This window comes from Capsicum annuum, chromosome 3 (genome assembly GCF_002878395.1).
Source record: "Capsicum annuum cultivar UCD-10X-F1 chromosome 3, UCD10Xv1.1, whole genome shotgun sequence".
Taxonomy (NCBI): domain Eukaryota; kingdom Viridiplantae; phylum Streptophyta; class Magnoliopsida; order Solanales; family Solanaceae; genus Capsicum; species Capsicum annuum.
Window position 1 is genome coordinate 8,973,689 of NC_061113.1, and position 72,089 is coordinate 9,045,777.

General features: G+C 34.5%; 2 protein-coding genes and 2 pseudogenes across 2 annotated transcripts; 2 read left to right on the forward strand and 2 right to left on the reverse strand.

Annotated features, from left to right (window-relative positions):
* Nucleotides 1-19,813: 19,813 nt before the first annotated feature.
* LOC107865729 (60S ribosomal protein L19-1-like) lies at nt 19,814-20,276 on the reverse strand. The gene is made up of 2 exons (XM_016711924.2): nt 20,136-20,276; nt 19,814-20,044 (listed from the first exon to the last, which is right to left on the reverse strand). Exons 1-2 carry the CDS (start codon nt 20,274-20,276, stop codon nt 19,814-19,816), a joined length of 372 nt encoding a protein of 123 aa, XP_016567410.2.
* Nucleotides 20,277-26,417: 6,141 nt separating this feature from the next.
* LOC107866595 lies at nt 26,418-27,920 on the reverse strand. The gene is made up of 2 exons (XM_016712625.2): nt 27,749-27,920; nt 26,418-26,872 (listed from the first exon to the last, which is right to left on the reverse strand). The coding sequence occupies exons 1-2, from the start codon at nt 27,808-27,810 to the stop codon at nt 26,632-26,634; spliced, it is 303 nt and encodes a 100-aa protein (XP_016568111.1). The 5' UTR covers nt 27,811-27,920; the 3' UTR covers nt 26,418-26,631.
* Nucleotides 27,921-37,187: 9,267 nt separating this feature from the next.
* On the forward strand, nt 37,188-39,741 carry LOC107865727 (annotated as a pseudogene).
* A 14,105-nt stretch (nt 39,742-53,846) lies between these two features.
* Nucleotides 53,847-70,705, forward strand: LOC107865726 (annotated as a pseudogene).
* The last annotated feature ends 1,384 nt before the right edge of the window (nt 70,706-72,089 follow it).

Sequence of the window (72,089 nt, forward strand, 5' to 3'; positions counted from 1 at the left end):
GATTTACGAGTCACCCAGTCAACAAAAACTGGGGCATGAGTTAACATGTTGTTTGAGTTGATTCCAAAAGTTGTAGGTCCCAGCCCCACTTCAAGGGTCGTTTGAACCTCTTGTCATCCTTTTTCTAACCTTATCCAAAAGCCAAGTTACAACCAAAGAAAGTCCTTCAAATCAATTTTTGATAATTTTAAGGCCAAGCATGCTATGGATATGATGATACATTGCGAGATACCACTTGTCTCCCTCAGCATAAGAAATTAGGAAAGAAATACAAAATGAGAGAGTCTTATTGGTGAAAACCCTCGCAGGCACCATAAGGCGATGGTGAGTTGAGAGAAATGAAAATGAGAGAGTCTTATTGGTGAAAACTCTCGCAGGCACCATAAGGCGATGGTGAGTGGAGAGAAATAAAAATGAGAGAGTCTTATTAGTAAAAACCCTCACGGACACCGTAAGTCGATGGCGAGTTCAAGAGAAAAGTGAAAAGTAAAAATAAAGAGATTTGCTGGAAAAAGTCTTTTAAGATGCCGTCAATCAAATGTGATGTATGAGTCCAATGGATTTGAAGAAGCGGCTCAGCGGCAAAGGCACGAACTCAACAACAAATGGGGAGTTTGGATAGGAAGATCAGGCAGCTGAATCCGAAATGCATGTCATACTCATTGGAGTTAGTTGTCGTATTCAGATAAATTTTCTTTTTTTGAATATGGGACATTGCCCTTTTCTTTCATTTACATATTCTTGATTTTTGTCTTTTATTGTCATTTATCAAAATAAAAGTCAACCTCATTTCTTTACATTTTAAGTCAAGTCTGTGTCAAAACAAGTGAGAAAGGATTTCAAAATTTACTACCAGTCTTTCCAATTATATAAGGAAAAGCCAAGGTACAGCATAAGAAAGAAAAATGATCGTAACTCAACATGAAACAAAGGAAGTCTATCAACCGACAGGCTGTGGATTCGTGGAAACATTCAGATTTGGGAAAAAGGGTGCACCTCAGAGGCATGGTAAAATAGAAACCCATAGTTCAAGTCAGAACTCATTTCCCTTAATCTGGATCCAGGTCAATGATGCGGCAAGACAGGGCAAATGCTAGCAATTTGGAACAAAGATGAAAGGAACGAGTGCTAGGACAGATACCTGAGAAGCCAAGAGCTGCAAACCGCCACTAAGTTTTTAACTGACAAATTTTCTTTGTTGAAATAGGGGACAAATTTACTTCACTTAATTCAGCTACTATTGGAAGTCCACATTCGTGGGGAATTTACTTTATGCTCAGGACCCTCCTGAAAAATGAGATTTTACTTTATGTTCAGGACCCTCCTGAAATATGGGAATTTACTTTATATTCAGGACCCTCCTGGAAAATGGGAATTTACTTTATGTTCAAGACCCTCCTGAAAAATGGGATTTTACTTTCTGCCCAGGTCCCTCCTGAAAAATGAGATTTTACTTTCTGCTCAGGATCCTCCTGAAAAATGGGATTTTACTTTATGTTCAGGACCCTCCTGAAAAATGAAAATTTACTTTATGTTCAGGACCCTCCTGGAAAATGGGACAACGCTTTCAAAAATGAAATACTACTTTACTATAATTTTTGTTTGGGATAATCTTCGTTCTAGTTTTAATTTTGGGTTTCAGGAGCCCGCCTGAAGAACAGGGTGAGGAAAGAGCAAGTCAGGAACCCGCCTGGAGAATAGGGTGAAGAAACAAAAAGCCAAGCAACAAAGCGAAGCAATTGAAAGCCAAAGCAACAAGTTGAAAGAAATTGCAAGTCAGGAGCCCGCCTGAAGAATAGGGTGATAAAAGTCGAGTCAAGAGCCAACAGAAGCTGTATAGATAGGATTTTGGTAATTTCATTTATGTTTTAACTTGTAATTTTCATTTTTTATGTAATGATAGAGCCGCGGACCGGAACCTCGATGGAACCTCACTCGACTCTCCAACTCGGTATAGTCCATTTCCTTCCAATCCTTTGAGATACTTGTCACTTGATTCTCTCATAACTTGGGTAGGTAGGATGTCTTGATTCAGGATCCGGTTGTCCTTCTTTCTCCTGTTTCTTTCTTCGAATAATGGTTGGGTCAAAATTTGGTCTCGCTGTCTACTCCTTTATCTGAAAACACTTCGTGTTTGCATTCAAAGGGGGCATGATGTAGACGCCTAATTTTATCCTTCCCGAAGTTTAATTTTATTCATTTAGTTCACCTTACCATGTGTCTCACCCATTTTAATTATTCCCCACAAAAATGCAAAAAAATAATAATAACAAACCCCTAACAAACCCAATCCCCAATTATTCTTGTTATAACTAATTAACAATCCTACCTATCAAATTAGGACACCTAACCCTACCCCACGTGACCCCACCTACCCTACCTCACTACTCCACCCTCACCTCACAACATATATACACACACAAAGGGAGCTGACCGGGGGGACCATCGAAAAAGAAAAAAATCATCTCCTTCAAAAAGAGACCCACGATTTGCTCTTCATTTTTACAAAAAGGACTCCATTTTTTTTCTTTTATTTTTTCTTTCATCATCTACTATCGCACGCATATATACCCACGCTCTAAATCGCACAGACCCAGAATAAAGAGAAGACTGAGAGTGTAATCAAAGGGAGAGGAATGAAACTCGATAGTGAATCCAGGTTGTTCGAGGTTTTCGGCGAACCCGTAGCCGGAACTGTCCATTTTTATCATTCTTCAGTTGATTCCGGCTCTGAAACCTCCAAATTTACTGGAATCTGATTCCCCTGTTCGTCAGTTTTTTGCTCTTTGTAGCTCACGAAGCTTAGATTCGTATTTTTTTTAGTTCGCGTTCTAATTTTGGAGATTTGGTCTGTTCGAAATTCGTTTCTAGCATCGTAGTGGGTGTTTCGATTCTGGTCTGTTTTTGGTTCATAATTTTCATTGATTTATCCATCCATTCGGGTTGATTCCGGTCTGTTTGGGTTGAATCCGGCAAGGTTCGAATCGATTTCGGCGACAATTGGTGAGCGGGTCTCGTTCGTTTCATTCATTTTGCTATTCTTGCTTTTGAATATTCGTCTGTCTCTTCGCGAATTTCATATCTGAATCGGGCCGGAAATAGCGAGCTTCACCGGAATCTGTTTTGGGGTTTTGGATTCTTCTATTTTCTTGATTAGTGCTCGATATAGTACGTTAGGGGTTTTCTTGCAATCTACTGGGTTCAATATTCGTGGTTTGGAGCTCGGTTTGTCATGAGGATTTTATTCGAGGATTTCAGTTTGTTTCGAATTTCTTTATTATCAACGAACACAAGTGCTATTGAGGTCCATCTCCTTAACCCGCTCTCTTTAGTTATTTTGGTTTATTGAATTGATTGTGATTATGTATGGTGTGATTATGCTTGTTGGATTTTTGTTGATGTTGATCATGACGTTTGTGATTCGGCTATGTTGGTTTGAGGAATGAGTTTGATCATGTTTTAATGGGTTGATAAAAGAAAAATTGGGGTGGAATTACGAGATTGATAAAATGATGAATTTGGGTTAATGATGGTTTTATTGTTACTTTTTGTTCAACTTGGAATAAAAATGAATAATGTTGGTGAACTCGATAGTGTCACGGTTTTAGGTCGCTAATTGGATATGCAAATGGTAGGCTCGGGTAGGCAAATTTAGGCATGGTGGATTGATGACATGTTTGAAATATGTGTTGGAATGGTTTTGTTTTGTCGCATTTAATTCAATTGTATAATTTGGCCGGGGAATGCCCTGAAGTATCTTATATATTTATTCACCGGGGAATGCCCCGAGGTATCATGTACCCGGAGGACGTTCGTGGTGAAGGCCCAAGACGTCGGGTAGAGCATTAGTTTAGAATTAATTTAGCATAGGTTTATATTTTTGCATTTTTTTTTATACTCCGGACTTTATAATTGGACTGGACATTACATTTTGGATTGTTTTGTTTTGTTTATCATTTGATTGTTTTGCGTGTTTTTGTGTGGTTTATACATTTCGTAGTGTCAAAAGAGTCGATACACTCTACCAAGCGACCGTGGTTGAACCACGGGATCGAGGGGTGCCTAACACCTTCCCCTCGATCAACAGAATTCCTTAGCCGGAGTCTCTGTTCGCAAACCAGTTTAAAGAGTCAAATGGTTTTGAAAAGGATTTTCCAATGGTGACTTGGCACACCAGATTATGCCAAGTGGCGACTCTGAATAAAAAATGTAAATAATTCTTTTTCCGAAATAAATTTTCATTTCTTGTCACTTAAATAATAAAACCCTTTCGAACTTTAAAACGAATCTTTTTTGGAGTGCGAAAAAAGGGGTGTGACAACCTCAAAAATTGAACTGTCAATATGGGTCAGGCCTGTTGGGCCAACCCAACTCGACCTGTAATTTGATGGAGTTGAGTTTCAGTTTTTGCAGCCCATTTAAGAACATGGATTTTTAGCCCAGCTCGGATAAGTCTGTGGCCCGTGGGACTTGAGTAATGTGCGTTGGGCTAGTCCGTGAGCCGGCTCGTAAGTCAAATACATGTAACTATTTAGATTATTTATTAGTATTTTTATTTGGTTCGAAGGATATCATGTCAAAAGTTATTTAATTTCGCTATTAGGAGTATTTTTTCAAGTGTTGGAGACTTGATTAACAAGTATTAACACTGTGTAATATTATCTGGTATTATTTATGTTTATTAACATTCTAAAATTAAATTATAAAATATTGTTTTTTAAAAAGTGGGCTGGCCCATGAGGCCCGCAACCCACAGAGTAATGGTGTGGACTTGGTGTTTTTTGGCCTATCATTTTGATGGACCAGCTCGACCTGACCCGTCAAGTTCAAAGCCCGTGTGGGCTAGATCAGATGGATTGGGTCGACCCGTATTGACAGCTCTACTAAAAAATATAAAGTAGTAATTAAGAACCTCACTAAAAGAAAGGACAAAAGTGAAAGAATTTCAATAATTCCTGAAATTTTGAACAATTCATCTATTTTATACAATCAAAAAAATCTCAATAATTCACTTAATATGTAAACACTAGAAACCTAAGTTGCTCCAATTCTTTAATATTTGCTCCAATTTTTTAAAAATATTATTGCATCTATATCAAATTCTTGAAAAATATTATATTTTTAAAGAATCTGACACACCCGTTAATAATGTAGCCAAAAACCACACTTATTGTTTTAAGAAAATATTTTTTCCTCCTACATACCAAGCACACCCTTGGAGTTCAGTCATGAGCAACATTAATTTAATCTTAATTTACATTCAAAGCACTCCATTATTGACTTTTGAATCCATTTTTTTTTTCCTCTTCTAGATGTTGTGCCGTATTTAATTTTTTAGTCATGATATATATTGAGAAAATTTTATGCCAAATGATATTATAAACAATAAGGCTTGCTGACACGATATTAAGTTGATTGGGACAGTGGGAACCTATCAACTTGGTTTCCAAAATTGCGGATATAATATAAAAGTGTACTCATATTCGATGTATGAATGTATTAATTTTCTCTATTAATTTTTATTTGTTCATATTTGATTGGACATAAATTTTAAAAAATAATAAATAAAAAATAATTTTAATATATCATCTCTGTTAATTACAAGTTATCTAAATATTAAAATAATTAATATTTAATATAAATGATAAAATAGACCATAAACGTGACCTCGTTCTCAGATTGTTGTTGTTTAGTCAATTTCATTTTTTTTTTAGATTTTCTATTTATTATTCAGTATCCGCTCGATTAAATTTAAATGCTAAAGAGTTTATTTTTAAGAAAAACGATTTCTACAAAAAAAAAAAAAATTATTCTCAGAAGTTAAAATCCGAACCTCTTATCTATATCTATATCTATATTTGTATCTATAATCTATAATCTATATCTATATCTACAATCTATATCTATAATCTATAATCTATATCCATATCTATAATTTATCTATAATCTATATCTATATCTATAATATATTAAAAGTGTGAAGACCCTTAGAAAAGTTATTTGAACTTTTTATCCTTCATTAAAACACTCTCCTTTAGACAAAATCGTCTTTTTACTATTTTTTTATAAATTACAATTATACATAAATACTAATAATATATATTTTTGGAAAAATAAACAATCACCATTATTAAAGAGTCCTAATTATAGTACCTTATATTTCGCAAATAAATACAATCGTAGAAGTAAATACTAATAATTTATATTTTTGAAAAAATTATAAATTACGTGTACTATTTTTTAATTAAGGTGAATCCATTTTCTTTCCTTATTTTAATAGGAATGTGTGATAGTAGTATAATTTATTTACTCATAAAATTACTTTAGTATTTTTAGTATTTATACATAAATACTAATAATTTATATATACCCTAACAAATATAGGAACAAAGGACCGTGTAAGGAATTTCAATCGACATACACACGATGTGGAGTAAAAGCACACAAATTGATAGCCACCCATATTAATGGATGGTTCTTTTACCTTCACCTAATTTCAATAGCAATTTTACAATCAAGTTACAACAACCAAATCAGTCTTCTTAACAGAGAATAACACTTGCTTTTATCATATTATTTTATTTTAATTTACAAGTAGTCGATGAATATCAGTCGGTTTTGAAGAATTTTTTTAGGTAAAAGTTAGGTTTAGCTGTATTATTTTAATATTTCTATTAATGTATTGTTTTATGGTAGTTTAAGGTCGTAGATGAATGTTGATCAGATTTGAGGAATTTTTGTGTATAAATGTTAGATTTAATTGTATTGTTTTGATATCTCTGAAGAGAATTTTTTTGTGTGTAAAAGGTTAGGTTTAGATGTATTGATTTGATATCTCTATTATCATATTATTTTGTTGTAGTTTACAGGTGGTAGATGAATGTTCGTTGGCTTTGAAGAAATTTTTGTGTAAAAGTTAGATTTAATTGTATTGTTTTCATATCTCTATCATTATTGTTTTGTTATAGTTTACAGGTGTTAGATGAATGCCAATCGACTTCGAGAATTTTTTTTGGTAAATGTCAGGTTTAATTAAATAAATTCTTCATCTTTACATATTCAAAAGATGTTGATTTTAATTATTATACGCATCTTTATCAATTTAAATAAATATCCTATATAGGGGTCGTTTGGTAGAGTGTATAAAAATAATGTAAAATAGGGTATGTTAGTAATGCTTGTATTAGCTATGCTTACATTAGTCATACATGTATTTTTCTTATGCAGTGTTTGGTTTGATGTATTAAAAATGACATCAATTAAATTATTTCTTAAAAAATGGTTTTACAAAAATATCCTCCATATATATGTTGGAAAGGATGTGATTTTTTTTTTTTATTAGGGATAATAGTGTCTTTAATTATGTTAATGCATGTATTGGATCCATTGCATTGCTAATACCATGGATTTTGAGGTATTAGCAATACACACTTTAATACACAATAGAGTGTATAACTATTGCAAGCATTAGTTATACATAGGGTGCAAAAGTATATCAAACAAGGTATTAGTAATACACATTAAACTAATGCATGCATTAATTTTTCAATACACTTTACCAAACGACCCCTTAGTGTAACATAACATTTGAATTCATTAAATTGAGATACACACGCAAAGCGCGTATACCTAAACTAGTTAATAAAAAAAGACATAGATCATGTGAGTCAATGACTATAGTCTATCCGTCTTTACTAGCTTTTGTTGTGTGATTATAACATAAAAAAAAATCTTCAAATTTGGGATCTATTTTAAATTAAGCGTCATTTGATAATTAGTTAGAGTTATGTAGGTATTTATAATGTATTTTCTTTATTCGAATTTATTTATCACTATTTTTTTAATTTAATTTTCATTTTTACTTATCATTTGTCAAATTAAGAAATCATATTTTTTCATGTTTTACCCTTAATATTTATTATTTATTCTCCAAATGATTTTTTAATACCTATTGCTCCCTGCTTTCCTCCTTTCTATTTTAGTTGGTTATTGTACTAAAATAAATGTCTCATATTAGTTGATCACTTACTGAATCCTGATATAATTAAATATTTTTTTCAATTTACACCTACAATGTAACGCCTCAAATCCTATTGGGACGGACCGACACCCGTAACCGAGGAGGCCCGGGAGAACCAACTCATAACCTTATACTTCCCATGCATACCTCTATGACAACCCGAAATTCGGACAACATCATGTCGCATATAAAAGGAAATAATCACCTGTATAAGCTCGAGCACACATATATATGTATATACAATACTTGGCTGTTGGAGCCATCACGTCTATTAATAAAACACCACCTTGACTGTACATTAGGTCTACAAAGCCTCTAGATAATATACAGAGTTTAACTAAGCTCGAGACACACCCCGCCATATAACTAACTTCTATACAATACCAAAAGTGACTAGATATGACACGGAAAGCCCTGAAGAAAACTGGAGCTCACCAAAAGCAGCTGAATATCCTGGCTCCTACTTGTGCGGTGTATGAGCTAAGGTACCTGTGCCTGCAGCATGAAATGCAGGTCCCCCGTGGGGGACGTCAGTACGAAATATGTACTGAGTATGTAAAACTGTAGATAATCACATATGATATAGGAGATCAATAAAAATCAGAAACAAGTGAATAAATCGTAATAGGAGTGGACCACACTTACTAGAACTTGTGACAACCTGTACATTGTATTTATTCAATCACCTTACCTTCATTCTTATCATCTTTGTAATCATTACTGTACTGTACTGTGACCATTAGGCTGCCTCCAGTACATATCAACTGGGATTGACCCATGATAGGCTTATGCCCCTGGGATACCACCCATAAACACATAAATGGGGATCGACCCATGATAGGCTTATGCCCCTGGGATACCACCCGATAAGAGAGAACTTCCATCACTTAGTTCAATTAATCTTTGAGATTGTTATTTCGATCGCCACCGCATTTTTGATACTTTGAAACCATGATACATCAATAAGAGACATATAAATAGACCATCAATGCAATAACAATGAAGTAAGAACTCATTGGCACATCAATGAAGTGTTTTGAAGTCATCAATGCCATAACAATAAAGTAGGAACTTATTGGTATATCAATGAAACATTTTGGAGTCATTAATAGCACATGGATCTTGTTTGAGTAACCGGATACCTTCTGACATTCATTAGTTCAATAAACATGTAAGATTTGAAAAACAAGTAAGTATTGGAATGTCTTGTCATCTTGTAGGGTGGAAACAAGTTCATTGGTAACGTAGGACATCATACAAAACCATTATGGATCACATGTTATTGAATAACTTTGGAAACTTTCTTAATAGAACAATTGTTCACTTTCATGCCAAAGATATGGTATAGAGTATACTTTACATACATGACTGTCAACCTTCAATACTAGTCCCAAATGGACTTTCCGTCTTTTCGGATTACTTATCTACAATGAACATATATAGCAATCTAGTATTAGCAACCAAACGTCACAATTCAATTATTTGAATTCACCAAACTAATGGTTAAGTAGTAAGCCTTAATTACACCATAAAGGGTGTCACTTTAACCCTCTTATACTCCAATTACATTCATATGTCATGCATATTCATACAACATCCTCCAATATCAAGTTTGGATTCATTTATCCTTCCAACCAATCCATTAAACCAAATTGAGCCATAGACATGAATAATCATCAATTCAATAGTATATCACCATATCCACCTTCCATAACTCAATTACCATATCCACCTTACACAATTCAATACAACCAAATCATGCAAAATAGTCCATAACCCTATTTCCATCACCTTTCAATAACAACCAATACATATAATCCTCTATTACACATATACATATGGAAAACAACAAAGGCAAACAATACCTTAGAATTCACCTCTTGATTATGCAATCCTGTTTGCACAAATAATAGGTGCCTTTCCAAGCTCTCGAGATGATAAACGCAGTTATCGGATTACTTTGGAATTTCTACGGTTGAATCAAAAGTAATTTAAAGGTCAAATTTGGCTAGGGCTTGTTCTTCCTCAATGATTGATGATGAAAATGAGTTTTTGAACTTATATACATGTATATATACACATATTCCCATCCATAATATAATAGAAAATGACCAAAATGCCTTTAAAATTTAAATAATGTCAAATCTGTCCTTTGGTGGACTGTTTTGATAAGGTAAAGTAGATCGACTATAACTCTTTGCTTCGATATCAGATTTGGGTGAAATTGGTATCGTTGGAAGAATAATTCAAAGGGCTTTTCATTTCATATAAAGTAGGCCACACAGTTCGTCCTGTACAAGGAGTTATGGTCGTTTGAAGTTGACCCTAAAAATCTATTTTGATAGGATGAAGTAAAACAAGTATAACTCCTTACTCAGACGTTGGATTTGGATGAAACCAATTGAATTGGAAAGAAGACTCAAAGACATTTCTTTTCATAGGTCACAGCTCTCCCAGTTCATTATATTGAGGGAATTATGATCGTTCGAAGTTGACCCAAAAATTCGGCTGGCCTCAGTAGTTTGTGTGCAGGAAATTTTCCTGCACATTTACTATTTCCAAATATTCCGGCCACCGTTTTATAGTTTCGAACGTGCTCGATTATATCCGAAACCTATCCGTTTTTGAAAATCTTTATATCGTTGGAAAGCTTATTTAGTAACCTTCGCATGAAAACATCGACGGGCAAATTCCGATACAAATAAAATAAAAAATTAATTCCATATAAATAAGACCAATACACGTACTTGAATACGGGGTGTTACATACAATTTATAGTATACATTAAATGTGAACAACTACAATTTCAATGTCTAAAGGATAAAATAGTAAAATTCATCATTCAATTTATAATTTCTTAATTATTCCATTAAATGAAATATGCCCAACTAAACTGGGACAGAGGGAGTACAAGACATCAATTAATAGAGGTAATATGATAAAGTCACAATACTAATCATTGTTTCTTAATAATGTGTCAAGTCAAAATATGACAAGTAAGAGTGAATAGAGAGAGTAGAAATTAGTTATGAGAAAATCTATGCATTTTTTATGCAGGTATTAATTATGCAAGAATTAGTTATTCATTTAGTTATACGTGTATTGTTTATTTGACCTTCTATTTTGCATAAGATACATAGATTCCTTCATAAGTTATACATGTATTAGTTATGTGAGTTTCCAAATTGCACATCAAACATCATAATAATTATTCCATATACATCTATAATCTATAATATGTTAAAAGTGTGACGATCCTTACAAAAATGATTTGAACTTTTTACCTTTAATTAAAAGACGTTTCTTTAGACAAAATTACCTTTTCACTATTTTTTAAATTTATTATTTAATTATTTTTTATATTAACTAGACTTCTTAAAATATATGGGACTCTTAAAATATATGGCAGGAGAATTAATTAATATTTTCCTTTCTACTGTTCAATTAGAGAAATAGTCCTAAAATAGATAGGACTCTATTAAGGAAATATTTATATAAATATTGAGATTACGTTAAACTAGAGAACAAACCGGTTCACCTATTGGGAGAATACGATTGATGCTCATCTAACTTGATTCGATTGTATGTCTACATGGTGGATGCTTGATTTTATAACCTTCAACTTCTTCACCGTTTTTAACAGCATAATAGAATTCAACATGTGTATATATATATATATATATCTTCTTTATTTTCATTCGAAATCATTCTTTAGGGTCAGAATTTTCGCTCAGGCAAGAATTAGTTGGATCAAAATCGAAGTTTTTTAATCACTATTATATATTTTTTTATAGTTTAGGTTTAGTTGTATTGTTTTTGATATTTTTATTATCTTATTGTTTTATTTTAATTTACAGATGCTAAATGAACGTGAGTCGGCTTTGAATTTTTTTTTTAGGTAAATGTTAGGTTTAATTGTATTATCGTAATATCTTTATTAGTTTGTTATTTTGTGGTAGTTTACAGTTCGTAGAAGAATCTTGATCCGCTTTGAGAAAATTTTATGTGTAAAATTTAAGATTAATTGTATTATTTTGATATCATTTTTATCGTATTATTTTGTTGCATTTTACAAGTGATAGATAAATTTCGGTCGGCTTTGAGAATTTTTTATGTAAAGGTTAGGCTTAGTTGTAGTATTTTGATATCTCTATTATCGTATTATTTTTTTATTGTTTATAGGTGGTAGATGAGTGTCGGACGACTTTGAAAAAATTTTTGTGTGTAAAGATTAGATTTAATTGTATTATTTGATGTTTCTATCATTGTATTGTTTTGTTTCAATTTACAGATGATAGATGAATGTCGATCGACTTTTAAAAATATTTTCAGTAAAGATGAGGTTTAATAAATAAATTCTCCATCTTTACATACTCAAAAGATATTAAATTTAATTATTATATTCATCTTTATTATTTAAACAAATATCCTATTTAACGTAATGTTTGAATAATTCATTAAAGTGAGGTACACGCACAAGACGAGTACACCTAAACTAGTAAATAATATGTCTCCTATCTAACCATCAAATGTATACAAAATTTTCTATTTCATTTTGAATGTTTAAATCTTTGTGAATATAACAAAGTAATCAACTTGAATTTATGAATGCAGCTTCAGAAGAAAATTCTCTTATGATTTATTAATATAAATGATTATAATATTATTTCACAATGCTAGAGTTTGCCTATGCAATTGAGATCCACTTATAATCCATTGCTATTAACATTCATGTTTGAAGTTAGAGGCTCAACAAATAAGAAGACAATCGAATAATAATTTGCGTAATTAGTGACAAATAATTAAGATTATATATACTGATGTAATAAGCTTTGATTGAAAAAGTTATAGGTGAGAGATTTAGATCTCAGATCTCCTGTGTATTACTTTTCTGGTAACAAGTATATTCACATATTTATTTACTACAGAAATAATGTGAAGTCTCACTTTACTGTGTATGAAAGGATGAAGAAAGAGCTAGAGTTAAGGATAATTTGTGACATATTCTAAGTTTCAATTAGGTTTTATTTTTCATGTTTTGGTGAAAATTTTGATGATAGATTGATAATATTTCACTTTGAAGATTTAGAGAGCAAAGTATATCTTTAAATTATTGGCAGATCTAAGAAAATGGAGAATTATATTGTATAAAGTTGATTGTATTTTTTTATATATAGTTATGTTATTTAGCGTGAGATTCACATGCACTAAACTAGTAATAATATATAAAACAAGACTAATGCATGCATTATTTATTGTACTCTAATGTGTATTTCTTCTGAATTTGGCCCAATATGATATCCACGCCCAAAGCTAATGTGACCCAATACCCGGATTGAAATTATCTTCACAGATAGACATGATGAAGACGCTTTACTCATTTCTTTGTTGTCCACTTCATTGTGAATATAAGCTCGGTGATCTCCAATAAAAGAAAATCAACCGCTAAATGAGCAACTAAGATTTGCACAATACACAAAAGAAAAAAAAAGGTGTAAAATAAATGATCAAAAATAAATATATACATTTGCACAATAATGATGCAGACATATAATTTGGAAAATGGAAAAAGGAGCAAATAAGAAAATGTTGTTGGGGTTCGAACCTGATCAATCATGCAAAAAGAGTCCAACCATCTCACCAGCCAAATCAATTATTTTTGTGGGTACACGGCATATATTTAACATAACACCCTGATATATATATATATATATATATATATATATATGTAAATATATGAACGAGTTTTTTTCGAGGATAGCGGGTGCACGTGCACCCCTACACTCAATGTAGGTCCGCCTCTGTCGGGGAGAATCAAAACACATAGAGATATTTGAGTTGGAGCTTTCCAAAAAATACAAACTTGTTCGCTACAGTATTTGCCTCCCGATAAATGTGCATGGTGGATCTCTGTTTTCTTCTATTCCTTTATGATCATGAATCTACAATCCCAAACTTTTTTATAGTCTTATAGTTTGATTTGGTCTTTGTTTTATTGCTCATTTGCACTGAAAACATTTTTAAAACACTGAATAATTTAATTGAACTAATTTGGTCCACCTAGAATAGATCCGCCCATGTATACGTATGGTACGTAATAACCTTCGAACAAGCAACCAAACAACACCTTTGTTAACATTTCTTTGTTGAACGCTCTCTTAATTTGTCTGTATTTTTACACTTTTAGATCTATTTGCATGTTTTTTGAAATCCAAATATTCATTTAAGTTAAACCGTTTGATCAAAATTAACGGCTCAAATAGTTTCCTGTACCTCTTCTTTGGGTTGACGGTCTATCAGAAATAACCTTTCTACTTGCCGATGTAGGAATAAGTTGTACGTACAATCTATCCAAAGGAACTAACTCATTTGACCTATACGAATATCATAATTTAAATATGAAAACGGAACATCTGTTTCACGCTTGGTAGTTGTTTTCATTTGTAGAAACATACATATCTTCTCTGTTTCACTACAATCCATGTTCTTCAATTTTTGTCAAAATCTAATTATGAGATCATCTTAAAATCAAAAGTACATTTACCTTAAACTGAAAAAGGCAGCTCCTGAAACTCCTTTTTGCAACGAGCATGTAATTTAGGAGGAGCAGAATACATCTTGAAATGTTGGTCAAATTAAAGTTCATGTAATTCAGTTTTAGCTGGAGAAGTGATACAAGTAAAAGTGAAGGGAGAGAAAATATATAACCACTAACAGTGACAATGGTGCCGAGAAGTACGAAACCTTTTGGATCACCCAATAATTTCACGAAGGAAGCAATACGTTATAAGGCACCATGATAAACCCTAAAAGAAGCATGAGAAAAACACATTCAGCATCGCAAACAATGTTAAGATCGAGCTAGCACACCAACAAAATGAAATATTATCCGTTAAAGATAATCAACCGTCAGATGAGCTACTAAGATTATCCTCAGGTCAAAGAGATGCAATGTGTAGGTAAAAAGACTAATAACTAGGAGTCTAGCTAGGACTAGGTGATGGAAGTAGGCGATATATGGTGTGCCTTGGAAACACCGCCAAATTAATCACTTAGATATTTTCAGTTGTTGATGAAATGGAATACGGGGTATTATGTTGTATGTAAAGTTCACTGCAAAATTAAAATTAATCTAGTGATATGTTGAACTGTTGAAGGGAGGAAAATAATTTATTCATACCACTCTATTTATGATAGTGTAAATCCTAGTTGAACTCGAAACTAGAAAACCCATTAATTACTAGTATTTTACTATTTAAATAAAACATGATGAATTACATAAATATCAAATCTTAAAACAAATTTGTTCTCTTATATATTCACCACAATATATACACACGATAATTCAAATGATGAATTATGATCCAAAATTAACTCGAAAAGCCAGTCAATCCTATGAGCAAACCTAGCTAATTGAACATTAGTAAGTAAAACAAAACTTCAATTCCGTTGAACAAATTTTGTTAAGAGATTAGGCCAAATTCCAAAATTGAAAGTTTGCTTCGATAATAAACACCAAGAAAATTTATAGGAATGTGCATGGTACATTATGCTTTGAAACAGATACCAAGAAATTTATCCATATGAGTTTGGATAATATATATTGGTTTGTTATTTTAGCTAATATGATTGATCAGATTGGCTGGCATAATAGTGTTTTTGAGTTTTGCCTATCTCTAGTATCTAAAGCTTCAAGTGCACAAGTAATGATTGTGAAATAGGGAATTCTTTTGGTGCAAAAATATTGTAAGGTCACAATATTTATTACTATGCTATTATGAACGTAAAAATTGTGACGTGTTCAATGAAGTTTTCACTTTGAAAAATAATTCGTTAAACTTCTCCGGTTACGACTTGAGTAATTTGGGAGGGAAGAATTACGAGGTCATAAATTCAAGACTTATTGATCATGAATTTTAGGTCCATTTCAGAGAGTATACCAGCTGTATATATTATCCAATTTCCTGTATACTGCTGCTTATTTAGTGCATATCAGCCACTTTTGGATGAAATAATTTAACGTATCATTATTAAGACATTATTCTTAATATATATAAGGAAAAATTAAACTCTAAATTGAGTTATTTAGAAACCCTAACTAATTTAAAGTGGAGTTTACACAAAAAATGTCTGTAATTTAAATGAAATAGCATTATTAAATCTGAATTGAAAGTAAAAAATTACATACATATGTTTTAAGCTAGAGAATAAAACTGAAGAAAATTGTGCTTGAAAAACCTAGGCAACCACGTGTTGGAGGATTTATAAGAATTTTTAACAATAAAGTTGTTTTTTTCTCTGCTCTCCAAGAAATCACTGTAATGAAGATATCAACGTTTAGTACCTCATACTAAGAAAATATTACAAAAGGAAAAAGAAATACGACATCAAAGAAAACATATCAACTAGTAAGAAAAGTAGTAGATAGCATTCAGAAGAAAATGCACGAAATAATGCGTTAACTGAAACACAATATACAATAGTTAGTATTAGACGTTAAAAGCAAGAAAATACATGTATGAAGCTAAAACTACGACAGACACGATGCTCCTAGACTCACATCAAGCCTAAACCTATCAAAAAGCAAGTCAAAGCATGACTACCTAACCTTCTATCATAATCCGTGATCTCCATACCCTCATATCTAACGCACCTATATTAAAAAAGAATCACAAATTTTCTTTAATTTCTTTATCCGTGACCTTCATACCCTAGTATCTAATGCACTTATTATAGAAAACAACAACAAATTTCTTCATACAAATATACTAAGGACATGCGACAATGTTAGAATTAAATTGTACATAAAAACTATGACATTACAAAAACTAGTATACGTACCCGTGTGATGGCGGATAAAAATATTATTTATAATCTTTTCGGATTATGATATTCGAGTATGTTAAATCATATTATCTTAAACGGAATCTAATTATCATATTTTTCCTTAATGAAATAAACAAACGAAATTCAATTATCATATTATTCGTCAATGAAATAAATCCCACCCCCCAAATCCTTCACCTCCCACCTACCCCTACCCCACCATTCCATTGTCAAAGCTACACACAGTGATAATGAATCATAAAATATTGGAACCTTTTATATTTCATATATTATTTATTATGTCGTTCACTATTTAAAATTATTAATTTACTAATATTAATTTTTAATAGCTTATCACTTGACTTAATGAAATTATTAAGTGCTCTTTTGATTAATATAAAGTAGATATATTAATTTTGTTTACTTGTGATTTTTTATGTTTAAATTTTATTATATTATTTAATCTTTTCAATTTAAAATTTATAAATAGTAATATATGTATTATATTATCTTACTACATTATATTCTAAAAATTAGTTCAAAATATTACACCCCCTCCCACACACACTCCCATCTTTACATTTTTTTACTGTATTTAATTATTTTCTCTTTTATTTTGACATTTATATTCTTGCTTATTTCAAAACATATAATGCTAACTTAAAATGTAAATTACTTAAATTTTTATATATTAATATTCATTTAATTTATTAATATTCAAAATTTTAGTTACATTGTATGTGTTATTTAAGAATACTATTAAACTTGTCCTAAAAAATGACACGTGGCTTCATAGCAGTTTGACATTTGGCTTCTTCTGATATTTCGTCCTCTGCTTTATAATAGATATAGATATAGATTCTAATATGTAATTTTATTTTATAATTATTTTAAATTTTAAATTAATAATTTATTAGTCTTAAATTATCTTTTGATATTATTATTATTATTAGATAATATTTTAATAAAATTTTCATCTTTCATTGATATGTAAATAAATTATATTTAAATATATTTATAACATTTAGATTTTAAAGAGATAAGTAAGGAATAACAAATATCTATTAGAACTCGGTTTCTACTTTTAAGATAATGAATTTTTTTTAATTAAAAGGATAATGTATTTCAAATTCAAATACATAATCTTTCAATTCTAAGAGTCCAATTAAAACTAAATAACTATTATAATATGTAATTTTATTATATAATTATTTTTAATTTAAAATTAGCAATTTATTAATCTTAATTATCTTTTGATAGTTTTTCTTTTCTCCCCACGTTTTTTTTTTTTTTTTTTTTTTTTTTTTTTTTTGGTACTAATACTACTACTACTATTTCTTATTATTATTATTATTATTATTATTATTATTATTATTATTATTTAATAACATTTTCATCTTTCATTAATATGCAAAAAAGTTATATTTAAATTTATTTTATAGCATTTAAAGTTTAAAGAGATAAGTTTGAAATAACAAATATCTGTTAGAACTCTTCATATATTTTTAAGATAATGAAAATCTTTTTATTAAAAGGATAATATATTTCAAATTCAAATACTTAATCTTTTAATTCAAAATTTGATAAGAGTCCAATTAGAACTCTCTTATGTGATAACTAACTATTTCTAATATGTAATTTTATTTTATAATTATTTTTAATTTAAAATTAACTATTTGTTAGTCTTAATTGTCTTTTGATAGTTTACCTTTTCTTTTTTTCCACGTTTTTTCTTCATAATTTTCTTTTGATAGTTTTTCTTTTTTTCCCCACGTTTTACTACTATTGAGTTATTACTGTTGTTGTAATTATTATTAGTGGTATTACTATGTGGTTACTATTTATTTTTTAGTTATTATTATTATTATTATTATTATTATTATTATTATTATTATTATTACAACACGTCTTAAGTACTACTATGCTCACTACTATTATTTTATTATTATCATTATTATATTTTTATCTTTCACGTAATATTTAAATATAGTATATTGAGATAAGTTGTTAACATTTAAAATACAAAAAAAGATCACAATGATAATTAATTTAATAATAACCTCATGTGAGTTATTACTTTTGTTGTTGTAATTAGTATTAGTGGTATTACTACGCTGTTACTATTTATTTATTTATTTATTTATTTATTTATTTATTTATTTATTTATTTATTTGTTGTTGTTGCAACACGTCTTAAGTACTATTACTACGTTCACTGCTATTATTTTACTATCATTATTATTATGTTTTATCTTTCATGTAATATTTAAAGAAAGTATATTCAGAGTTTACCAAAAAAAAAGTATATTTAGATAAGTTATTAACATTTAAACTTTTAAAAAATAAATTTATCGAAGAGTAAAAATTTATTTAGAACTCTTCAACTATGAATTTTTAAATTTAAGCTTAATAAAAATATTTTTAAAATAAAGAATAATGTATGTCAAATTCAAATATTTGTAATCTTTTAAATCAAAAATGTTATTAAAAGTTTTGTCTTAAAAAATGTCAGAAGATTGAAAACAAAACTTTGACAGAGATTGAACAACTTAAATCTGTAATTCATTGGGAGCTAGTAATTAGTAATGTGCACAAACTAATATAAATAAAATATATTAATTACATTCAATGCATGCAACAAAATAATACTAAGATACGTAAAGAGAAAGACTAATCAATATCTCTGCGAATAAAATGATCATAGAATATTCTCTCATATAAATAAAATTTAAATTTGAAAATGATAGATAACTAAAAGAGAAGAACGTATCAAAACTTTAATGCTGTCAAGTTACTCTCAAACTCATGTAATGTTCTCTACAAGAAAAATAAAGAAGGGTAACTCAAACTCCCATACTATCAAGAACGAAAAACAAAAATAGAACCAAGTTTTTTCTTCTTTTTTTTTTGAAAAGCCTCCTAGCCATATCACCCTCACTTCTTTGACTTCTTAGATCCCTAGGTTGGCTAGGCTTGGGTGGTGGCCGCAGCCGCTACTGCAAGTTGTACTGGCCTCTCCCCTGGTCCCTTAGCCAAACGCTCCTCCCTCCTTGCAAACTTTCTTTCCCTACTTGCTTTGTTCTTTGTCCTCCTAGCTTCAAATTGGTCCGACAAAGTCTTCTCCCTAGTCTTTTCAACCTTTGTATTGCGAATACTCTCCATTAGCACATGCTTGTTCTTGAAGACATTACCTTTTACCTTCATGTACATGTCATGGTACATGTTCTTGTCAATCTTCTTAGACACCCTGTATTTGCACATGCTTGTTCTTGAAGACATTACCTTTTACCTTCATGTACATGTCATGGTACATGTGCTTGTCAATCTTCTTAGACACCATGTATTTGCGAAGCAACCGCATAAGGACTCTCATCCTCTCATCCTTAGCACCTTTGTGGGCCGCATAAGGACTCTCATCCTTCTCATCCATAGCACATTTGTGGGCAACCTGATACCTTTGTGGGCCGCATAAGGACTCTCATCCTTCTCATCCATAGCACCTTTGTGGGCAACCTGACTAATCAGTGATCAATAACAAAGAGAGAAGAAAATTTAACTCATCCATAGCACCTTTGTGGGCAACCTGACTAATCCGTAATCAATAACAAAGAGAGAAGAAAATTTAACACTACATATCACGATAGGAACCTGACTAATCAATAACTAAGAGAGAAGAAAACTTAATACTACATATCAGGATAGGAGTGAACATATATATATATATATATATAAAAGAGATTAAGAAGAAGAATTCTATTCCAATTCAATTTTCATTTAAAAATCCAAATATCCTTATTCTTGTATTTTTCAAATTTAACATACTTATCTTAAATATATATTTGAATTCGAATATCCTTATCCTTATCATTTTCAAATTTGACATGCTTATTTTAGATATTTATTTGAACTAAGAGAAATATTTAAAATTAATGAGATATATATTTGAACTAAGAGAAATATTTAAAATTAATGAGATATATATTTGAACTAAGAGAAATATTTAAAATTAATGAGATTAATTCATATTTTCTTATAATAAATACTAACAAATAAAAGAAGAATACATTTATTTCTCTTCCTTATCTTTTTAAATATACTATTATTATTTCTTATAATTATTAGTATTAGTTATTAGTTCTACGTAAGTCAAAAAGAGAAAAAAAAAATGTGTATTTTATAGGAAGATAGTTTATCTTCTTTTTTTGTGTGAGTTTATAAAACATGTATTTACTATTTTATTTTAAAAAAACGTGTGTATATATATATAATATTTAAATTTTATAAGATATAGCTTTGAAAAAGTAAGAGTGTATAAGGACTCTTCAATTATGAATTTCTATTTATTAAAATAATGATTTTTTTAAAAAAAGAGATAATGTATTTCAAATTCAAATACTTAATCTTTCAATTTAAAAATTTTATTACATACTTTTTAACTTTATCTTAAAATTATTACTTAGACTCATTCTTGTGCTGCCACGTCTTCTTATCTTATTATTAGTTTTGCTTTTATAGATATATATATATAGATATGATTCATAAAAAAAAAAAAAAAAATTAACCTTCTATTCTAATATATGACCTCCATATTAAAGAAAATCCCGTTGATAATTCGTTATTAGCAAATAAACATTATTGTAGACTTATTGGAGTTATAACACTAACAAATTTTGGAAAATAGAAAAACTACCATGAGTCATAAAACTTTATATTAGTTTTTAAAAAATGAGTAGTTACTATTCAAATTTTGATGAGAACCACTATTATTTTCCTTTTTTTTTCCTTACACCCGTGTACGTTCCTTAAAAAGCAATAGCCTACAATAACAATGTCTATAACTATACTTTGAATATACATAATAAACAACAAGTACCTACCAAATATTACCAAAAAAAAAAATCGAAATACACCCTTAAATATTTGAAACCAACTCATCAGAGTAATCACATACACATCCATAAATAATGCATTCACTTGATGTGTAATTCAAAATTTTAAGGTAACTTAAAATACAGAGGAAAAAAAATACAAAAAGCTCACCTCAATACCTTGGTACCATGACACATGACTCATTAGAAAATCAGGATTTGTTCGTGTATTTTTATTCACACGATCAAGAAATAAAATATAATTTTCTTTTTATCAAATATTTTAAAACTCTTTAATTTTTAAAATATTGTTTTAAAAAAGATGTATTTTTGTAAGGATTTCAATGTACTACTTACCTTATATTTCACGACTCCTAATTTTAAAAAAAAAAAATCTTGTTATATGTTTTTAAACTTATGATCTCCTAATTTTAGAAAAAGTCTTATTATATTTTTTAAAGTTATGATCTCATATATTCTAGGATTTAATATCATAAATATAAATAAATAATAATTTGAGAAAAATACTGAAAAGATTATTTTATCTAAAATAGAAATTTTTAATAAAGGACAAAAAATTTAAACAACATTTCTAAGGTCCTTCACACTTTTCACATGTGTAACATATTATATATATATATAAACTTGAACAACTCTAGGCCTCGACTCATTTCCTTCTTTTATATCATGTATATCAGTTTCCTGGTTGTATTCCCTCTCTATATAAAATGATGTGGCAGCCCCAATTCGAATGAAGCTTGACTACAGTGAGACTTGGCCACGAGAAAATGCAGGGGGGTTAGGGTCCGGTGGACAAAATATAAGCGTATAAACTTACATGCACCCGATGTATACATCAAATTAATATTCTTTATCATGATTAAGTAATTAAATTGAGTAAATACATGCTAATTAATTATGGTTAAGTAACATGAACTCTAAATTCAAACATATGATATTCATGTATTAACTTGGTATATATATACATATGGTGCGTGTATGTTTTAACCAACAGAAGGAAATTCATGCATAGAAAAGAAGTATTCACTCCGTTTCATTTTACATGTCGTTTTTTAATCGGACACAGAATTTAAGAAATGAATAATGACTTTGTAAGGTTTATACAATTATCTCTCTTAAAGTCACTTTAATAGTTACTTTTAAATTATCTTAGTAAATAAGATCCAGTAAAAATAAATCACTTGAACTCAACTAATTAATGAAAAACAAAAAAACTTCAATTATCCCAATAGCATCATGCATACGTTTGAAGAAACAAAAGAAGTCCTTCCAAAGCAGTAGAACATTTTCACCGGTCATTAACAAGACAAATAATGGCCCTTTGACAAGGCAAATTAGATTTTAAACAAGGAAAAATTACCTAAAAGAACAACTTATGTTTCAAAATTACTAAAAATCTCTTCACTTTTAAAATATTATATATATCCCAACATTTACTATTTTTACTGAAAGTTGAGATACAAGTTTAAGATCTCCTATTCATACGCTTTACTTTACCAAAATAAGACCCCTTTTTCTTCCTCATTGTACGTCATAATTTCAGCTGCAGTTTCAATACATTCTTTTCCTCTAATTCAAACTTTTGAATTAAAGTAAAATTTCATATTCACTGTCTTCTTATCAAAAAGGAGATAAAAAAATCCTAGCTCTCTTACTCTCTCTTCTCCCATGCGATCTCAATGGAAGTTTAGCCCCTCATGATTGCGGCTGCTTTACCCCAAACGATCTAGATACACAAACTTATGTGACACTATTCAAATCAACTCCTTGTACATCTGGGAAGGAATTTCAATTGTAATATGTTGATATAATCAATAGTGAACCTATTATTGTATTTGAACCATCTGATATTATATTCAAGGTTATATTTAAGAGAAAATTTGCAATATGCTCTTGCTATGCTCTTGCTGCAAAGTTTTCCTGTGGGAGGCCATCGACAATAACCCTAAGGGGTAAGACGATAACTCTTGAAGTTGAATCCAGCGATACCATCGACAGCGTCAAGGCCAAGATTCAGGACAACGAAGGTATTCCATCGAACCAGCAGCGAATGATCTTTGCTGGTACAAAAAAGATTCCTTATTAAAAATAATCCACTTTTTCCTCTTTATATGCCACAATTTGTGGAGCGATTTCTATCCAACTTCTTTATTCAATTCAAAACTTGAAGCAAGGTAATTTTCCTCCCTAAATCCGCTTCAATTTCTTCTAATTGTTTTTACGTTTTTTTTTTAAAAAAATATTTTGCGTCTAAGTTTACAGAGTAAAATTTGGGTGATTTGGTTGAGCAATTTCTTCGATTAATTTTTTTTTTAGGTTTCATTGTTTGAATTGTCATTATGAATAGAGATTTGGGACCTCCTTTAATATTCGGGTTTCTCAATTAGAAAGTATCAAAGAATCTCATGAAGTTGTTAACTTCGTTTTCAGAAGTTTTGATTATGAATTTGTTGACTTTGATGAAAATAGATTAAAACATAGAAACGATCCCCAAATTATGAAGAAGTTGTGGCAAGAGCATTCTAAGGACAAGAAAAAAGAAAGTGGTTCTAACAAAAATGGATCCAACAGTCCTGAAAGTAAAGCTCCTGCCAAGAGAAAAAGAATTGTCGAAGCAATTTCCAAAGATGAACTTCCCAAGGTAATTGCATGTTCAAATCTATTGAATGTTAGGCCGAGATACATATTTTGGATTGCATGATACGTTTAGAATTTCATTGTTTATCTATTTTTTTGTTGCTAAATTATTTGTATCTTGTGTATTTTATTTTTTATTGAAATTAATATAACAAAATACAAGTTCATAAGTACATAGATACATGTTAAGTGGACTTGTATATGGGAGTGATCATTAATGCTTTGATTTGTATGTAGTGTTGTTCAATTTTACTTAAAGTCTAAATATAATAGATACATGTTTTTATTTCTAAGATACATGTTATATTAACTTGTATTTGAGAGTTATTGTTAATGTTTTGATGTGTTTCTTGTGTTGTTTAAATGGTATTGAAAGTAGAATTACACAAGATACATTTTTTCACGCTGAGATACATGTTGTAGAGATTAAAGATATATTTGTATAATCTTGTATCTAATGTTTTATGTTCTTAGTGCTTTTATATATATTGTACTGTGTTAGAGTAAACTTGTTGCATCTCAAATAATTTTTTCATATTTTTTTGTTTTAGGGATTGAATTACATTACAAGTATGTTATAACAATTTAAATGCACTGATAATGTAAATTTTTTTTTAACATTATTTGTTTATAAAAGTTAATTTAATCTTAAATCCTTAGATGGGGAGCTCTTGTGCATCCTAAATTCTACACATGATCAGACAATAGGTAGACTAGCCCCAATTTTGTATTAGATACATAATAACAAAATATGTATCTTTTTGTATTAATATGTATCTTGTTTATTATTTGAAGCAATTGTTTATTACCTACATTAATCACATTAGATACATAAAACATTTAGTTTGTACCTCTTTCAGTTTTAATGATTACGGTAAGGGTATGTAACATACATTTCATTTGTTTGCAATTTGAACAACATCTGGATGTCTTCATGTACTACTTGAGGAAGAAGTACAAGAACAAGAATTTTCTAAGCAAGAGATACCCTATCACAGATTGCTTTTTCAAAGTGTACATCGATAAGGCATATGTGAATTACTATGATGTTGACGCTGGCAACGAGCTTGCCACACAAGATGCATCTGCAAAGACTGATGAGATTGCTGATATGGAGATGTCATTGATTAACACCATCAAGGGATTCAGTCCACGCACAGGTCAGCCTTGGCATTTGGCTGACGAGGTCTTTGTCCCAATTAATTGTGATGGTGCCTTTCACTGGATATTGACAGTCATTGCATTAAAGGATCGATGCATTCGTATGTACGATTCAATAGCCTCTTCACAAAAACGTTGTTGATGATATAAACTTTAATGATGTTAGTAGTGTTTAGACAAGTATACATTAAGTTTTTTTAATGAATAATTACTTCTATTTGCATTAACATTCTAACGCAATGCTAAATAACATAAAGATATATTTATGTTATCGTTATGATATTTTTTTCACGCAATATATAGACATTGTATTGGCTATATGTTTTACTGTATTTTATAATTTTATGTATCTAAAATAAAGAAAGATATATTACAATATAGGTATTAACCATCACAACATTGTCCTATTATGTATCTATAACAGTTTTTTGTTATAGATAATTCATGTTGTCTCTTACATGCATACCAAATTATATCATAACTTAATAGAACTAAGTCTTAAAAATATTAACCTATTACATTTTACATGTAAAATAAATTATTAAATCTTGTATCTATTACTTTATATGAGATACATCCTCTCAAACTGTATGTATCTACTATAAGAAAATTGTTTTACTATATAATCATAGTAACCAACAAATTATTACATTTTTATGTATCTACAACCCTTTTTATTAATCGAAAAAGATGTTTGACTATAACCTGCATAAAAAATTCTAGCAGAACTTATATTACTAAATCTTAATAATATTGACAAATTATATTTTACAAACGATGCACATTTGTTAAAATTAAATGGAGATACATACTATAAGAATGTATATATTTTTTATCGTTCACTATGGCAGAACTACTAATAGAATGTATAATAACATTGTCAGTTCAATATATCTAAATTTCTACTTTATGTGTTACGAAAAAATACACCATCAAAACATATATAACTAAATAACAAATTAACAAAAAATGCTATTTATTTCGGTAAATGTCTTTTTCTAAATTTCATAAGAAAACAAAAATCTCATCAACTAAAATGTCGAACAAAATAGATAAAAAAATCCAACAACATTCCAAGGAACTATTCAACATTATTCATTAGTAAACTACATTTGTCACTCCTTCTTTGGAAAGAATTTGCAAGTGAGCCTGTTGTGACCCTTCATAACCACATCTCCCGCAACAATTACTGCTCGATGTCATTGTTAAACTTGATTTCTTGTGCATGTTTTTCTTTGGCCTTCCAGGTTGACGTTTGTATTTAGGTGGCAACACAACTTTCCAAGATGATGCTTTAAATGTCCAAACATAATCCTCTGAACGGCATCGTAAGATATAACTGAATCAATGAAAACAAAACTTCAACTTTATAACCTTCAGTTACTTTCAAACTGTATAATAAGACATCAATCTATTCACCGAGATTCATAATTAGACATCAATATATTAACCTAGATACAAGATGATCAAAACGTATCTTTTATCATAAAGATGTATCTCGACCAAAGTAACATAATATCATGACTAAAACACAAGAAAAATAATTAAACATAACTTCATAAATGGAGATACAAGATGGAGCAAAATGTATCATTTTCATAACAAAATGTATCTCGACGTGAAACTTGTACAACATGTATCTAGGAAATTTTACAACATGTATCTAGAACATTTCTATGTATTTAGGTCATTTCTATTATATCTTTGGCCTTTCAGGTTGACGTTTGTATTTAGGTGGTAACACAACTTACCGAGATGATGCTTTAAATATCCAAACATAATCCTGTGAACGACATCGTAAGACATAACTGAATCAATGAAAACAAAAATTCAACTTTATAACCTTCAGTTACTTTCAAACTTTATAATAAGACATTAATATATTCACCGAGATACATAAGTAGACATCAATATATTAACCTAGATACAAGATGATCAAAACGTATATTTTATCATAAAGATGTATCTCGACCAAATTAACATAACGTCATGACTAAAACACAACAAGAAACATAATTAACCAAAACTTCATAAACTGAGATACAAGATTAGCAAAATGTATCATTTTCATAACAAAATGTATCTCAACGTTAATAACATAAAAACACAAAAACAATCTGTAAAATAATCATCAACCAAACATAATACAAATTTAAATTAATGTACAACAAATCAACAACACCTGCTACAAAAAAAAAAAAAAAACTTAACATACCTTTTCTTAACCGATCTTTTGGCATAGTAATTAAAAGAATGCTCAATTGCAAACCGCGCCATAACCGAAATGAGAGTATTCTCTTGTCTGTTTTTTTCCTTGTTTCGTCGATTTCAAGTTCTCCTGCAATTATAGAAATCAGTTTTTCATAAGTAACATGTTCACTGACCAGAATTCCATCACTCTTATAATCAACATACTCAATTTCGTTAACCCAAACACCGAAATGACGTAAAAGCACCAAAATATTCATATCAAACAACCGAAAAATAACAAATTAAAAAATGATATTTTTATCTGAACAAAAAGAATGAAGATTTTTCAATTTCAAAAATACATTAAAAGAGAGTTTTATGTTTTAACAAATTGGAGTAATAAACGAATTCCCATTAATTGTGGGATTTGATTTTACTTTTTTACCTTAATTAGTTAGCTTTAATGCTGATTTGATGAAAAGTTATCTGTTACATTCCTTAAAAAGTGTTGACTTAGTTAATTAACACATGTATCAGCAGTATGTATCTAATGTGATTAACTTGTATCATCAGAGGTCAAATATTGGAATTTTAGGAGATTTTGAAAAAAGTTGAGATTTTTAGTAATTAATAGTAAACATGTCGTTATATATGTAATTTTTCCATTACTTTATCAGTATACACAAATGTTGAAGGGGTTTGGATGAACCCCGGAGCAAAGGTACGTAGCTCCATCACTGATGTATACAAGGAATCAAACGACTTAATAATTTATTAAAATCTATAGGAAACATTTTAGATATTTAATGAAAATGAAAGATAAGGTTTACATATATACTTCTACAACAATAGCACATATCAGGCCAATTTATGCGCATCGGCCGTAAGTGACGTCAGAGAAGAGAAGGATATAATCTTGTATACAAACTTTATCCCTATATCTGTATATACTCAATTCTCTACAAAATCTACTATGAAATTACAGAGTGTATACTTCATTTTAAAAAGAATAAAAATAAATGTTCAGATAAATCATTTTTGAAAAGGAAGAAAATTACTATATGCATGCTAATAATAAATTGTTCCCTTTTTCTCCCTGTTGGCCTCATTCTTCATACTGGGCTGTGCTTCTATTACTCTCAAAGTGCAAGTCCCTAAAGTCCGGGGAATTGCACCAATGACCTTGGAAATGGTCTTGATTAGGCTATTTTTGCACTAGGTCTACATACAAACACTAGAAGGGTTGTTGGTTAGAGTGGAGAAGAAATCATCGACATATCGGAGGAAATAAAATGAACTGGGTTTCCCCCAAATGAGGGTTCCGGGCTTGGATCCTGGAGATCCACAGTGGCTCATTGCAAGTTGAGGCTCAAATCTGTGTACCAATGGGGCAATGAGAAGACGACAACATCATATCTGCAAAATGAACCGGTTGAATATTCCGGATTTTCCCCATCAGCATACAAAACTAAACTGAACTATGAACACACCAAACCATACCATGGGAAACCACCATCTAAACAAAGTGTAAATATACCAATAAAAAAAAAGGTTTATTTGGTTGGCTTCGTTCTTCCTTCTGGGCTCAACAGATCTTTAATTTATCTGAGGCATTGAGTTATTAGAAACCGACATTGTTGTATGCTTTTCCAGGAAAACATAGCCTCTGAGGAAGAGAGTATTACAGTAACAGAAGCAAAGAGAAAATGATCAAAAAAGGTCCTTAACATTACTTGGAGCTAAAAGATACTAGAAATCATAGGTGTGATAGAAATGGTCTGACCACCCGGAAAATCCAGATAACTTCCCATTTTTTCTCCAACTGCCTCGTTCTTTTAGCTAAAATTTAACGGAGAACAGCATCAAGTGTTCAAGAAAAAGCGAACAACCTAAATGGTGTTCACCAAACCACAGGTCCTGAACTGTCCAGAAGGACTCGTTGGAAATCGAGGCTCAGATCTGTAGCAAATGGGAGAAAGAGAATGTGACAACGCCATGGCTGCAAAGGAACCGGTAGCACGTTATAGAGAAGACTCAATCACAAACCATCCGAGTTTGACATGCCAAGATACGGGTCAGATTATCTCGACGCCCAAACATCAGCCCAGATTCGTAATATCATCATAGCCTCTTGTGAAAGATGGAAACATTCCCACAGGTAGGCGTTTGGACAATTCAGAGCTATGTTGTTCGGATTCTTCAAAAATGTCATCGGGTGCATGTCGGATCCTTCAAGAGTAGTGCATTTTTTGAGGATCCAACACGGGGGTGATAGCATTTTTAGAGAGTCCAAGCAACTTAGATTCAGAGCAAATTTTGATAAACATACGAAGACTTTCTCATGAGCAGGGAGTCTATTGGAAACAACCTCTCTACCATGCAAAGGTAAGAGAGACAGAAAGAGACATGCAGTCTATACATACACAGAGAGACTACACATATGCTATAACAACAACAATCCCAGTGTATTCCCACTTAGTGAGGTCTGGGGAGGGTAAGATGTACGCAGTCCATACCACTACCTCTGAAGAAGTAGCAAGGTTGTTTCCGATAGACCCCCGGCTTAAGACACGAGATAATAACCAAATCCGTAATAATAAACAAATGATAGTAAACAAATAATAAACAAATTTGTAATAAAGCATGCAACACGGTGGCATAACAAGAATAATACACCCACCAAGTAAAGCCCTAACCCAACGACCCAAAGTGGCACTAGCCTTCTATCCTAATTCGCGTCCTCCAGATCTTCCTATCTAGGGTTATGTCCTCAGTGAGCTGTAGCTGCTCCATGTCCCACCTAATTACTCTATCCAGTATTTCTTCGGCCTACCCCTACCCCGCCTAAAGCCATCCAACGCTAGCCTTTCACACCTACGAACCGGGGCATCCGTGCCCCTCCTCATCACGTGCCCGAACCATCTCAATCGAACTTCCCACATCTTGTCCTCCACCGAAGCCACTCCGACTTTTTCCCGAATTGTCTCATTCCGAATTCTATCACCCCTAGTAAGCCCACACATCCAACGCAACATCCGCATTTCCGCCACCTTTAATTTTTTAATGTGAGAGTTTTTGACTAGCCAACACTCCGCTCCATACAACATGTCTGGATGGACTGCCACCCTATAGAATTCGCCTTTAAGCTTGGGCGGCACCTTTTTATCGCACAACACTCCCGAGGCGAGCTAAGAGGGCATTATTAGAGCCAAGAAAAAATCATTGAGAGATGGTCAACCACCCTGAAAAATCCCCTTTTTTCTCCAATTACCTCATTTTTTTGAGCTAAAAATAGATTAAGAACTGCATCTGAAATTGGTGTTAAAAAAAAAAAACCCTTTATGACATAAAATGAGGCCCATGTCAAAGGTGCCATGTCAGCTAAAAAAGATGAAAAAAATACGCTAAAATTTATTCCAGGGAGGGCAATAGGGACACAGTGAAGTTGGAGTGTATCGTAGCAAATTCGATCATAGTTCAGGGGATACTAGATGCTTTACTCTAAACATTTTCCTTCATACCAAAGACACCCTTAATAGCACTATGATACATTAGGTAACAACCGTCCAAAAAAGAGCAATGATGCTGAGATCAGTCGATAAAACAAGAGAATGAAGACACAGCAATGGCTGCAAACCTTGGGTTGCGTACCGGGTCGCCCCGCCAAGATACAGGTCTCTTAATTTCTCTTGTCAAGTATTACTGAAGCCTCAGAATCTCTCTCTCTCTCTCTCTTTCTTCATGAAATCAATTTAGTTCAACTCCATAACATAAAGGACAATTTGGTTCAAAAATTTCATCAGGAGGCAGATAATTTTCCCCATAAAAAGAACGCCACCACGCCATGGCTGCAGAATCACCAGTTGCATGCAAAAGAAAGAGCCTCAGTTGCAGTTGCAGGCCACCCTGGAATTTGCCAACCCAAGATATGGGTCGGATTGTCTTCAATGCCCCCTTTTTGTTAACCCAGAAAGTGTTATTATTATCATCACTAGCTCAAAAAGGGTCATTAGTGCAAATTCCCCAAGAATACACTTGTGACAAATATATGGATTGATAATCTTCTGCTTCTGAATATTGCAAGAACAAGGGTTGTTGGTGTAGTAGCTACAGAAAATCATTGGCACAACAGAGAGGAGCAACCACCCTTAGAAGAAAATCCTTTCTCTCCATTAACCTCATTTCTCTCTTTTAGGGATATTTGGTTCTCACGTGAAAATTTCACCACTTTTCTCTCCTCATAGGGATACACCGGTAACCAAGTGCTGATTTCATCATGAAAAAAAAATTCCATCATACCAAAGACACCTTAAGAGCAAAGTTGAGGCACAGATCTGTTGATAAAACGAGAATGAAGGCGATGCCATGGCTGCAAACACTGGTTGCATGAACATCCGGATTGCCCCGCCAAGATACAGTCCCTTTATTTTCTTTTCCTATCGAGTTGCTCCCAAAAAGAAGAGAAAAGAACATCATCATAGCCTCATATTCTCTATCCATCCATCTATCTATTTGTCTACGTTATATATATATATATATATCCTGAAATTTTTATTATTTTTTTTCTTGGTTAAGAGAGGTATAAATTGAAGAACAGCACAAAATAAGGGCAAAAATGCAAATGAACCAGTATATAACTGGACATCATTCTTATTGGAACAAACTTAAATGTAAGCACAAGAGATCCACAATTCGATTTTCAGAAATTTGAGGCTCAGAATTAGCATTTTGCTCAGACAAAGAGAAGAAAACCACGCCATGGCTGCAAAATCACCAGTTGCACGCAAAAGAGTGAGCCTCAGTTGCACGCTGTCCTGGGATTTGCCAAGCCAAGTTACAGGGAGGATTATCCTCGATGCCCGATTTTGTTAGCCCAGAAAGTAAAACATTGTCATTATCACAACCTCTTTTGCAAAATTACTTTAAAGGGTGAAAAAGCAACACAAACACAATGAGATCTATGGCTTAGCTGTGGTTTCTCTGAGTATTTCATTAACATGGGCCGTTGTTGTAGTTGTTAAAATGAAAATCATTGGCACAACAGAGAGGCACAACCACCCTTAAGAAAAAGTCCCTTCTCTCTATTAACCTCATTTTTCTTCCTGATCCAACTTTCTTTAGGAAAATTCCTCGTTAAGACTTCCCAACTTTCTTCTTTTCAAAGGGCTACATTAGAAACCAATCATGGATGAAATTCATTATAAAAACATTTCCCTTTATACCAAATACACCCTTGTAAAATAACAATGCAAAGCAATAGGTAATAAACATCCAAACAAGCTACAAGAGTAAAATTGAAGGTTAGATCTGTTGATAAAACAAGAGAATGAAGACATTGCCATGGCTGCAAACCTCGGATTGTGTCCGGGTCGCCCAACCAGGATACGGGTCTCCAAATTTCTCTTGTCAAGTATCATTCAAGCCTCAGATAAACATGCCTCCTTATTCTTTAAGGACAATGGATCCGCATTAATAGCTTCACGAATTTCAAACATCTGACTTAAAAAATATAGAGGAGGAGGCCAATGTTCAGTTAGAAAATTAATTAACAGAAGAAAACATAGGTACTGTTGGGAGTTGACTTTACAGGTTGGGTGCTTGGAAGTGAATCTTGCAGACCAAACAGTATTTTAATAATATTGTCATCATCACAACTTCCTTTGCACAATTACTTCAAAGGGGGAAAAAGCAACACAAACACACTGAGATCTACGGCTGAGCTGTTGTTTCCCTGAGTATCTCATTAACAAGGGCTATCTGTTGCTATAGTTGTTAAAATGAAAATCATTGGCACAACAGAGAGGGGCAACCACCCTTAAGAAAAACTTCCCAACTTTCTTCTTTTCAAAGGGCTACATTAGAAACCAATCATGGATGAAATTCATCATAAGGACATTTCCCTTTGTACCAAAAACACCCTTGTAGAATAACAATACAACACAATAGGTAACAACCATCCAAACAAGCTACAGGAATAAAATTGATGCGCAGATCTGTTGATAAAAGAATAGAATGAAGACATCGCCATGGCTACAAACCTCGGATTGCGTCCGGGTCGCCCAACCAAGATACGGGTCTCTTAATTTCTCTTGTCAAGTATCATTGAAGCCTCAGAATCTATATATATATATATATCTTTTCTCTTTGTGAACAGAATTTAGTTCAACTCCATAACGTGAAGGACCATTTGATTCAAAAATCTTAATAGGGTGTGGACAAGTTCTCACTGAGATTTATAGGTTTGTTTGAATTTTTTTCATTTTCGTTTCATATGAAAAATCACTGGAGTTGAAGATAGGGGCAACCACCCTTCAAAAACACCCTCCCAACATTAACAACTCCTTTCCTAACCAAACAACCCATTAAAGAGAATATCATTGCCACCACGCCAGTGAAGATAGGGGCAACCACCCTTCAAAAACATCCTCCTCCCAATATTAACAACTCCTTTCCTAACCAAACGACCCCTTAAAGAGAATATCATTGCCAGCATGCCATGGCTGCAAAATCACCGGTTGCATAAAAAAGAAAGAGCCTCAATTGCAGGCCATCCTGGGATTTGCCGGGCCAAGATACGGGCTGGATTGTCTTCAGTGCCCCATTTGTTAACCCAGAAAGTGCCATTGTTACCATCAGTACCTCAAAAAAAGGTCACTAGTGTAAATTCCCCAAGAATACACACTCACTGAGATTTATGGATTATATTCTGCTTCTGAGTATTCCATGAACAAAAGGGCTGTTAGTTTAGTAGCTATAGAAAATCATTGGCACAACAGAGAGGGGAAACCACCCTTAGAAGAAAATCCCTTCTCTCTATTAACCTCACTTCTCCTTCAGGCTGACTTCTTTTCAGAATACTTGGCTCTCACCTGAGATTTCACAACTTTTCTTTCCTTATAGGAATACAATGGTAACCAAGTGCTGTTATCAATCATGAAAAATGTTTTCCATCATACCAAAGACAACTTAAGAGTAAAGTTGAGGCTCAGATCTGTTGATAAGACAAGAGAATGAAGGTGATGATCATAGCTGCAAACACCATTGGCATGACACAATCACTAGCCGTCCACATTGCCCCGCCAAAATACTGTCCCTTTATTTTCTTGTCCTATTGAGTTGCTCAAAAAAAGAAGGGAATAAAATATCATCACAGCCTCTTATTCTCTTTCCATATATCTATCTATCAACAATATTCACTGAAAAAGCAAAGTGCTTTTGGTTTAAATGCAGACATACGAGGAATTGAGATCTCCTGTTCACTTACAAAATCAACAAAAGAAATTTGAGGCTCAGATAGTGCATTTCGGCTCGGACAACGAGAAGGCAACCTCACCATGGCTGCAAAATCACCAGTTGCACGCAAAAGAGTGAACCTCAGTTTGCAGGCCATCCTGGAATTTGCCAAGCCAAGTTACGGGTAGGACTATCCTCAATGCCCGATTTTGTTAGCCCACAAAGTAAAACATTGTCATCATCACAGCCTCTTCTGCACAATTAAACCCAAAGGGGGAAAACTCAATAAAGACACTGCAAACAATGAGAAAGGCGCACAAAATGGAAACCAGAATAGAATGTGCATCTTTACGACCATAAATACGCATCGCAAAACTAACCGCCAAGCCACAGTAGGGATAAAAGCACCCAAAGTCGGTGGATATGGGCATGAAGAACATAAAAAGGAAGAAGCTGGCTAAGGGTGCAAGGAGGAGTACAACATAGAGGAAAAATTCCTCTCTATCGTGCCTCATATCTATGGGTGCAGAGCAAAGGACCCAACCCATTACACACTTTAGTAAATCTCTTTGGCAGAAGATTTGGTGCACCAAAACAAGCCCATCAAGGTATTTAATATAGAGAAATGACATAAAAACCACAATCCCAATTATTATGGCAAAACCCACAGCTATCCAGTCCCCATCATTACCCTTCTTGTAGCTGCTATTATCGCCGGCTAAGAGACCTACCATAGCTACAAGAGTAATGAAAGACAATGAATAACATAGAATCTTCTCCGCGGTTTTCATGTTTTTTTGCTTCTGATGGGTTTTTTTTTTACGCTGGTGTGAAGAAGTGGAGGACTGAGGAGTATATAAAGAGGAGTAAAAAACAAACGTTTTTCTCTTACACCCTAGGGTTTTTGTTTTTGTTTTTACCTGCTTTTATAGTGCAAACTTTCACTAAATACATGTATATTTGAAGTTGAATGAGGGAGGGGACAAAAATGCTTTCGGCTGTTGCAGCCAAAACCTTGTTGCAGAAAAGCAAATTCATTAAATGAATGTACAAAATAGTAATAAGTTTGTTGACCAACATACACTGATATTTCTCTCTATCGTGCCTCAGATCTATGGCATAGACAGCTGCAATAGAGAGCAAAAGACAGTTGATAAAACAAGAGAACATAGACATCGCCATGGCTGCTAACCTCAGGTTGCATTCCAGGTCGCCCCGCCAAGATGCCGGTCTCTGAATTCTCTTGCCAAGTACCAATTGCAGCCTCAAAATTTTCTCTGTTTAATTATTTTTCCTTTTTTTCCATATGAGAAATCATTAGTGTCATAGAGAGGGACAACCACCCTGAGAAAAATCCCTTCTCTCTATTAGCCTCATTTCTCTTTCTGGACTGAACCTCTTTTAGAAATATTGTTGAAGTTTTCACCAGAAAATTTCCCAAATTTCTTCTTCTCAGATGAAACTCATCATTGAAGTAAAGAAAGAGCATTTTTCTTCATACAAAACACATCCTTTTAGATAAACGATACAACATACAGACTGAACAGTTGTTTCTCGGAGTATCTCATTAACAAGCTATCTGTTGCTATAGTTGTTAAAATGAAAATCATTGACTCAACACAGAGGGGCAACCACCCTTAAGAAAAACTTCCCAACTTTCTTCTTTTCAGAGGGCTACATTAGAAACCAATCATGGATGAAATTCATCATAAGAACATTTCCCTTTGTACCAAAAACACCCTTGTAGAATAACAATACAACACAATATGTAAAAACCATCCAAACAAGCTACAGGAATAAAATTGATGCGCAGATCTGTTGATAAAAGAATAGAATGAAGACATCGCCATGGCTGCAAACCTCGGATTGCGTCCGGGTCGCCCAGCCAAGATACGGGTCTCTTAATTTCTCTTGTCAAGTATCATTGAAGCCTCCAAATCTATCTATCTATCTATCTATATATATATATATATATATATATATCTTCTCTTTGTGAAATGAATTTAGTTCAACTCCATAACTTGAAGGACCATCTGATTCAAAAATCTCAATAGCGTGTGGACAAGTTTTCACTGAGATTTATAGGTTTGTTTGAATTTTTTTCATTTTCGTTTCATATGAAAAATCACTGGAGTTGAAGATAGGGGCAACCACCCTTCAAAAACACCCTCCAAACATTAACAACTCCTTTCCTAACCAAACGACCTCTTAAAGAAAATATCATTGCCACCATGTCATGGCTGCAAAATCACCGGTTGCATGCAAAAGAAAGAGCCTCAATTGCAGGCCATCCTGGGATTTGCCGGGCCAAGATACGGGCTGGATTGTCTTCAGTGCCCCATTTGTTAGGTATCAAAATCCATATGGAAATAATACATAATTACATCAATTAGTTAGATGTCGAAATCCACGTGAAAATACATAATTATGTTAATTGATTAGATATCGAAATCCAGGTGAAAATACATAATTACGATAATCAGCTAGATATTGAATCCACGTGGAAATACATAATTCAAGTAATCAGTAGATATCGGAATTCACGTGGAAATACATAATTATATTAATCAGTTAGCTATCGAAATCCATGTTAATTTACATAACAACATTAATCATGGAAATACATAATTACATTAATCAATTAGATATTGAAATTCTTATAGAAATACATAATTATATTAATCAATCTTGGATCAGAGATTGATGATTGACTAAGATTGTTTTGATACGCCATTGCGGGATACTTTGCCTCCTATTTTGGAGGAAGTGGCCCAGATTAATTAAGTAGCTTGGCGAAAGAGTACTTGTGTCTCAGGACTCATAATAACGACAATGAATGTGATTGAAAAACTTAAGGAATGGGTTGATCATGGATATTTCGGCCGATTTATTCTTAAATATGTTATTGCGATAACGTCCATTTGTTACACTACTTCTAGATGCTTAGCTTTTAGGAGAACATCAGTCGCCGGATAGAATCGAGGAATTCATCCGAACCCTCTTTCATTCTTTCATGGAATATTAAACTCTTTAAAGATACAAAAAATACAAAGGTATGACACACCAGCATACCAGAACACCTTAAAGATTTGAAAATTTTACAATTACAAAAAATCTAGTTTCATTTTAGGCAAACCAAAACTTTGGAAGCACACTAACCAAACACACCCTATACCACAGTCCACAAATATATCTCCTTTTCGTTAATTCAAACTTGGGCACGAATGTTGAATCTACTTCTTTTGTAATTCATTCTCTTTACTTCCCTTACTCCGCAAAGGGAAAAAGGAGAAAAAGACGAGAACGCGATTCTTCATCAATATTTGACTGGATCTCTAATCTTCTTCATTCTTTCCCATTACGATAACTAAAATGAAAAAAGGGGATTAGAGGAAATAGTTCCCACTCAATGTTTTTTGGACCTTTTAGAATATCTTATTTGGGAGGACTCTTTATTTTCGATGCCGCACCCGTGTCGGATTCTCCAAAAATACACTAGTTTTGGCGAATCCGACATGCACCCTTTGACATTTTTGAAAAGTCCGAGCAACATAGAATATCTAAATAATATCTTTGCCTTTTTGATGGAGAAAAAAGGCACAACAGAGAGGGCAACCACCCTTAACAAAAATATCCCTTCTCTCTATTCACCTCATTTTCTTTCTTGCCTTGATAATAGCAAGTACAGACTTACTGTGAGTTTGCAGTCTTCTGATCTCGGTTAGGGTTGTGTCAGGAAAAGTCGAGTCCAAAAGGGGTTCAACACAGTCGGAGCATAAGTCTCATCCGCAGAGACCACTAGATGAGAAGGCAAAAGAGATGAAAGATAAGGTGATAAGGGCCAAAGCATGCTTGAGTTTTACACCACCAGGTGGAAACTCTTATTTTGTGAAAGAGATAAAGCTACGAATTAAGGAGCTAGAACGAGCTATGGGTTGTGTTACTAAAGATTCTCGCTTGTCACGGAGACTGCTAATTTGAAATTTTTTGTTCGGAAACGAGATCATCACAAATATGTCTTAATTGAAGGTAAATGTTTATGTACATGACAGGATCCAGAGAAAGTTGTCTTTCATATCGTGACTGCTTCTCTTAACCTACCAGCCATGTCAATGTGGTTCGTGATGAATCCTCCTGGAAAAGCTACCATTCAAATCCAGAGCATAGACAGTTTTGATTGGTTATCGACCAAATACAATGAGCATCAGCAGAAGCAAAACGGCCTTGATCCAAGGTACACTTCTGCGCTGAACCATTTACGTTTTTATCAGCTGCCTGATATTTTCCTTCAGTGAACAAGATTGTGTTCCTCGACCATGATGTAGTTGTGAAAAAGGATCTAACCAGACTTTGGCGCATCAACATTAAGGGTAAAGTGAACAGTGCAGTGGAGACTTGTGTGGAAGGTGAGCCTTCATTCCGCCGAATGGATATGTATGTTCATCAATTTCACAGACCCCTCGGTAGCAGCAAGATTCGTCTCAATGTGTTGTTGATGCAGGGAAGTAAGAGACCAATAATTACTGAAAGCTGGTAGTTTGCCAATTGGGTTGGATGACATTTTACAGACACACACATGCTCTAGACAGGACGTGGCACCTACTCGGGTTGGGGTATGACTCGGGGGTCACACGAGCCCAAATCGATCAGGCAGCAGTGGTTCATTACGACGGAGTTATGAAATCATGGTTAGACATTGGAATCCATAAGTACAACTCATATTGGAACAATCATGTTACCTATGAACATCCATATCTGCAACAATGCAATTTACATGATCAGTAGCCTTGGTGCGATGTTACCAAGTTCCTTCCATGTGACCTCCAAGTCGCAAGTTCAAGCTATGAAAACAATGTATTGTACGACTTCAAGGTCACGCTGCGTACAACGGAATTAATGTAGCTTACGTCTTTCCGGGATATGCACATAGCATAAGCTTAGTACACCGAACTCTTTTTTATTGTGTGTAGGAAACACTTTCGCGTTACGTTCACTTGATTCTTCCCATATTAATCCACCATATATTCTTCCTTGTAAAATTTTGGAATCACATTGTTACAAATTAGTGAATGAGATTAGTGAATGAGATTAGAATGACTTATGATTGTAAAGTTGTTCTAATTTGTTATGCATCGATCTTTCAGGGCTTGGAGTGAATATTTTTCTTTTAAAAAAAGAAATAAATATATTGTAACATATCTGCACGTCCTTTAAAAAAAACCTTAATTTATATCTATAATCTATATCACAAATAGAATATTTAGTCAAAAACCCGCTGACAATTTTTGTTTCTTTGTATTCAACGAATTAGTCAAAAACCCGTTGACAATTTTTGTTTCTTTGTATTCTTTAAAGTTTCATCATCTCTTTTGTTTTTCCTATATTTTAGTGTACATTATTAAAACATAGAATTACAGTACTATATCAATTAACACAGTGAGTAAACAAGAGCCACTTCATTCCAATTAGATAAATTACAAAATGAAAGAAAAAAAAAAAGGAAAGCCCAAACAACAACAAAACAGTACAACCCTGGCTCAGCAACAGTGGACAGTGGAAGGCAGTGGCGGAAGCAGAAAATTTATCAAGGGGGTTCAAACAAAATAAATAAGCATGCTACTGCCTACAAATATCCACAAATAAGCGGGTCAGGTTAGAATGGTAATGGTATTTCAGAATGGTTGGCATTTTCTAGTTGGTGAAATTGACAACGATTACGAGAGACTAAATTGGATTTCGGTATTGTGGAGACTAAATTTGATTTTGGTGTTATGGTAAAAATTCAGTTAGAACTTACAAAAATCAAACCATAAAGTTATATTAAACGGAACAAATTTAAGTATCAAATATGAAACTCCCTTTTTTTTTACCTCGGCTAATGTTTCTAAGTTCTAAGATGGTGGCAGACTGCAGTGCTTAAAAGTTAAAAAGGCTAAATCAATAAAATTAAAATCAGCCATCTATTACACCATAAACATACAATAAAAAAGAAATTTTGCACAAATAAAAATCAAAATACAAGTAGCACACACATATATAAAAATAGAATTCAGAAAAAAAATAATTGAAAACACACCGAGGAAGCCATAACAGAGATTGAGAAGACCGAAGTCAAGTGGAGCTCGTGGAGGTTGGAAGGAGATGCAACGATGATAATCAAAATTCACAGAAAGAAAGTGAAATTGTGAAAGGCGAGCAGGAGCAGCAAGCTTAGGTTGGACTTTGGAGAGAAAATAGCTTGATAGAGAGAGAAATTGATAGGGTATTTTTGTTTGATACTGAATTACTCAATTAGGAATTTAATATTTAATCAATTTGTCCCCTTTTTTAAAAACAAAACCAATTCGCTCTTGCTTTTTTGGTTCTTTAAATAAGGAAAAAGATTTGCATTTCTTAAAAGGCATAAAGCAAAAAAGTAAAAAGTTCTTGCTGTTTTGGTTCTTTTAATAAGCAAGGCAAAATGATGTTCTCGATCCCTGTACTAGGTTGGTTGGTTGATTTTGTAAGTTGGATACTTTTACTTACATGTTTGTCATCTGAATTTCTGAACTCATTAAAAAGCAATATTTCAAATCGTTGACTTTACCTATGTGGCATTAAATGGTTGATTAGGACAAAGAAAGTGTAGTCACTCGCATGGAGGTGCGAGTGGGATAAATTTTTGACCAATTTTATATTAAAATAATATTAAAATTTAAAAAATAAAAAATAGCCATTTTTTCCCTCCATCATTTTTCCTTAAAGAATATTTATCAAAATTTAAAAATAATAAATTTTAAAAATAAAAAAACCTCCTTCCCCAAACCCTCCCTCCGTCCAGCCCCCACCCCACCCTTCAGCCCCCCTCCCTCGTCCAGCCGCCCCCACCCTACCCTTCACCCCCATCCCCCATCCAGCCATGGCTGTCATGACTGCCATGCCAAATCCAGCCTGTCTCCCTCAATCTTCGTCGTTCATTCCCTCATCGCAACCAATTTCCACAATTCATCATATTAATTATCTCTTTTTCTTGATAAAGATATTCCATCTAACTCCTCCTCTCTTTTGCATTGCAAGTATTGTATTGTACTGCACCACCCAAACATATTTGTAAGTTGTCTTTTCATTTTCACTCTTTAAATTACTATATGTGCCAACACCTTTAATAGATCTGTTGTATCATTTCTTTGCAGAAGAATAATGGGGATCTTGAAAATGAGGATTTTGGTAATGTTGCTGATAATTTTGATGGTTTCAATTGTGAATGGAGATGAGAATGAGTCGTTCAAGAAGAAATCAACAGTCGCGAAAATGGTAAAGGGTGTTAAGATGTGTGTTTAGGATTGGGAGTGTAACAAATTGTCAAAATTTTGTTGTAATTTGACGATTACTGATTATCTAAATACCTATCAATTTGAGCTCATTTTTGCTAAGAGGAACACACCTGTTGCTCATGCTGTTGTTGTTGTATTTTTTTTTTGCGTTTTTTTGGTCAAGTGTCTTTGCTGTGTTGATATTGTTGTTGTTGTTCATCACCATTATCATTGATATTGTTGTTGGTTGTTCATTGTTGTGTCAAATATTATTTTTTTTTTGCCTTTTTTTAGTCAAGTCTTTTGTTGTGTTGATATTGTTGTTGTTGTTCATCACCATCATCATTGATATTGTTGTTGGTTGTTCATTGTTGTGGCAGATATTGTTGTTTTTGTTCTCAATTTAAATTTTTTTATTTTGTTTAGGATTAATGTTGTAAATTTTACAAATTGTTAAATTTTTTATTTTGTTTAGGATTAATGTTGTAACTTTGACAAATTGTTAAAGATATTTTAAAAATTAAAAATTCATTATGTTTTTGTATATGAATTTATAGTTAACACTTTAAATTAATTGGAGAGAAATTTTAATTATTTGGAATAAATTTGATGTTTAATTAAATTTATTATGTTTTTGCATTAGAATTTATAGTTACAAAATTAAATTAATTTAAATTAAAAATTTATTGTGTTTGTGTATTAGAATTTCTATAATTTATAAAAATAATTTATTTAATTGTGTTTGTTAAAGATATTCAAATTCAAAAATCAAAAATTATGTTTAGGTTGAATATATGAATTTATAGTTAAAAATTTAAATTAATTGGAGAAAAAATTTAATTATTTGGAATGAATTTGATATTTAATTTGTGAGAAAAAATAAAAAAATGATTATTTAAATTTTTCTACAATTTATAAAAAAAATTTATTTAATTAAATTAATTTTAATATTTAATTTGTCATGTAGCATTTTAAAAATGATTTGAAATTTCATGAAATACTTGAAAATGACATGGCAAGTGACGTGGCACACGTGGGAGAGTGTGGATTCAAGGGTCCAGTGTCCAACTTACAAAGCCGACCTAATACAGGGGTCAGAAGAGCATTTTGCCAATAAGGGAAAAGGTTTGTCTTTCTTAAAAGGCATAAAGCAAAAGAATAAAAATAAAAACTGCACTAATTTGGTATCGCACTCGTGACATTAGGCACTTTAAGTGAAAAATTTGAACCCCTTTACCACAGAGCCAACTTTTTCACTTGCATTAAGGGGGTTCAACTTAATATATATACACAAAAAAAAAAAAAAAAAAAAACTTCAGCATATACATACAGTATAATTTTTTGACGAAGAGGGACCCCCTTTCTTCCACGTAGCTCCGCCCCAGGTGGAAGGGAAGAGGAAGGTAATCTCATGGGTGCTCCTCCTCTCTAGCAAAACGTAACCTAAAAAAAGCAAAATAATTTCATGTTGTCAAGACTTGAACCCGTAACCTCCTAGTCATATGACAATAATTTTATCAATTACTCCAAGGCCCTTCTTCTAAATAGCAGTACTATAGCTTCTAAATAGTAGTACTATAGTGAATATGAGCATGCATGCATGCAAAATAATGACGAGCTCAATAATGGGAGAGAAGGTTATTTCCCTTTTGAGTATTATATATATTTATACATATACTATTTTCACAAGTTCCCTACTAAATTTGGATCCAAACTCAAAATATAAAAAATAATAATTAAAATCTTAAAATATACATATTATACTATTTACTTTATAATTAACATAATTCAGTGACGAACATGTTAAACATGTTTTCTCTGGGTCAATTTATAATTACTAAAGTTACTATTCAAATAATTGGATATTTTTAAATAAAATTTTGATTTGTGCGGAAGAAAGTATCATCGAAGAATTAGAATAAATAAAAAGACCACAAGTAATTCAATATTTTATAAAATAACATGATTTAAAATATGTTAATGATTACAATTCGGTGAAGATTATAAATATAAAATATTGGTATTTTTATGAATTTGTAGATATGTAACTTCTTAATTATACAATAACAACAACAAAAAACTCAGTGTATTCCCACCAAATGGGGTCTGGGGAGGTGAAATGTACTCAGTCCATACCGCTACCTCCGAGGAAGTAGAGAGACTGTTTCCGATAGACCCCCGGCTCAAGAGAAGGGATAGTATACAAGGGGATAGGTAACATAACAGAAATAAGGCATAAAGAATAATACAATATAACTTCTTGATTATAGATAGAAATAAATTTATTTTAGTATTTATTGAGTTTTAATTCATTCATAATTTAATGTGTCAAGACTTTTTGAAAAATTTAATTTCTTTGGTCTTATACAACAAAATATTTCAATGTCTTCAAGCATATATAAGAATAGTTACGACCTTCATTTAGAGCCTATTACTCAAATTAATTTAATGGTGATCTATAAGGATATTAAATAATAATTAAATTAATAAATTATTTCATTCGGTCCATTTACTTATCGTGTTTATCTTTTACACTCACTATAAAAGAATATTTTATTCATCCTCTTTTAACTATTGATTATCCTTTTTCATGCCCACTGATCAGAAAAATAATAAAAATAATGTGTTATTTATTATTTATTACGTTACCTTATTTATTACATGATTTTTAAGAATTGAACAATACTAAAAGAACTATAAAGGTTCTAATTGAAAATTATTGCAAACTTTATTTTTGTATTAAAGTTATTTTGAAAATAAGTTTTTTGAGTTAAAATGTTTATTAATTTAAAATAGAGTTTTAATTTAAAGGTCATCTATTAGATAGCAAGAAGAGACAAAGTAGAAGTACAGAAGTGGAAATGATTCCAAAAAAAATAATAAGGGAAAAAAATGGAAATATTTAACAAAAAAATACATCAATTGCCATGTGTGATAACTTAATTTACTTAACCAAAAAAGTGAAATACCTAAACTATCCTTTTGAGGACTACCAAAAATTGAGATTCTCCGTTAGTTCTTTACTGATATTAATTCAATGAACAACTTGTGTGATGAAACGCACAATTGTTACCTCTTTCGTCGTTTTCTGTACACCTTTTTTTACTAATCTGCAATTCATTTGATATCTTGTTGCTTCTAGTCCGTAACTTGTTATGCTGGTGGTTTCAAAGAATGTTTTTCCTCAAGAAAGCTTCTTTAATTAATGAATTTGCTTTGGTTGTTTGCATCCTCATTCCTGACATTGTTACCTCCCCCTATTATTAATGAAACTTTTTAATTCGAAGGTTTGGAACCTGATTTCTGTCCATGTTTAGAATGGCTTTAACTTCTCTTGGGATTTCCTGCACTGTAGAGTGTGTTATTATATTTGTACCTACAAAAATAGAAAACTTGATTGGCAAAAAAAATATGCCAACTTGTTGGCTTCTCTGTATATGTGTTCGACCACTGCATCAATCTTCTTCATGGGAGTCTTAATCTTTGTGATTTCTACTGTAAATACTCAAAGAGTGTTTCTCAATTTCCATCTAGTATCTCCTTTAGAGTCAGAGAGTCTGTCTCCATAATCTGTGGAAAATAGTGATGATTTAAACAGTAGTCTAATGCCATTTTAGATGCCAATGCTTCAGCAATTAAATTAGAACTTTCTCCAAATCTCCTTCCCTCCGCATGAATCAAATTTATGGAATCATCTTTAATACAAAAAGCTCCAGAGCTGGGACCTAGATTGCCTTTAGCTGCTCCATCATAATTACATTTAAAATAACCCACCCTTGGTACCTTCCAAACTATAATTACATTTAAAATAACCCACCCTTGGTACCTTCCAAACTATCACCTTGCAATTAATTTTAGAAGTATAATCCTCTAAGAATTTCACCAAATCTGTCCATGGGGAAGGTATATTAGACATCTAGAGATAAATAGTCTTATCCATGAATATCAAATTTCTGTTAGTTTCCATCTTCATGCTGCTAACTGTCATCCTTTCCCCCATGTTTTAAAGCATTTCTTCTATTCCATATTTGCCATACAATAAACATATGAATTGCTTTAAAAATCTAATTTAATTTTGGTGCAACATCATCCCTTCACCATTTGAAAAATCAATCTCTAACCAATAGAAAAGGCCCATCAATTAAAGTACCAGCTGCAAAAAAATTCCATAGAGAATTAGACACAGCCCTATCTTCACAATAATATATCATATTCTCACTAATTCTGTTACTTACAAGAACCTCCCCAATAGGTAATCTCTTCTTCCACAACCTACGCAAAAGGAAAGATACCTTGAAAGGGACACCTTTAATCCTTACTTGCTTAAAATTTTGTTAAAAATCACCATTTTGTCTGATGCAGTCCCAGGTAAAGCCTACAGAAAACTTATCAGATTTAGTCAACATCCACCAAGGCTTATCATATTCCTCTGATTCCTCCTTACAGTTTACATGGTTGATAACATGATTATACACCTCTTCAGAGCAAAATTGTTGCAACATCTCTGAATTCCACCTCCCATTTGGAAAAAGTTGATGTACATCTTCCCATGGATAATCAATATCATTGTTGATAGGCATAATGTAATGAAGAGCCCCTAATTGAGTCCAATTATCATACCAAATACTAGAATTCCCCTTCTTAGGTTGCCACCAAAATCTTTTGATCAAATATATTTCTAGCTTCCAACATATACTTCCAAGTTAGTGAACCCCCCTTCCACGCCACCAACTGAAGCCTCACTTTTTTACAATATTTATTCCATATGAAGTTAGACCACAAAGTATTTTGGGTTCTAAAGATCCACCATAATTTAGCAAATATTGCCTTAGACACGTCAAATAGTGATCTACCCCCCCCCAGATTCCCCCCCCCCCCCCCCCCCCCCCCCTTCATCTTTAGGTCTACAAATATCATCTCATGCAACCCAGTGCTTATTTCTCCCTACCTCTTTAAAATTTCATAGAAATCTTGCAAAGATTCTACGCATGTCATAAATGACACATTTTTGGGGGCTAACGTCAGATAATAAATATATGGGGATACTGTTCAAAACACTATTGATTAGAGTTGCCTTACCTCCAAAGTATAGTAATCTTCCTTTCCAAGCTTGTAATTTATTATGGACCTTCTTCATCAAATTTGAAAAATGCATCTTTTTTTTTTGCATGTCCAATGGGACATCCTAAATAAATCAAAGGGAATTTGCCTCTCGTAAAACCAATACATTCTTTCACTTCTCTAATATAAGTTTGCGTTATCTTATGGTAAATCAGAAATACACTCTTCTCTTTATTAATCATTTGTCCTGATTGAGCCTCATATTTACCAAGAATATCCATGACTAGTGATGTGTGAGCCCATGCTAACACATTTGAAGCTTTTAACTCTAAATAATTGCAAAGTCTTGAGCAACTTTAGTCCTTTTTTATTAGTTTACTTTGATTTTGCAGTAAAAGTAGAGAAGAAGGAGAACCACCAATAGAGAAAGAAAAATTCATGAAATCGGAAGCAAATAAAGAGCTAAGTGTGGATGACGACATCCATGACACGTCGTTAGCCTAGTGATAGGCTGTCAAGGATGCCGTCAACCTTAAACAGAAGATGGGAGTTGCAGAAAGTTTTGTGACGACCTTCATGACACGCCGTCAAGATGATGACAAAGCATCACCATCATCGTCAGCCATAGGCAGAAGAAGCTAAACTTGCAGAGAAGCTGACGACGTCTGTGACAGGCCGTCAAACTCCGGATAGGCCGTCACGGGCTCCGTCATCTATTCCGAGAATAATCTGAAACTTTAATTTTATTTCGTTATTTAGGGTTGACTATTTAAAGTCTTGTTTTAGGGTTTTCTATTAGGAATTGAAATATCCTACAAGATACAATAGACGATTTCTCTCTCTCTCTCTAAGACCAATATTTTGGAGTTTTGCCTTGTGATTCAATTCAAAGTACACTTTTGATTTCCTTCATTATTGTAAGTTAATTCTTTCAGTTATGAATTCAAATTGTGTGCTTATTTCATGCATCATGAGTGGCTAAACACCTTTAACCTGGATTATGGGATCTAGGGTTAGGTCATGATAAGGTGTTAAATACTCAAGGTTTAATAGGTGTTAGGATTTCTTGGTAATTCCGAGATTATAATTTACGTCTGTTGGTTGCAAACAATAGGCGTACCTACTTTGGTTTGCTTGAGAAAGGAGTCATAAACAGTAGGAAGTGAATTATCAAGAGGGACTCAGAAAGGCTTCGTTTAATAATCAGCGCTGTAACAAGGTTGATTAACCCGAGGTAAAATCTGGACAGTGAGTAGCGATTCCCTCAGTCTGAGAAGATTAGGAAATTAGACGCTTGAATAGGTCGGGAGACATTTGAGTATATCATCGATAAAGATAGCTTGTCATCCGTACTACCGTGAGAATCTTGAGTTAATTTTAGCATCTAACATGCACCGTAAACCCTGGTGAACATAATCCTAGTTATTTCATAAAATTTTGGTTACAAACATCAAATTCAAAGTGGCAAACAATTATTTGCGAAACTTAAACCTCCATTTCAGGAAACAGTAAACTACCAGTGAATTAAATTGTAAATAACTTAAGTTCACACCTTATTTCCTGTGGGATTCGACCCCAACCTAGTTGGATTTTATATTGACAATGATCGCTTACATCCATTCAAGAGTGTAATTTGAGCGTTATAAAAAATGGCGCCATTGCCGAGGAATACAGTTGTAAACTGAAAGTTTGTGTGCGCTAATTTGTTGTTAGTTAAGTTTCCTTGATTTACGTTTATTTGTTGTTTTTGTCTATTGCAGGTTCCTTGTTGTTTATGCCAAAAACAAGAAGTTTCGGAGAATCATTATTACCAATTAATCCGAAACCTCAGCTGATCGGGAGAATGGCTGAACAATAGGAGGCGAAAAGACTAGCCGATTTGGCTAGCGGTCAGGTGAACGTACAGAATTTAGGTCAACAAGTATGTCACCAGAACCCTGATCATGAAGACTTGGGTGATGAGGAATTACTGAATCCTCAAAACCCAAGGTATGCTGAGCAAATTGCTGCACCAGTGCAACGAATTATCAATAGAAACCGTCCAGTCAGAGGAAGGTATGGTCAATAGCCTGTTCAATACAAGGCTGATGAAGATAATGAAGGTATGGATGGAGCAGGTGCAACGGGTTCGGTCATCCCTCCACTGTTGGCACCGAGTGCAAAATTCAGTATAACAAGTACCATGATCCAACTCTTGAATCTGAAGGGGTTTTTTGGAGGCTTGCCTGGTGATGATCCGAACATGCATTTGGTGAACTTTATCACTATCTGCAAATCTTTTGACAATCTGGGAATGAGCCAGAATGCGATCCGGTTGAGGTTATTTCCATTGTCTCTATCTGGAGAGGCAACAATGTGGTTAAATGACCTAGAGCTCGATTCTATAACCAACTGGAGACAGTTGAAAGAGGCATTCCTAGAATAGTTCTTTCCACTCTCCAAGAGGGTACAGTTGAGGGACGAAATCAGTAACTTTAGGCAACTCCCTACTGAAGCATTGCACGAAACCTAGGAGAGATTTAAGAAGAAACTAGCTCAATGTCCGAACCATAATATTTTGAACTTGCACTTGATGGATACTTTGTACAGTGTTTTCAACTCTGTGACAAAGCCAATTGTAGACAACGCTGCAGGTGGTTCGTTCATTAACCTCTTTTTTCTAGATGCTTCAGACATGCTGAATAGAATGATCAAGTAGATTCGGGCTTGTCACACCAGGGATTTTGTGGTGGCTAGCCCGACTGTTTCTGGTGGTATGACTGCGGAACAATGCAGAAGAAATGAGGAACGAGACGAGGACATGGCCCACTTAAAGATACGGATGGACTTGCTGACCAAGCACTTGATGTCAGGCAAGATCGAAATGGTTAAGGCTGTGGAATCTTAGGGTACTGTTGCTACGAATGCTGATGCGGAGGCAAACTATGTGAGTAATCAGGGGAATTTCCAAGGCAATAGCCAAGGGAACCAAGGTCGGAACTTTTATGATAAACCTGATTATAAAGATAGGGAGCATGGAAACTAGAAAAGCAATAACGACATGAGTAGTTTAGATGTTCCTCCTGGAAGTCGGGATGCTGCAACAACTAGCTCTGGTAAGATTTCCATGGAGGACATGATGGAAAAGTTGTTGAAGGGAGTTGAAGCTACCAACTCAGGGGTAACTACTATGAAGAGTGAATTCTCTACCCTCAGTTAGTTGGTTAGCTCACACTCTGCTTCTATTAAGCAGTTGGAGCAGCAGATGAGCCAACTTTCTGCTACACTGAACCAGAGAAAAAAATAGTACTTTACCTAGTGATACGGTTCAGAATCCGTGGAATGATGGCTCATGTATGGCAATTACCACTTGGAGTGGTAAGGTGTTACTTGGCCCTTTTGTCGGCAAATCTGTAGAAGATGTGGTAATTGTTGATGAATCTGAAGAAAGTAGTCCATCGGAGTCTGAGAAGCTGGATCGTTCTGTTGATATTTCGGAGAAAGAAAAAGAGAAGAAAGAGGAAGTGGTGTTAAAAACTATCCCTAGACCACCACCTCTCTTTCCTTAATGATTGAAGAAAAAAGTTGATGATGCAAAATTCAGCAAGTTCCTGGCAATGCTCAAGTAATTGATAATTAATGTGCCTTTGATTGAGGCACTTGAGCAAATGCCAGGCTATGCGAAGTTCATGAAAGACCTTGTCACAAAGAAGAGAAAGGTCAACAGTGAGCAGGTGGACAATCTCTACCATTGTAGTATGGTTTCCACACGATTCTTAGTGCAAAAGAAGGCTGACCCAGGAGCGTTCACTATTCCGTGCAAAGTTGGGTCTCTGGATGTTGCAAACGTATTATGTGATTTGGGGGCCAGCGTTAATCTGATGCCACTGGCTGTATTTTGGAAGCTCGATTTAGAAGATCCGACACCCACTAACATGCGAATGGTAATGGCAGATAGGTCGATAAAATGGCCTGTTGGAATCTTACATGATGTGCTGGTGAAAGTAGCAGACTTTATTCTTCCTGCTGATTTTATGGTATTGGATTGTGATGTGGACTTCGAGGTGCCCATTATCTTAGGAAGGCCATTCTTAGCAACAAAAAGAGTAATAGTTGACATGGAGTTGAATGAGCTTAAGTTTAGGCTCGGTAAAAGAGAAGCAAAATTCAAAATACATCAACCCATGTCACAATAAAAAGATATGAATGTCTTCTCAATCGATGACGTCTTCTATGATGACGGAAAAGGGATATCAACAGATTATCTTGGTGAAGTCTGAGTAGTCGAGATAGCCCAGTCGTGCGGCGACAGTAAATCATACGCTAATGGGAGGCAACTCAAAGTGTTTTTTTATGTTTAAGCAAGTGTTTTTATTTTTACAATTAGGATTTAGTACAGGGAAGGTGGAAAAATGAGAAGGTCAGCTGAAAGGTCATGACGTTATCCATGACAAGCCGTCACAACTATGACAAGCTATCACGATTATCGTCAGTTAGACCAGGCTTGGGGAATTCTCTGCTTAAGGGTGACGACATTCGTGATAGACTATCACACTCATGACAAGCCGTCATAGACCGTCGTCACCCTAAAGCCTTAAAAGCTGAAATCTGGGCCTAAATTGAATCAGATCAGACCTGGCCCAATAGCGAAACATTTTCAAATTTCCACTACTTTTTAATTCTTTTTCTTTAGTTTATTTCTTTCCTTAGTTAGAGTATTTCCTACACTTTGGAAAACACTCCAACAAAACAAGTTTCTTTTGTGTGTGGTTTGCACTTTAAAATCAAGAAAATCTTCCTCTTTCATACTTCCTCTTGTGCGTGACTTTAGTTTCAGAGCTCCATCAGGTATACTCTACTCTAACTCTTCTTTTCTTGTGGTGAATGATGAATGATTGATAACCCAAGTCCCCAAGATGCTTGAACCAAGTTCAACTTGGAAAGGAACTAAAATCGCACCTAGAGTTTGTTGTGCAAGCCCAAGGTTTGAAAAGATAGCTCACAATGCGAATTCAAGTGAATCTTGAGCAATAATGGGGACCAAACACTTAGTTAAAATAAAAAATGGGTTCTGATAAGAGCTGACGACATCCATGATAGGCTATCACAATCGTGATGGCTTATCAGGAATGTCGTCTAATGCTGACAAGAATGAAGTTGGTTCTGTGTAGTTATATAATTGCTTCTCTTAATCATCCTTCAATGTACCTTTAGAAATAGTTATATGAAACATGTATACATATATAATTATTTGAAAAGTATATATGTATAAGAGTATATAATAAGCATATGATAATATAGACATATATATATATATATATATATATATATATATATATATATATATATATATATATTAAATTGCGAAACCTTGAATTTATTCCTTTTTAATTAAGATTAACGGATGATTATTTAGACATTGACATTGTTATGATATGGTGTGAATTTTATTATTTCCGGTGATTATGGTTACTATGAGTTTCGGTTCGAGTCCAGCAAATGATTATTATGGTTACTATGAGCTCCGATTCGAGTCTGACAAATGATTATTTTGGTTATTATGAGTTCCAGTTCGAGTCCGGCAAATGATTATTTTGGTTATTATGAGTTCCAGTTCGAGTCCGGCAAATGATTATTATGGTTATTATGAGTTCCGATTCGAGTCCGGCAAATGGTTATTATGGTTACTATGAGATCCGGTTCAAGTCCGGTGCACATCTGGAAAACTATTATGATTGATGGGGATCATCGCAGTTATAGACTATTTATGTATATTTTCATTACTTGTGTGTCCTATCGGCTTATGGGGGTACGGATGGGTTAATTGTCTTCTTCAGTGTGCCTAGTGGGCTTATGGGGGCCCAGTTAGGTTATGTTTGATTTATCTATTATTACTGCATTATTATTTTTCGGTATCACATAAGTTTATTCCTTTACAGCCGTTGCGTAGCTTGATAGTTGTTTACCTTTCCATCCCTATCTACTAATGACTCAGATTACGCCCTCGTATTGTAGTTATACTTTTTCTGTATTGAGTTCAGTTGACCGATGATGTCTACTGAGTACCCGCGGTTTTTGGTACATATACTACACTTCTGCATCTTTTTTCTGATGCAGATTCGGGCACTAGCAGTCGACGTTGACGTGGTTCCTACCTTCCATCACTGATTCAGAGCAGGGTGAGCTTGTTGTCGTCCGAGGATGATCCTCTTCTATCTATTCCAGTTAGTTTTTTGTACTCGAGACTGCTTGTGTATATTTTGTACATTTTATATTTTTTGTCTAGTACTCTAGGTACCGTTTTAGTAGCGGCTCTAGTACTGACCTTATCAGGTCTTGGGAGGGATTCATTGTAAGTTGGTCCTTTTTCCTCGTCTCGTTATATATATATATATATATGCTCCTTTCTTATTTTTTACTTATTATTATTATTATACATAATCCTTTATTTGGTCTCTGCATATTAGCCCGTTACTTATCATTCCGGACTATGGCTCGGCTTGCCTACTGATGGATTGAAGTAGGCGCCATCATGAATTAAGAAATCGGGTCGTGACAATGAGTCCGAACATGCTGACTCTGATAAAGAGGATCAAGAAGGGTTCGAAGAATCTGAGTCTGAGGAAACAGATTCTGCATGAGTCTGAATCTGAATCGGAGTCTGAACAACATGAGTTTGAACATACTGACTTTGATGAAGTGGATCAAGAAGGGTCCGAAGAATTTGAGTCTGATGAAGAGGATCAAGAAGGATCAAACGCTACACGAAAATACTGTAAATTGTTGTTTTTTTCATATCAACACAATAAAAAAATGTACCTTAAAATATTGGTTAAAGTTTATATGGTTTAACTCTCGCAAAGAAAATTATGACAAGTATTTTGAAAATGAGGGGGTATCTATTTGACCATAAACTTTGCACATTTGATAGTTTTATGACTTTTACTCACAATTTTTTTTTTCAAATAAAACGCATGTCCAAAGTCTAAACACAACTTCAAATTTTTAAATTTCAATTTCAAAGTGTATGATCAAATCAAGCTTTATATTTTGTGATTGATTGAGAATTGAGATAACTACAAATTTAGTGGCTTCAAGAGTCCTATGAAACTATGAAAGTGGACTTGTGCTTGATTTGAGACAATGCTCATAATCCTTAACACTAATTAAACCCATCCTTTAATTTTGGCAACCTAAATTTTAATGATTATATCATACATTAACGATTTTCTAATATAGACTCAATTAATTAATGGTTGAAACATCGGGATCAACTGCAATTTAGTCCCTCCACCATAAATTATATGCATGTAATAAGAAAGGTAGATGCATATAGACTGTGTACAATAGACTTTTGTGGTGGGATTCTTTTCTTTTCCGAAACATGCACACAACGAGAGCTACACCATATTGCTTTTTTTTTTTTGAAGACGCATTTTTCAAATTTGAAAAATTGATTTTGATCAGTCTAAACTATGTTTCAAGAACAAAATATTTTTCAATCTCAAAATTTTAATTTTTTTAAAAAGTTAAAAGCATGTCCAAACATAACCTTGCATTTTCAAATACATTGTTTTACTTAATTTCTGATACTACTCTTTTTCAAGTACCACATTTCAATAGTATTATTTTTTTTCAAATATAACTTTAATTTTATAAATACATTTTTTAAGAAAAATATCTAACTTTTAATACTACGTCCTCGATATATGTGACAAAAATAGAATTTTGAGAGTCAAACATTTTAATTTTGTTGAAATCTTTAAGTAATTTTAAATAAAATTTATATACTTGAAAACTATGTCAAATAAAATTTTAAATAATATCATGACATGTTAAGAGTTTTTGATATCAACACCAATAATTCAACGAGATAAGTATAAAGATAATAGAGCGACGGCGTGAGACTCGACTTACTGCTTTTTACCGTGTACAGGTTGATTTACATAGTTTACATGTTGTTCTACTATGTTTACATCTATCAATTTTATTTAAAGTGAATAGCATTACACATGTTAATAAGATTTTTTTGGCCGAAGATAAAAATACTCACTTAAATACCCATTTGGGTGGTCAAACAGGAGAAACGGTGCGAGCAGGCTATTTTTAGGTCATATCAATGTGTTATAGCCAATGATTCTGGGGGGTGTTCGGGATACGAATGTGAAATAGGCCCAAAATCGACTGTTCTCCCAGAGAGGCTGGAGAGTGGAGGAGTGTGCTATAGCTCATAGTTTTGGGATTGTGCCTGGTGTCCCGATGTATAACGGGCCAAAAATCGACCTAGTGCTCACAGGGAGGCTGGGGAGCGGGGAAGTATGGGCCATTGGGGTAGACGGGGTCGTTTGGGTGGTCAAATGGGAAAAATGATGTGAACAAGCAATTTTTGGGCTAAATTGGAGTGCTATAGCCCACGGTTTCAGGGTGTGCCTAGGAACCGAGAGTGAAATAGGCCGAAAATCGACCTAGTGCTCCAAAGGAGGTTGAGAGCGAAGGAGTGTGAGCCATTGGGGTGGGCGGGGCTTCTTGGGTGGTTAAAAGGGTAAAACGGTGTAAATGGGCCATTTTCAGCCCGAATTGGTGTGTTGTGCCTACGGTTCGGGGGTGTGCCTGGGATCCAGAAATAAAATGGGTCAAAAATTGACCTAGTACTCTTAGGGAGGCTGGGAAATAGGGTAGAATAGGTCATTGGGGTAGGCGGTGCCGTTTGGGTGGTCAAAAAGGCAAAACAATGAGAACGAGCCATTTTCGGGCCAAATCGGTGTGTTATAGTCCACGGTTCTAGGGGTGTACCCGGCATCCAAGCATGAAAATAAGCCAAAAATTGACTTGGTGCTCCCTGGGAGGCTGAGGAGCAGGAAAGTGTGAGTCATTAGGGCGGGTAGGGCCATTTTAGTGGTCAAACATGCAAAACGATATGAACGGGCCATTTTTAGGCTAAATCGTTGTGTTGTTGCCCACGGTTCCGGGGTGGGCCCTGGGTTCGGGAGTGAAATAGGTCAAAAATCAACCTAGTACTCTCAGGAAGGCGGAGGAGCAGGGGAGTGTGAGCTATTTGGGTGGGCGAGGCCGTTTGAGTGGTTAAATGGTCAAAATAATGCAAAACGAGCAATTTTTGGGCCTAATCTGTGTGCTATAGCCCACGGTTCCTGGGGTGTGCCTGAGGTTCTGGGTATGAAATGGGCCAAAAATTGACCTGGTGCTCCGGAAGGATAGAGAGCGGGAGAGTGTGGCCCATTAGGGTGGGAGGGTCCATTTTGTTGGTCAAACGTACAAAACGGCACTAATGGGCCATCTTCAGGTCAACTCGATGCCATAGCCCACAGTTATGGGCATGTTCCCGGGGTCCGAGCATGAAATAGACCAAAAATTGACCTGGTGCTACTAGGGAGGCTAGAGAACGATGGAGAGTGGGCGAGGATTTTTGGGTGGTCAAACAGGCAAAACAGAACGAACGGGCAGTTTTCAAGACAAATCAGTGTGCTATAGCCCATAATTTCGGGGTGTGCCTTCGTCCGATCGTGAAATGGGCCAAAAATTGACTTGGTGCTCCCAAGAAGGCTGAGGAGCAGGGATTGTGAGCTATTGGTGTGCCCGTTTGGTTGGTCAAACAGGCGAAATAATGTGAACAAGCTATTTTCGAGATAAATGGTATATTATAGCCCACGGTTTCAGGGGAAGGGGGTTTCCGTGGGTCCTAGCGTGAAATGGGCCAAAAATCGACCTGGTGCTCTCAGGGAGACTGGAACTGGGGAATATGGGACATTGGGATAGGCGGGGTCGCTTGGGTTGTCAAATAGGCGAAATAGCAAACGGGCCATTTTCGAGCCAATTCGAAGTGTTATAGCCCACGATTTCGGGGGCGTGCCCAGGGCCCGACCGCAAAATGAGCTAAAAATTGACCTTGTTCTCCTAGGGAGGCTGGGGCGGGGAAGTGTGGTTCATTAGCGTAGGCGGGGAAATTTGGGTAGTCAAACGGGAGAAATGGTGCAAACGGGCATTTTTCGTGCCAAATCAGTATGCTATAGCCCACGATTTCGGGGGTGTGCCCTGGGTTCGGGAGTGTAATGGTTCAAAAATTGACCTAGTGCTCCGAGGAAGGCTGGGAGCAGGAGAATGTCGGCCATTGGGGTAGGTGGGGCCATTTAGGTGGTCAAACAAGCAAACAGGCGCAAACGAGCCATTTTTGGGATAAATTGGTGAGCTATAGCCTACGGTTTCGGGGGTGTGCTTGGGGTCTGGGAGTGAAATATGTTAAAAATTAACCTGGTGCTCCCAGGGAGGCTGGGGAGTGGGAAAATATGGGCTATTAGAGTGGGAAGAGCCGTTTGGGTGGTCAAACGGATTAAACAACGCGAACGGGCCATTTTCTAGCCAAATTAGTGTGCCATAGTGTAACGCCCCAAAAACGGGTCCCGGAGCGTCACGCGGTGCTTGAGGCTATGAGTAGCCCCAAGCTAACCCTTTGAGCCATTTTCATTCAGTTCAACACAAATCAATGGGGTTTTCATAAATAACTCTCAAATATCAACAGAGTAATCATCATCCAAGAATAAAAGAATTTTAGAAAGATAACAAAATACGACTTATTAGTCAACTCCCAATATCTATACTAGTCTGACAAGCCTCTAAGAAAATCAATAAAACCAGCGAGCCATTGAGACATGTCCCAACTGACTCATACTCAGTTATCAAATATAAACAATTCCGTGAAACCAACATCAGACATCACGTCCTCAGAACATGAGGACTCACCACAACAGAGGATGTAGAACAGCGTGCCCAAAGAATCACTGTCGAACCTGGAACTGAGCACCTGAACCTACATTTTGAGAAAATGCAGCCCACATTCAAAGATGTGGGTCAGTACCATGGAAAGGAACCGAGTATATGGGGGTGTATGCAGTTGTATAAACATCATCATCACAAATATTTATAAGAAATATGCAGGATGTATGAAAGACTCACATAGCCCGAAGAAAATCATCATAATCATGAGAGGATAAAATAAGTATAATAACACATGCGAGTCATAATATAATTTGTCAATCACTTTTAGTTCATCAAGAATATCAATTCTCATAGTGTAAATATCATTTAAATCTTTCGAAAGAATAACTTTCACAATTCCACTTTCAAATCACTTCACCGTTCACCATAGATACAAGGAAACACACACACACTGGGATATCCTATAACCGACATAAACTATGTGAGCTACATGGAGTTCAACGTACAACCCACATTAGGGAGAGCCGTCCTATCCTTGCCATCGGAGTAGGACTATCGATATCAAATCCACACAAACTAGTGATCACTATATAAATCAGCCTCAGGCTCACTCCTACGGGGGCACGTAGTTCTAGGGAAGTAAGGTCGCTTTATACCTCTCACTCGGTGCTAAAGATTTCTCCCGTACTTAGCTCAGATCATTTCAAAGACAATCCACAACAAAACAATTTCAGTAATATATAAATATACATCGGGAGTCATCATGCTTCCCATCTATCAAAATCAACCACGTTGTGGATTTCTTTCACACTCGAGTTCAAAACAACTCCATTAAGACCAAAAGGTCAAATCATTCAAAATATCTCAAATATTCAACATCAACGTGCTTATAACACACACTTTCTCAAAAAAAACACAATTTCCAATGGGGATTCACGACCCAAATATCAAAATCATGATAAATATCGTTCAAGATCCATGCTTTATATCACCACACATGTAAATTCATCTTTCAAAATCATAAACATCAAGATTTCATAATAATCATCATAAGATATGGGTTCATGCTTCAAATTCATAAAAAATCAAATAAAAATCATGCCTTTGTAAAGAAAATTACTTTTGGGCACAAGAACGAAAGAGAGTTCTTGTTGAAACCCCCCCCACATATCTTGAATGATGAACTTTAAATCGATACTCATTTTTGAGATGTTAATCTTGCCTTTGAATGATGGTTCTTGGAGTTCTTGAACTAGGAACTTGGAATCTTGAATAAATTTGCAGAATTAATAGTGAACTTTGGAGGTTCTTGAAGTTCTTGAACTAGGAACTTGGAATCTTGAATAAATTTGCAGAATTAATGGTGAACTTTGGAGGTTCTTAAAGTTGGATGTAGGAGCTTAGGGTTTTCTTTTTAAGGGAATGTAATGAAATATAACATATACTGCTTCTAATAGGCTTTTATATAGGGTTTGGACGGATTTTGGGTGAGGGGGAATGGCCAAAATTCCCCTAAAAAATCAAATAATTTTCGAGTCTGTCCTTTGGTGGACTGTTTTGATAATCTGAAGTAGATCAACCATAACGTTTTACTCCGATATTCAAATTAGATGAAACCAATTTCATTAGAAAGAGCACTCTCATATATTTCCGTTGATATATAGTATCTCACCCAGATCATTGTGTACGAGGAGTTATGATCGTTTGAAATTGACCTAAAAATTCCTTTTTGATAGGCTGAAGTAGATCGACCATAACTTTTTGCTACGATAGACAAATTGGATGAAACCAATTTCATCGGAAAGAGGACTTGCAGAGCTTTCCGTTGATATATATTAGATCACCCAGATCATTATGTACAATAAGTTATGATCATTTAAAGTTGGAGCAAAAATACGCCAGGCCTCAGTACTTTTTTTCCTGTACGTTTTACTGTTCACTACTATTCACGGTTCGATCGAAATGTTCATAACTCGTCGCTCGGGTGTCTATTTTAGACGATCCACATATCGTTGGAAAGATTATTCGATACTCTACGCAATGATGGGTCATAATCTAAGACATTCTGCATGAAAAATTTATAGTTCATTCTAGAAGATAGAACCCAACACGTTTACGCATAAAATTTCAACGAAAAAATTCTCGGGGTATTACACATAGCCATAGTTTAGGAGGTGTTCTCGGATCCAGGCATGAAATGGGCCAAAAATTGACTTGTTACTCCTAGGAAAGCTGGGGAGCGGGGGAGTATAGGCCATTAGGGTGGGCAGGGCCATTTGAATGGTTAAATGGGCGAAACGATGCTAAACAACTATTTTTGAGTAAAATCGATGTGTTATAGCCCATGGTTCCGAGGCTGTGCCCTGGGTGCGGGTGTAAAATGGGCAAAAAATTAACCTGGTGCTCCTAGAAAGGCTAGGGAGTGGGGGAGTGTGGGCTATTGGGGTGGGCGGAGCAGTTTGGATAGTCAAACGGGCTATTTTCAGGCCATATTGATATGTTTTAGCCAATGTTTTTGGGGGTGTACCCGGGGTCCAGGCGTGAAATGGGCCAAAATTAACCTGGTGCTCTCAGAGAGGCTCGGATACAGGGAAATGTAGGCCATTGGAGTGGGCGGGGCCATTTAGGTGGTCAAAGGGGCAAAATAACTCGAATATTCTATTTCAGGCCGAACCGGTGTGCTATTGCCCATGGTCCCAAGGGTGTAACCGAGGTTCGGGCATGAAATTTATTGAAAATCAACCTGGTGCTCCCAGAAAGGCTGGGGATTGGGGGCCATTAGGGTGGGCGGGGCCGTTTGGGTGGTCAAAAATTCTAAACTAAGAGAACAGGCTATTTTCAGGCCAAATTGATATACTATAGTCCACGTTTTCGGAGGTGTACCTGGGGTTTGAGCGTGAAATAGACTGAAAATTGATCCGGTGCTCCTAGGGAGACTGAGGGGCTGGTAAGTATTGGCCATTGGTCCATTTAGGTGATAAAATGAGTGAAATAACGTGTACGAGCCATTTTCTTGAGCCAAATCGATGTGCTATATCCCATGGTTCTGGGAGTATGCCCAGGGTCTGGGCGTAAAATAGTCAAAAATCAACCTAGTGTTCCAAGGGAGGCTGGGAGTAGGGGAGTGTGGGCCATTGGGGCTGGTGGGGCCGTTTGGGTGGTCAAACGAGCAAAACGGCATGGACAGGCTATTTTAGGCCAATTCAGTGTGCTATTGCCCACGGTTCTGGGGGTGTGCCTTGGGTCCGCGCATGAAATAGGCCAAAAATTGACCTGATGCTCTCAAAGAGGTGAGGGAGCTGGAGGGTGTGGGCCATTGGGGTGGGCTGGCCCATTTTGAAGGTCAAATGGGTGACACGGCACGAACGGGCTATTTTTAGACCAAATCGGTGTGTTATGCCCACGCTTCTAGGGTGTGCTCAGGATTCGAGCGTGAAATGGGCCAAAAAGTGACCTGGTGCTCCCAGGGAAGTTGGGGAGCAAGGGAGAGTGAGCCATTGGCGTGGGCAGCGCTGTTTGAAACGTCAGACGAGTGAAACAACGCAAACGAGCTATTTTCGTGCTAAATTGGTATGTTATAGCCCACAATTTCGAGGGTATGCTTGGGGTTCGGGCGTGAAATGGGTTGAAAAATAATGTGGTGTTCCCAAAGAGGCTGAAGAGTAGGAGTGTGTGGGAAATTGGGGCAGGTGAGGTTGTTTGGGTGGTCAATCTAGCAAAACGACATGAACGAGCCATTTTTAGGCCAAATTGGTGTGCTATTGTCCACGACTCTGGGGGTGTGCCCTGGGTCCAGAATGAAATAGGCTGAAAATCAACCAGGTGCTCTCAGGGAGTGGGGAAATATTGTCCATTTGGGTGTGTGTCGCCGTTTGGGTAGTCAAACGGTCAAAACGGCACAAATGGGCCATTTTTGGGAAAAATTGTGTGCTATAGCCCACAATTTTCAGGGGTATGCTCGGGGTTCTGAGTGTGAAATAGGCTGAAAATTGACTTGGTGCTCCTAGGGAGGGCAAAGAGCAGGAGAGTGTGGGCCATTATGTTGGGATGGGCTGTTTGGTTGGTCAAACATGCAAAACGACACAAACGGGCCATTTTCAGGCCAAATCAGTATGCCATAGCCCACGGTTCTGGGGTGTGCTCAGGGTCCAAGCATGTAATGGATCAAAAATTAACCTGGTGCTCCTAGAAAGGCTGAAGAGCGGGAGAGTATGGGCCATTGTGGTGGGCGGGGCTGTTTGGGTGGTCAAACAGGCGAAACGGCTCGAACGAGCCATTTTTGGGGCCACAATTTCGAGGGTGTGCCTGGGTCCGAACATGAAATAGGCCAAAAATTGACCTAGTGCTCCTAAGGAGGTTGAGGAGGAGGGACATATGCGCCATTGTAGTGGGCGGGGCCGTTTGGTTGATCAAACAGGCGAAATGGCGTGAACAAGCCATTTTTGAGCTAAATCAGTGTTCTATAGCCCACGGTTTTGGGGGTGTGCATGAGGTTAGGGCGTGAAATGGGCCAAAAATCGACCTGGAGCTCCCATAGAGACTAGGAACAAGGGAGTATGGGATATTAGAGGGGGGTGTTTGGGTGGTTAAACGGATGAAACAATGCAAATAAGTCATTTTCGGGCCAAATTGGTGTGCTATAACCCATGATTCCGGGGGTGTGCCTGAGATCCGAGCGTAACATGGGTCAAAAATCAACCTCGTGCTCCCAATGAAGCTGATGAGCAAGAAAATGTGGGCCATTAGGGTGGGCAGGACCGTTTGGGTGGTCAAACGAGCAAAACTGCACGAAACGACAGAAATGGGCCATTTTTGGGCCAAATCGATTTATTATAGCCCATGATTCTTAGGGTGTGCCAGGGGTTCAAGAGTGAAATTGGTCGAAAATTGACCTAGTTATCCTAGAAAGGCTGAGGAGCGGTGGAGTGTGGGTCATTAGGGTGGGCGGGACCATTTGGGTGGTTAAACTGTAGAAACGGTGCGAACGAGCAGTTTTCGGGCAAATCGATATGTTATAACCCACGGTTCCAGGGGTATACCCGAGGTCCGGGTGTGAAATAGGTCAAAAATCGACCTGGTGCTCCTATGGAGGATGGGAAGCGGGGAAGTATGGGACATTGGAGTAGGCAGTGTCGTTTAGGTGGTTAAACAGGCGAAACGGCGCAGATGGGCTATTTTCGAGCCAAATTGAAGTGCTATTACCCACGATTCCGGGGGTGTGCCTGGGGTTCGAGTGTGAAATTGGACGAAAATCCACCTGGTGCTCCCAAGAGAGCTGGGAGCGGGGGAGTGTGGTCTATTGGGGTAGGCAGAGCCGTTTGGGTGATCAAACAGGCAAAACGACGCGAACGAACTATTTTCGAGCCAAATCAGTATGCTATAGCCTACGATTTCGAGGGTGTGCTTGGGATCCGAGCATGAAATGGGCCAAAAATTGACTTAGTGATCCCAAAGAGGCTGGGGAGCAGTAGATTGTGGGCCATTGTGGTGGGCGGGGCCATTTGGATGGTCAAACGAGTGAAACGGCGTGTACGGGTCATTTCCAGGCCAAATTGGTGTGCTATTGCATGTACGGGGCATACTACTTTTACTTTTCTCTTGTTTAATTAATTAAATTTAAATGCTTAAAGTTGGTCTAGCAAAAATTGACTTTAACTATTCCATCATAATAACATTGTTGAACTTATACCATCCTTAGTTTATTTTGGTGATATTTTCGATTATTTTTAATTAGCGATTTGATACACGTGCAACACACATATCTTAAACTAGTTTATCCAATAAGGGTTTGGGTGGGTAGGTTTTCTCCCTCCATTTTATTTTAATTAATTCTCTTACTAAAAATATTTATTTTAATTTAACTACTATGAATGATTATTCTCGAAGTTTATTCATGGGAATAATATAGTGAAAAATAATTATTATTTGTTATGTGGCATAATTTGATCCCAACTAAGTTAACTAAGAAAAACTCAAAAGATCATAACCTAATCGGATTAGGAGATTGGGTTGAACACTCGATTTTCATCCCAACTCTGATCCCTAGGAGTAAGCTCGGCCTAATCCGATATTGAAATTGTTATACATCACTTTTAGGTGTGCGAGTTTGTTCAATTTTCATGTTTGATTTTTAAAATTAGATTAAAAGGTTAAAAGATAGCAGAACGTTGCCTCACTTATTTTTTTAGACCAATAGTCGTACTTCTTCGATAATTTTGCATCGTCCGATTTCTATTATTATATAGTGTCTCTTGCATTTCATTTATCATACTATTTTATTGTAGTTGTTGTTTTTTTTCAATATGCTTTTTCATGTTTTCCATAGCATTTTGTCATAACTTTTCCTTTTTTTTTTTTTTTTTTTTTTTACTATATGTGTCCTTTTAAGGGTTTATCGAATAAGCTATCCAAAGGTGGGGTAAGGACTACTTACTCTATATTTGGTGCGAGATTACACCAAATATATTGTGTGACATTTATATTATAAAATTAATTTAACGAAATAACATAAAAATGTTAATGCCCGTTTGATTAGATATGAAAATTTAAATTATTAATTCTATTTTTACCTACATATAAGAAATCACATAAATTTTTTTAAATGCATAACACATAAACATGCTCTTTTAACTTGATTTTAAATTATATCTATGATCTTCAACTTTGGGTGTGCAAGTAAGTACTTAAACTCGTATAAAGTTAAACAAGTAAACACATACATTTTATGCGGCATAATACATATAGGATTCCATGTAAGACAAGAATTGGCCACATAAGACATTTATCTAATTGTTCAATTTGATACAATTTTAAGTGTTTATTTATATACACCAAAAGTTAAAGATTACAGATATAATTTGATGTCAAGTTGAAAGATTATGCCCCTCTTTTTATATATACATATTGAGTTTTTTCTCCTCCAAAAATTAGCAAGAATATAAAAGCTACGGCTCAGATATCTTCTTCAAGATCATACGGCTAATATTCTATGTGAGATTATTAAGGATCCTTTGGCGCAAAGGTAAGCTAAAATACTCCAAAGTTGAGAAATTTTCAACAAAAAATGGCTCCAAAAATTCTTGGTTCTGTTTTGTTTCTGATGTGAACTTGTTTATAAAGAAATGATTTTTTTTTTATACACTTGTTGTATGGTTGTAAGTTGGTGGATACAGTGGTTCACCAAGGGGTTTAGAATTTGAAAAGTAAACATACAAAGAAGTCGATGGGGGTTCAACATTACCAATTCTATGTTGTTCTTGTTTCAGTTTTGTTTCTGATGTGAATTTTTGAACACTAAGAAGTCGATGGGGGTAAATGTTCCTTTACACTTCTTGTATGCATGCTTTTAAGTTGTTGGATACCGTGGCCGAGCTGTGATTTTCACCAAGGGGTTTAGTATTTGAAAAGTAAACATACGAAGAAGTTGAAGGGGGTTCAACATTACCTATAGTTTTGTTTCCGATGTGAACTTTTATTTATTGAGAAGTGATTTTTTACACTTCTTGTATGGTTGTAATTTGTTGGAGAGAGTGGCCGAGCTAGATCTTTTACTAAGGGATTCAAAATATGAAAAGTAAACATACGAAGAAGTTGAAAGGGGTTCAACATCACCAATATCACTTGATAGAACTTCCAATTATCCACTTTTTGAATCTTTGTTAGGTTGCTTTAGTTCTGCTTTTTGGAAATTTTCTTTGTCATAATTCTTTATTCTTGCTCTTACTTATTGGTTCAGTTATAGAGTGCACTGGGTTTCACACAAGCGATGGTAGAAGAATCTACCGTGCTCGATTCTCTTCTGTTACCGAAAAAGATATTCTGCCTAGCCTAACCCAACAGAGATGAGGCATTGGCTGTAGATGCACGTCAAGAGATTGATTTGAAAGTTGGAGTTGCATGTACACGTTTCCAGACTATCTATTTCAATCGGAAATATGGAAATCTTGATGCAAGGGTTATTATCTCGTTGGTTCTCTCCACTTTTTACTATTTGCCTATCACTGTGTTGTACCTTTATTCTTTTAACTGAACCTTTTACGTCTCATTTGGAGAAAATGCTTGACAATAATGACATTCATAAATGCTCTGCCTATCGTCATATCTGCTGCTGCTCTGTGCTGATTGTGCTGTCTTGAAATGTTATGTCCTTACAGAAATTGTTCCGGCAGAGTTTAATGGCAAATGACATGCTTCTGCCTTGTGTCAAAACTCAGATCTTAAGTAGCATCTCAATTCATAATCACTTCCTGTTAATTAATCGTCCGTGCATTACTAATAAGGAAAAATCAATCATCTACATTTGAAGTGGTCTACCGTCTACATCCGCAATTTCTAAGGGCTTGTCTGATTAACATGAAACTCCCAATGAAAATAGAAATGTTTTCTTTTAACACAAGTATAGAACATGTGTAATCTTAAACTGTTTCTTCCCTGAGTTATTGTTTGTGATGTTGCCTCCTTCGACTTTCAACTAATTAATCCCCTTAATGTGTTCAAGAAATGAAGTTCCCTCTTTTGGATTTTCACGTACGTGGGCCAATGTTTTGTAATCTTTCTAAAACCTCATACTCAGAAATCAATAAATCTATGAACCCTTGAGACATTACACGACTTATTTAATGATTTAAATGTATCTTCCTTTCACTTACTTTGGATTAAACCTTCTGGTTCTGGTTTTTGACAAATTCCAGGTAGCTTCAAGTGCACTGGGCTTTGGTCCCCAGTTAACTAAGCAATTGGTTGAGCGTGTCTGTACACTCAAGGTTTTATCCAGTTTTCCTCTCTCACATCTTCACACTTTTGTGTTTTATATGTTAAAAAGTGTTATCTATAGAAAACTTAAAAATCTTTATGGATTGAATTCTAAAAAGTGAATCACATTGAACAAGTACGATAAACATGTATGGACGAAAGGATACCTTCTTTTATTTTAGGGCCACAGTAAGGTAATGGATAGACTTCCAAGGGAGCCAGGGATTTTGGATCTCCAATTTGAGAGTGCTCATTTACACTTTGTTCAATTCCTAATATGCAGTTTTCTTTCAGTGAATTCTTATGGGACTTTGCATGTAGTGATAGGTTCATATATGAGTTTGGCATTATGAAAAATTTTACTTGTTGAAACTTCTAATGAAGTTTACAAGATCATCCTTTTTCTTTTTGGCTTATTTCTTCTTTTCAGTTCATCCAGCTATCCACGTACAGATAGCATGGTATCTCCTTCCTCTTTTGACTTGAGAGGAACACTGGGGGCATTGCTGCATAATCCTGTAGATGGTGATTATGCGTAAAAGCTTTTAACTGAAAGTTATAATAAACCAAACGCATGAGCTGATGCAGGCGATCAGCCTCCAATTACTCCAATGTGTTCAGCTAGTTTGGGAAATGACGCATGGAAACTGTACCAGTACATCTGCCAGCATTTTCTGGGAACTCTCTCTCCAGATTGCAAATATAGAAGGTCGAATCTTTATTTCTTGATGAACGTCTTAGTATCTCCCTCTTGCTTTGGGCTTATTTACATATCTTTAAAACTAACGAACAACTTGAGTTTCTTCCTATATCATGTCAAACAGCTTTTTTATTGTTTTCATATTATTAGACCCAATTCAAGTCCCTCTTTTTGTGTTTTTTCTTTTCTTGTTACTAGCACAATAGTGCCAAATATAGCGGATTGTAACAGTTCAAATCTTGGCACTTTTAATCTAGTTGTGTTTCAAGATTCTCAATTTCTGGCTGAAATTTAAGTCGTGTGTAAAATTGGGTATCTTCTCAGGATAAGAGTTGAATTTGAAAGTGGCAAAGAGCAATTTCAGTGCGTTGGGCAACTTGCCACAGTCAAAGGATTCACCTCTATTATGCCATGGCTGGCTATTAGTGAGAAGAATCTTCCTGAGTTCGCTGTAGGAGAGAAAGTCTAGATTCCTAAAGTTGATCTAGATGAGGTATCACATAATCTGTCCAAATGGACTTCTCATTTGTTCATCTTGAATAAAGTGATGGTCTTTATACTTCAGTAGTATTTATTGATCCATTAATTGATTCATTTGGTTAAAGACAACAGCTACACCTCAATCCCGGGGTCGATTATATGAATCCTCAGTACCATTTTGATCAATTTTACCTGGCACTTTATTCTTTAAACAACAACACAGCCAGTGTAGTCCTACAAGAGGGGCCTGGGGCGGGTAGGATTACTCAAACCTTACCCCTGTTTTTATGGGGTAGAGAGACTCTTTCTGATCAGCTCAAAAGAGTAAGTGTACTAAGCAGGGAAAATATGAAATTGACTAAACATGTTTAGCAAACCGAAATAATTGATTTGACACGTATAGGCAAAACAAAAACAGTCTCAAGTGTTTTTCTTGCAGAAATCTTATCTGCGAATCTCGTCCTATGTTTTAAAGACAGTATGTGTATCTGCTGTGAGGTTTTCCATTTCAGCTTACTTTTACTGTGTTTGGTTTTGCTTGGAAATTTAGGGGAACACTTGGCCTCCTTATTACCGCAGCGAAAGTGAGCTGGTCTCTTTGATGGAGAAACATGGTATTGGAACAGATGCGTCAATCTCCGTGCATATTAACAACATATGCGAACGCAATTATGTTCCAGGTTTTGCTATATGCATTGTTTTCCAATTCTATCTGCTGTAGATTGTCCTCTCTATCGTTTTCTGTTATGGTTCCTTTGACGTGAAACAATCTTCTACTAGAAATTAGACTTCAGTATTTGGCCGATTCTAATTGCAGGTACAAGCTGGGCGGCGATTGATTTCTACTCCTGTGGGTGTCAGCTTGATAAGAGGGTATCAATGCATAGATTCTGATCTCTGTTTGCCCGATATACGAAGTTTCATTGAGCACCAGATCACTTTGGTGGCTAAAGGTCAAGCCGATCATTCGATGATTGTGCAGCACTTACTAGAACAATTCAGAAGGAAGTCCAGTTATTTTGTTAAGCAGGTATAAGATATTGATAAACGAATACTATTGATGATGCTTTTAGTCTTCCCTAATCTGTAACATGCTGATGGCTTAATTTGTATTATTCAATGCTAATTATCCATTTGAACCTCGTGTCTGGCTTCACGTAGATTGAAAACATGGATGCATTATTTTAAGTACAGTTTTCTCCACTCTGGACATCTCTCAGCAAATGTGGCAAATGCTTGTGATATATGAAATACATATCTACTTAGCCTGTTCTGTGGTATGTGTGAGGAAGTCTACTATGTACACCAGAAGGGCACAGTCGAGGTAAATGCTTTATTGTTATAAAGTTACTTCCGACCCTTGTAACTTAGAACGGAGAAACTATTAATAACACCCTTTTATGGTGCAACTTGTGAAGTTGGCAGTTTCTCTTTCAATTAGCTCTTATTGTGTATGATTTCACCCGAATTTTTGGGCAAGACATAGAAGTTCTTTTATTTTTTTCAGCTGTGCAAGGAGCTTACTTGTCCCCTTGATAATTTCGAGCTGTTACTATGTACCATCCCCGGTCCAGAAGGCAAGTTGTTCCCTCTCTCTCTCTTTATTGCTACAACTGTCCCCCGTTTGAAGGAATCGATGCATATTTTGGCGTTCCTAAAACTGGTGATTCTTCCAAGTCGGGAAAGGGAGTCCGAATGCCTTGCTTCCTCTGTCTGCACCCCACATGTCCACATTCCGTGATTGCACAAGGCGTTTGTGCCCTGCCCAGAATGCAGCGGTACACTTGTTCTCGACCCTGTCAGCGCTCCAAAATGGAGGCTCTACTGCAACATGTGCAACTGCCTCGTCTCCTTGCCCGAAGGTGCTCATCGGATTTCTACGACTCAGTATAAGTGTCCTCAATGTGACTCAACTATCATGGAAGTCTATTTCTACACTCCATAAGGGATGTATTCTCTGCAACGAGCTGCTGCTTTCACTGGTGGAAATGAAACCGGGAAGATCGTTTTCTGGGCATGGATATGAAATACTTATAGCTAAGATAAAAAGTGGATATATAATCTTGAATACATGACAAGTAGTTACCGGCTATAAGATAAATATGATCTGATAGTGTAGATTTTCTTTATAGTTAAAGATTATGTAATTTAAACTTTTTTTACAGAGTTCAAGTAAATATATTTTAGTATGAATAACTTTCTACACTGCCAGGTCACTGAAATAATATATCTACAGACAAGACTCCATACAAGTGAATACATCTTAACATGAAAATAAGATAGATTACAAGATATAACAAGTAATGAGGACCTGATAGTGTAATATTTTATTTTTCCAAAGTAACAGTGTATGTAACTTAAAACTATTTTCCTATAGAAGTGGTGATGGCCCTCTTTCATTCATCCCGACTATTTCACCAGGTATTTGCAACCTTTCGCCTGTATTCTAGACATTATAATTTTGACCGCCAACCACCTCTAAACATATGAAAATAAATCACCTAGCTCATTCATTTTTATATTGCATTTGAATCCTGATGTATGTCCCATTCTTTTCATCAACTTTATTGACCCACTTAAAAATTCTGTAGGTATTTGCATTATTTCTGAGGCCAAAGAAGGATCACAAATACAGATTTTATTGGAATATGTATCACCATGGAGTTGGATATGGTGTACTTGTTCTAGGCTTTTGAATGTATGCTATAAGAGAGGCTTTGGTTTATCAACGGTAGGAATGTTTGTTAAGTTTGGTGCACCATCTGTGTATTTTCTTTTTAAGTTTAGAACAACGAGGCTTTGCTGAAACGATATAATTAAGTTGATTTGGATATTATTATTCAAAATTATTTAGTTTCATTCAATCAAAGGTGAAAGTTTGACAGATACTTTTATTTATAATTAAAATGTACTCTTCTATTAAAAATGTACTCATATTCAATGTTTGCATTATATTAAGAGTAACTTACATAAATCCCGGATAGTTTCAGCAATATTACATAAAATTTCGGATAGTTTGCTAATTACATCTTATCCCGGAATTTCGAATTGGTGATACATACGTTAAGCAGTGATACATATTGACTAGTGATACATATTTATATGTATCACTAGTATATATATGTATACACTAGTGATACATATAGCATATGTATCACTAGTAAATATGAAATCCGAGATTTTATATAATTTTTTAAAATATTAAGAAAAATTTTGTAATATGATGTCTTAAATATGAAATTTGTGTAATTTTTCCTTATATTAATGTATCAATTTTTTGTGTTTTATATTTATTTATTCATATTTGACTGGATACAACTCTTAAAGAAACAATAAATAAAAAAATAATTTTAATATACCACCTCTGTTAATTATAAGTCATCTATTGATAAATAAATAATTATATTTAATAACAAGAAATAAAATAGACACAAACAGAACCTCACTCTTAGATTGGTGTTGTCTAGTCTATCATTTTTTTTTTTTTTTGGTCTGTTAATTATAAGTCATCTATTGATAAATAAATAATTATATTTAATAACAAGAAAACAAATAGACACAAACAGAACCTCACTCTTAGATTGGTGTTGTCTAGTCTATCATTTTTTTTGTGGTTTTTATTGAGATAGTCATCCAGTACCCCTTCAAACTATAGCCATAGTTGTTACAACACATTTCAACTTTACATAGGTCCTATTATCTCTAAACTTAATTTTAGCATATTTTTATGGAAAAAATACATAAAGTAACATACTTAAGTATTAAATTACAAAAAATAACAATATTTTTTATCAAATTACATTTTATAGCACATGTGTTTATATTTTTGTAGCAACAATTTGTAAAATATAAAATACATATCGATCATAAGGGCAGTAAAAATCATATGTATTTGTATTTTTGTTGCAATAGTTGCAAAAATACAAAATACAATTTGCTATATTATGTAATTATGAAACTGTTGCTATGAAACTCATAATTAAGAGGATAAATATGCTATTTCTGAATTTTGCCCTATTTTTATCACCCTTTTATGCTGACATGACACTTTTATTACATAAAAATGAGGCCCACATCAAAGTTGTCACGTCAACTAAAAAGATGGTACATCAGTTAAAAAAAGTGACAAAAATACACTA

Coding starts and splice junctions, on each gene's coding strand:
- LOC107865729 (XM_016711924.2), bottom strand. CDS start 20,276: ATGGATGAGAAGGATGAGAGTCCTTATGCGGCCCACAAAGGTGCTAAG. Junction 20,045..20,135: donor ACCATGACATGTACATGAAG/GTAAAAGGTAAT, acceptor ATGTACATGAAG/GTAAAAGGTAATGTCTTCAA.
- LOC107866595 (XM_016712625.2), bottom strand. CDS start 27,810: ATGGCGCGGTTTGCAATTGAGCATTCTTTTAATTACTATGCCAAAAGA. Junction 26,873..27,748: donor AAAAGATCGGTTAAGAAAAG/GTATGTTAAGTT, acceptor TCATTGATTCAG/TTATATCTTACGATGCCGTT.